The sequence below is a fragment of the Arachis hypogaea genome, chromosome 12 (assembly GCF_003086295.3).
Source record: "Arachis hypogaea cultivar Tifrunner chromosome 12, arahy.Tifrunner.gnm2.J5K5, whole genome shotgun sequence".
In the NCBI taxonomy this organism is placed as follows: domain Eukaryota; kingdom Viridiplantae; phylum Streptophyta; class Magnoliopsida; order Fabales; family Fabaceae; genus Arachis; species Arachis hypogaea.
This window is the reverse complement of record NC_092047.1, coordinates 56,743,934-56,816,022: the sequence shown is the minus strand read 5'-3', so window position 1 is coordinate 56,816,022 and position 72,089 is coordinate 56,743,934. Positions and strand designations below refer to the sequence as shown.

The 72,089-nt window shown below is 35.6% G+C and overlaps 2 protein-coding genes across 8 annotated transcripts; one reads left to right on the top strand and one right to left on the bottom strand.

Moving 5' to 3' along the window:
* The first annotated feature begins 23,486 nt into the window (after positions 1-23,486).
* Positions 23,487-28,914, top strand: LOC112727396 (glycolipid transfer protein 1). Of its 6 annotated transcripts, none has more exons than XM_025777129.3 (8): positions 23,704-24,274; positions 24,505-24,612; positions 25,138-25,267; positions 25,766-25,821; positions 26,093-26,223; positions 27,019-27,154; positions 27,893-28,024; positions 28,570-28,914. In XM_025777129.3, the coding sequence occupies exons 3-8, from the start codon at positions 25,150-25,152 to the stop codon at positions 28,603-28,605; spliced, it is 609 nt and encodes a 202-aa protein (XP_025632914.1). In that variant the 5' UTR covers positions 23,704-24,274; positions 24,505-24,612; positions 25,138-25,149; the 3' UTR covers positions 28,606-28,914. The 6 variants fall into 6 exon arrangements, with proteins under 6 accessions (XP_025632913.1, XP_025632917.1, XP_025632912.1 ...); XM_025777131.3 differs by having other exon boundaries at positions 23,821-24,148; XM_025777130.3 differs by having other exon boundaries at positions 24,064-24,294.
* Positions 28,915-32,001: 3,087 nt separating this feature from the next.
* LOC112730047 (COP1-interacting protein 7) lies at positions 32,002-46,604 on the bottom strand. 2 transcript variants are annotated; one of them, XM_025780162.3, is made up of 13 exons: positions 46,003-46,604; positions 45,319-45,498; positions 44,811-44,931; positions 44,693-44,732; positions 44,563-44,603; positions 44,433-44,482; positions 43,597-43,749; positions 42,937-43,133; positions 36,273-37,747; positions 34,956-36,074; positions 34,017-34,422; positions 32,394-32,447; positions 32,002-32,308 (listed from the first exon to the last, which is right to left on the bottom strand). In XM_025780162.3, exons 1-13 carry the CDS (start codon positions 46,065-46,067, stop codon positions 32,238-32,240), a joined length of 3,972 nt encoding a protein of 1,323 aa, XP_025635947.1. In that variant the 5' UTR covers positions 46,068-46,604; the 3' UTR covers positions 32,002-32,237. The 2 variants fall into 2 exon arrangements, with proteins under 2 accessions (XP_025635947.1, XP_029146563.1); XM_029290730.2 differs by having other exon boundaries at positions 43,597-43,703; positions 46,003-46,483.
* Positions 46,605-72,089: the final 25,485 nt, after the last annotated feature.

Sequence of the window (72,089 nt, the reverse complement as noted above, 5' to 3'; positions counted from 1 at the left end):
TAATTTTGTCTTTATGGATACATAAATCTTTTAGAAACTTTGCATACTTAGGTACCTGTTGAATAACATCAAATAGAGGAACAGTTACCTCAACCTTTTTGAATATCTCTACCATTTTTGGATCAGGTTCCAGCTGCTTCCTGGACTTCCTTGCAAGTTGTGAAAATGGAATAGGAGTGGCATTTTCTGCGGTGTCTGTGCCTTTTAGTGCTTCCTCTCGTGGTTGCACTTCTTCTTCTTCAGCCATGTCCTGTATGTCCTCTTCCTCTTCAACATCTTCTATTTCCACTACCTCTTCAGCTGAGGCGTGTTCTGGTGGGTTTGGCTCCTCTTGATTCCTCTCCTACAGTGTGGTTCCGGACCTCAGGGTGATGGCATTAATACCACCCTTGGGATTGGGTAATGATTGAGAGGGAATTCCACTGGAGCTCAAAGGTTGGTTATTGGAGTTGTTCATTGATCCTATCTGGGAGACAAGAGCCTGCAAAGTGGCGATCAGACCATTCAGAGTGGCATTAATGTTGTTTTCCATGGTCTGCTATCTCCGATCAATAGATTGTAGTAAGTCATCATTGGCAGATGAAGAAGGATGAGTAAATTGAGAGGTTTGCTGTAGGGTATTTTGTGGTCCTTGGGTTTGCCTTAGGTGAGGTGCTCTGTAAGGCTGATTCTAATTCTGCTGCCTGTTATTGTTGTTATTCCACCTCTGATTTCCCTGATTATCTCTGCCTCCTCTGTTGTTGCTGTCCCTCCAATTCTGGTTAGAATTGTCTTGCCATCCGTGGTTGTAATTGCCACCTTGATTGTACCCTTGGTTGGGGCGGTCATAGAAGTTATGTGTGGCTGCCACGGTGTTGTCTTCATGCTGGAGCTGCGGACATTCATCAGTATAGTGGCTATAATCAGCACAGATTCTGCAAACTCTCTGTGGGACTAACTGTTGGTTTTGCTATGGTGGAGAAGGTTGAGCTTGCTGAACTTGTTGTTGATTCAATTGCATTTGCTTCAGCAAGTTGGTCATTTCACAGATACTCTGAGTTAGAGCAGCAGTCTCTCTGCTAGAGGATACTTTTGCAACGGCTTTTGAACGGCCTTGTTTCTGCCTGTGATTCCTAGTAGATTCAGCTAAGTCACTGATCAATTGCCATGCCTCATCAGTGGTCTTGTACTTTTTCATAGACCCATTGCTAGCACTTTCCAATGTGGTCTTATCTTGGGGCCTCATGCCCTGTGTGACATAACCGAGTAACACTATTTTGTCAATCATATGGTGGGAGCAAGCTTCCAAAAGATTATTGAAGCGCTCCCAGTACTCATAAAGAGTTTCAGAGTCATCCTGAACAATCATGGAAATGTCTTTCCTCAGTTTATCAGTAACTTCAGCTGGAAAGAACTTTTCCAAGAATTCTCTTCTCAGTGTATCCCAGTTGGATACAATTACTACTGGTTGAGTGTAGTACCACTCTCTTGCCTTTCCCTCAAGAGAAAACGGGAAAGCTTTCAGCAAAATTTAAGTTTCATCTGCACCATCACGCTTGACAGTAGAACAGGCTGCCTGAAAATCTCTCAGGTGCTTGATAGGCTCTTGAGCAGGTAAGCCATGAAACTTGGGCATCAAATTGAGCAGTGCGGGCCTTATTTCAAAGTCTGTAGCCACTGCTGGGTGATGCGCTTGAAATGGTTGCATTGTAAAATCAGGGGCTCCAGCCTCCTGGATAGTAACTCTCCTGGCTGCTGCCACGTTACCTGCACATAAAACAACCAAATCAGTAGAACGGGGGCTGGTTTCTTTCTCAGGTGACATTTCAGATCCGCCCTCAGAGAGGACTAACCAACGCCAAGCTTGCCTTATTCGTGAAATAGTTCTTTCAATCTCAGGATTGAATATTAGCAAGCTTGGATCAGGAAGCGAACGTGTCATCTAACGAAAGAAACAAGCAGCTCATAGTAGCAAAATAAAATAAAATGCAAATAAATAAATTCCAATTAATAACTTTAGCACTCTATTGTAACTCCCCGGCAACGGCGCCAAAAATTGACAGGTGCGGAAATTGCCGAGTTAAGAATGATTATAAAATATGCGTTGCAAGTATAGTTCTCAACCAACCAGAAATCCGCTCATCAATTTAGAAGGGTGTCACAAAAATTAAAATTAAAATACTGGGAGTATGAATCCCAAGTCGTCTCCCAACGAGTTACAGAAAAGTGTGCTATTTTATTAATCAGATGTTTTCCAAAAGGTTTAAGTTGAATGGCAGAAAATTAAATTAGAGAATTTATATAAATTTAAATAAAAGCTTTGACTGGAGTATGATTAGCTGGAAGCCCTATTCGTGTTGGAGTACTCTCAAGATTAATTGACAATTGATGGTTATTATGTTTAGTTGTCCCTTACTAAGTAAGGGAAAGTCAAACAAGCTGGAATGTTATTTCTATCCACAAGTTCCAATCCGCTGTTGGGAGGATTGGTGTTAGTGACTAGAGAGAAATCCAACAATAAACCCAATTACAATCTTTCTCTTGAGCATCCCAACTCAAGGGTTCCTTTCAATCAACTCCCCATCAAGTTAGGGAACTACTCGCGCATTGTAAATGCAAAATTCATAACATAAGAAAGGAAATTAAAGAAAGACATGATAAATAATGATCAAAAGATTAATTAAAAATAAGAGTAATTCCTGTATTTTATAAATGCTAAAATAATCCAATAGTAAAATTAAGTAAATTAAGGAACATGGAAGAGTAAGAGACAAGTAAAGAAAATGAACTAGAATGTCGAAGTCTTGATGAGGCAATAACTCTTCTCAATATCCCAATGCAAAAACAATGAAAAATAACGAATCCTAAAAACTATGAATGTGTAGAGAGAAAAACCTAGAGGAGAGGAAAAACTAGATCTAAAAATTGAAACTATGCGGAATGAATGTTGTTGTTGGTTTTTGCATGTTCTCTGGCTCTAGTCTGCTTTTCTGGGCCAAAAACTAAGTCAAAATAAGGCCCGAAATTGCCCCCAGCGATTCTGCAGATTATGCAGATCGCGCATGTCACGCGGTCGCGTCATCCATGCGGCCGCGTCATTCGGCATTTTGCTTTGCCACGCAGACGCGTCGTCCATGCGGCCGCGTCACTCGTGTTATTCCATGCCGTGCGGTCGCGTCATTCATGCAGCCGCGTCACTGCGATTTCCTTTCTTTCGCGCGGTTGCGTGATCCATGCGGCCGCGTCACTTCTCGCTGGTCATCTCCTCAATTCCTTGTGTTCCTTCCATTTTTGCAAGCTTCCTCTCCAATCTCCAACTCACTCGTGCCCCATGAAGCCTGAAACACTTAACACACAGATCACGGCATCAAATGGAATAAAGGAGAAATAAAATACATAATTAAAAGTCTCTAGGAAGCAGGTTTTCAATCATGCAATAACGTTAGGAAGGAATTATAAATGCATGCTTATTTAACGAATAAGTGGGTAAAGATCATGATAAAACCACACAATTAAACACAATATAAACCATAAAATAGTGGTTTATCAATAGACAAAGGCATTATACTAACTCACGCTCCTAAATCACACATACAGTCAGAAAATATCACACCTCCAATGGTATAGCTAACCATACATGGACCTGGATCACTACATTTTTCAGGTATTCCCCCCATTAAAGCAGATATAGAACTACCTAAAGGAATAGTTTCTAATTCATTAATTTTATCTTTATGTATGCACAAATCCTTTAGAAATTTTGCGTACTTAGGTACCTATTGAATAATATCAAAAAGGGGAACAGTTACCTCGACCTTTTGAATATTTCTACCATTTTGGGGTCAAGTTCCATCTGTTTTCTGGGCTTTCTTGCAAGTTGTGGAAATGGAATAGGAGGAGCGCGATTTGTAGCTCCAGTATCCCTTGGGGTCTCATTCTGTGGTTGAGTTTCTTCCTCTTCAACTATGTCTTGTATGTCCTCTTCTTCTTCAGCATCTTCCACTTCCACCACATCCTCTGCTGGCACGTTTTCTGGTGGGTTTAGCTCCTCATGGTTCCTCTCCTGTAATGTGGTTCCGGACCTCAAAGTGATGGCATTGATGCCACCCTTGGGATTAGACAGTGTTTGAGAAGGAATTTCATTAGAGCTTGAAGGTTGATGTGTGGAATTAAGTGAGGAATCCATCTGGGAGATGAGAGCTTGTAAAGTGGCAGTCAAGCCATTCAGACTAGATTTCAGCTGCGCCTGCATGTCTTGTTGTCCTTGCGTAAGAGAATGGAGCATCTCGTCATTTGATGAGGAATTAGAATAAGCTGTCTGAGAAACCTGTTGTTGGGTTTGCTGGGGTCCTTGTGATTGTCTTAGGTGAGGTGCCCTGTAAGGTTGGTTCTGATTCTGCTGTCTGTTGTTGTTATTGTTATTCCACCTCTGGTTTCCATTATTGTCTCTACCTCCTCTGTTAAAGTTATCCCTCCAGCCATGGTTAGAATTATCTCTCCAGCCTTGGTTGGAGTTGTCCTGCCATCCATGGTTATTGTTGCCACCTTGGTTGTAGTTGCCACCTTGTTGATTGTATCCTTGATTCAAGCGGTCATAGAAGTTGTGAGTGGCTGCCACAATGTTGTCTTCCTAGAGCTGCAGGCATTCATCAGTATAATGACTATAATCAGTACAAATCCTGTATACTCTTTGTGGAACCAACTGTTGGCTTTGTTGTGGTGAAGGCTGAGCTTGTTGTGCCTGTTGCTGATTCAACTGCATTTGTTTTAGTAAGTTGGTCATTTCACATATACTCTGTGTGAGAGCAGTAGTTTCAATGCTAGAATAAATTTCGGTAACAGCCTTGGGATGGTGGCGCCTCTGTCTGTGATTCCTAGTGGACTCAGCTAAGTCGCTGATCAGCTGCTATGCTTCATTTGTGGTTTTGTACTTTTTCAAAGAACCAGTACTAGCACCTTCCAGTGTAGTCTTATCCTGGGGGTTCATGCCTTGGGTGAAGTAGCTGATCAATACTAGTTTATCAATCATGTGATTGGGACATGCGTCCAGGAGATTGTTGAATCGCTCCCAATATTCGTAGAGAGTCTCAGATTCGCCTTGAACTATCATTGAAATCTCTTTTCTCAATCTATCAGTAACTTCAGCTAGAAAGTATTTTTCCAAAATTCTCTTCTAAGCGTATCCCAATTAGTAACAATCGCTTCCGGTTGAGTGTAGTACCACTCCCTCGCCTTTCCCTCAAGAGAAAGTGGAAAAGCGATTAACAGAATAGAAGTTTCATCTGCACCATAACGCCTAACAGTAGAACAAGCTGTCTGGAAATCCCTAAGGTGCTTGATAGGCTCTTGAGCAGGTAAGCCATGAAACTTGGGCATCAAGTTGATTAGTGCGGTCTTCAGTTCAAAATCTGCAGCCAGAGTTGGATGATGCACTTGATACTGTTGCAGTGTAAAATATGGGGCTCCTGCCTCCTGGAGAGTAATCCTCCTAGGTGCTGCCATGTTTCCTGCACATAAATCAACTGGATCAGTAGTAAATGAGCTTTTCTCGCTCTCAGATGGCGGTTCAAATTCGCCCTCATATGAGACTGGTGAATTGATAATAATCACTACACCACCTTCAGAGGCTAACCGACATCGAGTTCGTCTAATATGTGAAAGAGTTCTTTCAATTTCAGGATCAAATGGGACTAAACTCGGATCAGGTAATGAACGCGTCATTCAATGAGAAAGACATGTAACTCATGGTAACAGAAATAAAAATAAATTATGCAAATAAAAATAAAATATATACACTAATTAATAATTTAGCACACTATTGCAACCCCCCGACAACGGCGCCAAAAATTGGTGCGTGACAGAAGTTAACCAATTAAGAGATTTCAATTAAGAGAACAGCATTGCACGTATAGCTCTTAACCAGCTAAGATCTGCCTCACCAATTTAAAAAGGGTTGTCACAAATTTTAGAAATAAAATACTGGGAGTATGAGTCCCAGGTCGTCTCCCAACGAGTTGCAAGAAAGAGTGCTATTTTATTAACTAGGAGTTTTCAGAAAAATTGAGTTTTGAGAATGAGTAATTAAAATGATTAAAAATTAAAACAATAAAAATAAACTGAGAATGATTATTGGTGCTCTAAATAAAAGGCCTTGACTAGGGGAATAATTAAATGGAATTTCTATCCTTGTTGGAACCTTCTCAAGTGTAGTGTAGTGTGAAAAGGTTGTTGTTCTCACTCAGTTACCTCTTACTAAAAAAGGAAAAATATGGTGATTAAACTAACTCTTACCCTCAAATCCTAGTCCTCTCCCTTAGGGAGGTCTAGTGTTAGTATGTATGGAATTAGCTAACAACGTCCAATTCAACCAAACACTTAAGCATTCCAACTTTAGTATCACCTCTTAATCAACCCCCATGTCAAGTGAAAATTCTACTTCATTGACATGAAATTAATAATCATAAAAATATGAGGAGACATAATTAAATAAAATCAAATAGAGGATTAAAATTAATTAAAAATAAAAATAATTCTATATATTAATAAACTCAAAACGTAACATACTTATTTGAATAGAGTCAATAATCAACTGAAAAGAGTAAAGAATAAGGAAACAAACTAAAGTAATATCTTCACGGAGGTAATGGCTCTTCAACATCCACAATCCAAAGCAAAAGCACAAACTATCAATGTAATGCAAATTTAAAGATTCAGATCTAAAACTGAAGTAATACTAATGTGATGAATCTGAATGTGTGTGGATGTGTATTGAGTCTCAGCATGTTCCCTAGGTTTAGTCTGTGTTTCAGGGCCGAAAACTTGGTCAAAATGCGGCCCGAAATCGCCCCCAGTGTATTCTGTTATTTTTGCAGATTGCGCAGGTCACGCGTACACGTCGTTCACGTGTTCGCGTCATTCAGCGATTTTTCTTGTCACGCATTCGCATGGTTCATGCGTTCGCGTCATTCGTGCAGACTCCAATCCACGCGTTTGCGTCAGGCACGCGTTCGCGTCGCTGCGAATTCTCCATTTCGCGCATTCGCGTGGGCCATGCGCTCGCGTCGTTGCTCGCTGGTCATCTCCTTAGTTTCTTGTGTTCCTTCCATTTTTGCAAGCCTCCTCTCCAATTTCCAAGTCATTCATGCCCTATGAAGCCTGAAACAGTTAACACACATATCAAGGCATCGAATGGTATAAGGGAGATTAAAAATACATAATTAAAAGATCTCTAGGAAGCAAGTTTTCAACCATGGAACAATTTTGGGAAGGAATTGTAAATACATGCAAATCATATGAATAAGTGGGTGGAGACTTGATAAAACCACACAATTAAACACAATATAAATCATAAAATAATGGTTTATCTGTATGATCGTCCCTTTTTGTTATTAGTTTTATTTTATTTTTATCAGTGTTCATTTATAAAATTCTGCATAATCACCTGCATTCTGCATAAAAAAAAAAGAGCATTTGACGCGCAAGCGTCTATGACGCGTACGCGCCATGCGTGAATGCGCAACACCTTTGAATTGACTAGAGAGTTGCGATGGAGATGCGCGGAAGGGGTGCGTGGTACACAAGCCACCCCACGCGTACGCGTGCCTCACACATACGTGTCCCCTGCAGAAATTTCAACCCACGCGTAAGCGTCAGCGACGCGTACGCGTGGGGATGAAAATCGGCGTAAAGAGTGAATTGAACAGAGAGTTGTGTGGTCATGGTGCTGGAGTCGCGTGAGTAGTCACGCGTACGCGTGACCGACGCTCACGCGTTAGAATGCATTTTTTGCCACCCATGCGCACGCGTGAGCGACGCTGACGCATCGCATGGCCGATTCAGTTTTCATGCACACGCGTGATGTATGCGCACGCGTCGCGCCCTGTTTTTCAATTCTTACTTCTTTCTTCTCTCCTTTCTTATTCTTTCTTCCTCCTTTTTTACTTTCATCTTTTTCATTTCTTTAACTTCTCATCCTTATTCTCTTCCATTCTCTTTTACATATTGCATTTACATACTTTCCTTCATTGCATTTTAATTTTGTTCATGTTTTTATTTTCTTTTCTAATTTCCTATTTTATCATCGGCGTTAAATGTATTTATTCAATTGTTGCATTTTTTTCTTGCATTATGTTGGTGCTTCTTGACTTATTTTACATTGTTGGGTAATATTATTTAAGTCAATACTAATCCTTTATGATACTTGTATTTCATTTGCATTGACATGAATTTATATTGTCTTTCATGACCCACTCTCTTCCCCTTTGTTGCAATTTTTGCACTATTGATATGCCATTTGCTTCTACTGTTTTCTCACTTGCATGTTGTAGCTACCATGTACTTGAGACTCTCGTTATTTGGCATTAACCACCCATATTTTATCTATTTTCTATCTTTGTTCCTGGGTTACTTTTCTTCCATTTTCTCTTCTTTTAAGATGGCCATCAACAAGGGAAATGGATAACTTTTACATAGGGTGGCAGACAAGTCCATCTGCACAATCTTTGGAGAAAAGTATCAGTTGTAGCAGCCCGTCCACTTGCATATCTTAGCATGCACCGAGGACGGTGCAATCTTTAAGTGTGGGGAGGTCGATACCGACTTTTGTGGGTTAGTTATTTCCTATTTCAACACAAATATTTAATTTTCCTTGTTAAATTAGTTGTTGTATTTGCATGTTTGATTGCATGTTTGTTTGATTTTATGCATGTTCTTCTACCACTACTTGGTTAGAGTGATAAGTTCTTTTTCAAGACCCTTTTTATAGCATTTCACTAATTTAAATTAAAACTTTTTTGTTAAACTTATTTGAAGATTGTAATTTGGAACATAGTTTATAGCTAAGAACACACAACCTGTAAGATTTTGAGCTTAATTATATGGTTACATTATTTAACCATGATTTTTATTCTCGTGTGTTTTCTTCTCTATGATTGCAATCTATGGTTTGTTCCATTCTATATGTCCATTGTTTAGTGTATATTCATGCATACATATGATTGAGGCCATCATTTGTTATTAGCTCACTTATCCCAAATAGCCCACCATTTCATTTACCTTTGTTTGCCACTTTGAGCCTTTTTAATCCTCATTTGTTCTTTATATTACCACATCACTAGCCTTAAGCGAAAAAATAATTAATTACCCGATTTGAATCTTTGGTTAGCTTAAGATAGTGTGTGTCAACTAAGTGTGGGAAAATGTGGGAACTTGAGTTGATGAGAATGTGTTGTGTTTTTACTGACAAATATTGGAAATTTGGGTGCTTACTCATGTGAAATCAGAAAAATCATATGCATTGATATATTAAATTTTCATTTATGATAAAAAAATTGTAAAAAAAAAAGAAAAAAAGAGATAAATAAATAGGGGATAAAATCACCCCAATGCTAAGTTCAATAAAAAGATCAATGCATATGTGATGGAATTAAAAAATTAATACATGAGTATGTGAAATATACAAAAGTGAGATTTTAGGTAGCTAGGCATGATTTTAGAATTATATAGAGTATATGTGTGTGTTAGGTGAGAATTTAGGTTAGTCAAAGATTCAAAGTATAACTCACTTCGCCATACATGTATCCTCACCCGTACCTTAGCCCCATTACAACCTTGAAAAGCCCTCATGATGTTTGCATTTGTACATTAAATATTTGTCAATTAGTTAGATGAAGAACAAAGTTTTAGAAAGCATGACTAGAGGAGATTAGAGTGAATTAACTTTAAACACATGAGTGATTAGAGTGTATACACTTCCGGTGAGGGTTCGATGCTCGATTCTTTGTTCCCGGCTTTCATAAGCTATCCTCTTACAAGTTAACTTGTCTCTTATTGTGTCATTTGAATCAATGAAATCTGATTTATGTTTGTCTTGGAGAATTTATTTACTTTTAACCAAGTAGGTAGAAGTATTTTTGCATTTAGTTGCATTCATATAGATAGGTTGCATTTCATAAGTTTTACCATTCCTCTTCACTCCTTTATAGCTTCTCTTGAGCTTAGCATGAGGACATGCTAGTGTTTAAGTGTGGAGAGATTTTATGCACCACTATTTCGTGGTACATTTTATGCTTAATTGAGTGAATTTTATCCACTAAACTCACTTATTCATATAATTCACATGTTTTATATTTTCCTTCCTAATTTTGTGCTATGATTGAAAACATGCCTCTTTGGCCTTAAATTTGCTAATTTTAATCCTCTCTTATTACCATTCGATACCGTGATATGTTTGTTAAGTGTTTTCAGGATTTACAGGGCAGGAATTGCTTAGAGGATGGAAAGGAAGCATGCAAAAGTGGAAGGAATACAAGAAATTGAAGGAATTGCTAAGCTGTCAAGCCTGATCTCTTTGTACTAAATCGATCATAACTTGAGCTTCATAGGACCAAATGAGGCGGTTCTAGTTGCGTTGAAAATCTAACATCCGGGGCTTCAAAATGATATGCAATTTGCTATAGTTGCCATGCAGTTAGGCGACGCGTACGCGTGGACGACGCGTACGCGGGACAGAGCCACGTGCTGCATGTATCAGAAAATGCTGGGGGCGATTTCTGGGCTCCTTTTGGCCCAGTTCCAAGTCCGAAAACACAGATTAGAGGCTGCAGAGTGGGGGAATCATAGACACAACTTTCATTCACATAAATTAGGTTTTAGATGTAGTGCCTCTCTCTAGGTTTTAGGATTCTTAGTTTTATTCCTTCTTAATTTCAGCATTCTATTTTAGTTTAATTTAGTTTCTCTTCTACTCTTATTTGTTCTAGCATTGTAGTTTATTTATTTCCCTTATTGATTACTTTATGTTTCCAATTTAGTTTACAAATCCTCATGTTAGATTTGATTTCCCTTTTTATGCAATTTGAGGAGTTTCATGTTTATTGCTTCTTCCTTTATTTGTTATCATTGATGCTTGCAATTGTTGGTTTTAGCTTTTACATTCTCTATTGTTTTTCTATACTTTTACTTTGCGCCCATCAAGTGTTTGATGAAATGCTTGGTTGGATTTTAAACTAGCTTTTTATGTTCTTAGCTAAGATTGAGTAATTGGAGACTCTTGAATTGTCAAAGTCTCTTGTTGATTGACAATTGAAAGTTGCTAGTTGACTTGAATTCCACTAACTCTACTCTTTCCTTAGGAGTTGACTAGGACTTAAGGGTTCATGTTGATTTTCTCGCTTGACTTACCTTCAATAGTTAGAGGTTAACTAAGTGAGTGTAATTTCCAATTACCATCACAATTGACTATGATAATGGGGATAGGACTTCTAATTATCAATCCTTGCTAGGACTTTTCTTAATTGTTATTTTATTTCCTTGTCATTTATATTCCTTGTTCAACATTTAAAAACCCAAAAAGATAAAATCTCATAACCAATTATAAGTACACTTCCCTACAATTCCTTGAGAGACGACCCGAGGTTTGAATACTTCGGTTATTATTTTTATTGGGGTTTGTTACTTGTGACAAACAATTTTTTTGTATGAAAAGATTATTTGTTGGTTTAGAAACTATACCTGCAACGAGAATTTATTAGTGAAATTCTAAACCGTCAAAAATCCGTTCATCAATCCTTCAACTTTTCAATTTTCTTGTTTAATCTTCTTTGTTATGTTTAGTTGCTTGCTTAATTTTTGTTTTCCTTATTTAACTTTGGTAATCTAGCTTTGTTTGTTGAATTGCAAGTGTTCAATTTTTTTATTTATGGGTGGTTGATGCTTGCATTTTTGCTTGAATTGATGAATATGTGCACTGCACTCCATGTGTTTGACACAATACCTGAATGAACTTTTTATTTAATGTATATGTTGTCACGACCATATGTGTTAGGCTATATCCTTGTTTGGCATTTGATTCAAGAATTATGCACTTTTGAATGATTATAACGTTGTTTTGGATTGGAATTTCAATAATGTACTTATTTAAATGCTTTGAGTTGCTAGCACCAAATTGATATGAAGAATTGACATTTCATTTCTTGTTTGGTGAAATTTGAAACAAGTGCAAATTGAGTTTAGTGAATTGAATTGAATTGCTTGTTCATCATGGGGTTCAAACCAATATAATCACATAACAAAGTATTTGTTCCTTGTTAATGCTTTGCATTTTTTTGAGTTGACTTGACTTTATTCTTATCAAGACTTGTCACTTTTTGTAACAAGAACCTTATACATGTCATTATTTCATTATTCCTAAGGATGAATAAGTAGTTTCTCTTCATCGTTGAATTGGTTATTGCTTGTTGTGCTAATTTATTAATCTTGCACTTTCACTTGCACAACTTCAATATCCAATAATTCCTACATTCAATTCACTCTTGTTGTAGTTGCCTAAGTTTGCTTGTCCTTAGTTGATGCTTACTCATTGCTTGCAACTTAGGCCATCTAATTGAGGAACTTATGCTTAAATTTTGACTTTGTGGATGCCTTTTTGACCGGCCGTTGTGTGTGTTTCAACCGCGCGCATAATTGGAATATACACATGGCTAATTTTTCTATCATACCACACCACTATGAAAACTTTCTCAATTAGATGCTTATTTACTTACTCCTTTACCTTTCTGTGCCACTTGCCCTATGCTTTTTACATATACTTTATTCATTCTTTTTGAGGATGAGACATAAATGCAAGGAGCCGGGAGAGGAGAAGGATGCCGAAGATGAAGATGCCAAGAATGCATTGGACTTGGCAATTTTAGTACAACCCGAGCCCCTGCATCTGCCAACTGAAGGTGGAGTGTTTTAGAGCTTCTTCTCACCGGATTGTGTTCGTGCACGGAGAACCTTGCAACGCTTAAGTGTGGGGGAGGATTCACCATTTTTTTGGGGCGTAAATTCTCTTTTCCGAATACTTTTCACTTTAATTGTGGTTTCTGTCCTTTTTGGATTTCGAGAAGGTTTTGATGCTGCGTGGTTATTATACTTGATCCACCGGAGCTTTTGGCCGCTACCGGGGCTACTGCCGGGTCAGTTTGGGATTGCAACTCATCCATTTTGCTGTTATCGTGAGTATATTTTATTTCGAACTCTCGGTGTTTGTATTCAGTTATCAATTATTGAGAATTTTGCGATGTTAATATCTCAGGGTTGACTTTTGGAAATTGTATGATTAAAGTGAAAGCTGCTGCAATGTCGTCTCGCTTCATTTCTCGTGGTGAGACTAATTGGTTTCGTTCCTTGTTACCGCAATGTTCTATTTAGAATTATGCTCTAATTTCATTTAATATCCATTTCTCATTAATCCCAATTTACGTCAGATAAGTCGTCGTTGCTGTGAACCTCGATTGTCGCTGTTGGTATTGCCTGGAATCATTAAGGTTGCTACCGCGAGTTAGGAATAGAAAGAGGACTCTTGACGCGTTAACTTTAAAGGTTTCAACTTTGAGGTAGGGATTTTTCTAAAGAGCCATTTTATATTCTGGGATTGTTATAAATGGATACTAATGTGAGAATTATATACTTTTTAGTGATTATAATAACACCTACATTACGCAAAAAGAAATTATCAAAAGCCAGTCCACAGCAAAGTAGTTCTCCTCAAACAAAAGTCAAGAACAGCCAATAATCACGGCCAAAAAGACTTTCGCAAAAACCCAAAACACCTAAAAAATCTTCCTACTATGAACAATAAAGATATCACAGAGGAATCTCACTCCCAAAGCATACAGAAGAAGTAGAAAACACTATAAAGGATAAGAGGGAGATACAAAGGACTAACCTTTGTGAAGAAGAAGAACCAAGAGGCAAACACTGCAAAACGACAACGAGCGAAAGCGCAAGAAATTCAAGTAAGAACAAAGAAAGGAAGCATCGAAAATAAAAGAAAAGAAACACGGAGGAGGGAAGAGTATTTATAAGATACCATGGGCATCATTGTAAAATGGCTCAGTCATTAAAACAAAGCACTGTTACTGATGTAACTGCCCCCCCCCCCACGTGTGAAAGCAAAAGCCAAACGGACGCGGCGTTTGATTAGACGCGACCATTGAGAAATTCAAAATCACGTCGATTTCAAAACTAAAATCACGTTGGTTTCTCGACTTAAAAAGAAATACCGACTTAAGCATCCCCGAGTTCAACTAATACTCGAATCCAACTCGGAACCAAGAGGTCGGACTCGAGTAAGGGCATTGTTCATACCCTTGTCCAAAGTTATGGCCAGGCCCAATTAGGTCCAAAAAATGGCCCAATCTAAAGGGTTGGCCTTCACTGATTTACCCGACCTATTCAAAAAAGTCGGATTCGACGTGAGTTAGCAGATAACACTTATTCAAATAAGTAACTACCTTCCCAAATCTCTCACCCACTTCTAGAAGAGTGATCTTAACAACCCTAAGATAAAGGGACGATTATCCACCATCAGAAGTGAAACTACTTCAACGGTGGTTATTGGATCATCACCTATAAATACACTGACACTCTTAGGTAAACTCAAGTTCCAATACTCTAAAATCCTGCTTACCCATTTGCTAACTTAGACATCGGAGTGTCTTTGCAGGTACCACCCCCCATTCTTCAAAACATACAACTCGGATGGCAGCTCCCAGGCAGTAACAGCTCGGAGACTCCTTCCTTTAACGCTTGGGCCTTCCATCCAAGCCAAATCAGTCCGGTTTCAGGTAACCCACGGAACAGTAACATTTGGTTGTTTTACTAGAATTATTTTGATATTTTTCTGTCAATACTTAATGTGTTATTTTTTTAAATTTAAAATAACAAATCAGATTACTTCTTTATTCATGTGTAAAATTATTTTTATTTTAGGTTCTTTACATATTCAAATTACAACTTTATTATTATGACTATACTTCAGCATACGTTTGAGAGTAATAATCTATTTCTTCTCGGTAACATAACATACTTTTGAATAAATAAACTTCAATTTTAAAAAGTGATTTTTGATTACTCACTTGCATTTCATCTTTTTAATTTTTATTTAATTATTTTAATATTATTTATTTATTTATTCAAAAATTCTCTTCAAAAACTATCAATTTAGTATTCAAATTATGTTCTAAGTTTGTCTTTACATATATTTTTAAATTACAACCCTTGTATTTTTTTTTTCAATTCTATCCTATTCATGAGGAATAACCCAATAAATATCTAATTTTTTCTTCCTCATTCTTTTTACTATTTTAACTCTTAGAATTTACAATTATTTTTTTACTTTTTTTATTCTTTCGTAATTACTTATTGACTATTCTGATGTTTATACTTATCTTCACATAATATTTTATGTACATGTTGATTCAAATAAGATTTTTTTATTTTTTAATTATTTTTAAAATGTTATTCACTTTTAAGTGTAACTAAAATTAATAATTTAATATAAATTGATAAAAAATATTTTACTTTATTAATTAAAATTATGATGTGATTGTTATTATTATTTTTTCATTCAACTAATCATAATAATAAAAAAAGTTTTTATTTTTTTTATGTTTAGAAAATATCAATGCAATGATCTTTGAATTACATGGCTTAAGGTTTAAAGATGATTTTTTAAATGCATATTGATTAGAACTAAAAAAATATTATAAAAATATTGCATAAATAATAGAAAATATGTTGATCATATACATGCTAATTTAAATAGCCAAAATAAAATAAAATAAGTAACAAAAAAGATATAAAATTTAACCTTTATTTTGTGGTACAAAAATAATATATAATAATATAATAAATCGTAATACTTTGATATAAAAAAATATGAAATGTTTAAGATAAAATGAAAAGATGTGATATTTTATGCATTAGATAATTTAAAAAATACTTATTATAGAGTAACTTAAAAATATTCTGACCTAAAAAAACTATTTAATAAAATTGAGAGAAAGAGAATGAGAGAGGGTGTTAAAATTTTTTAACTAATAAAAAGAATCATCACCATCAACCTATTAAATTTGTGTAATATCAAGTGAGAATTAAGAAACAAACCAGAATAATAAATTCAAAAATTTTCTATTTATATAGTGTTTTACTTTAAGTAATTATTTTTTATGAATAGTATTTAAATACAAATAAAATAGTAAAAGGATTCGCATTAGTTATAAAAACTAATGTCATCCTTATAGTACCGTTGCATTATTTCAAAACATACAAAATGAAATAATAAAGTATAGTTTAATTAATGTGTATAATAAAATAAACATGAAATTTATATAATATAACAGTCAAATATGAGAAGTAATAACAACCTTATGTTCTAAGGTATTATATTAAATTGTAACTTAAATCTATAATTATTAGTTAAAAACTTACAATAATATACTATTTTTATTATATTAGTTAAAATTAATATATTTTGATATTATTTTTTAGGATTACTAATATTAAAGTTTGATAATTTGAACAAAATTTTTTAATGCTTTATGTCTTAAATTTTTTATTAATAGAACAATAAAATTACTTAACACGCACGTCAATAAAAAAATTATTATTTTTATACATCTAGATATTTAAAAGAGATTAAAACAAATCCTTTTAATAACACTTTAACAACTCATAAAAGTTAACATAATGGAAGGTTATAGATCAAAGTGATATATCACATTGAAAATTGTGATAATAGTATTTGGTGATAATTAATTATAATCGGGTGAAGAAAAGATGGGAGGAGAAACAAAAAAGAGAAAGGAGAACAAGACAATATAATAATTGTGCTCAGACAATGACAGATAGGTGTATAGAGAATAATATAGTAAGAGAAATAATATTGTGTGATACAATGAAGGAATATAATAAAAATATAAATTAATAATTTGAAAAAAGTAATAAAATTAAAGATAATTTAATAAATTGAATATAAAATATAGAATTATTCATGAAGATAAAGAATGCTTTGAATATAATGCTTTATCTTTGTTCCATAGCTCAAATGACAGAGTCTTTCCATGCTCATCTAGAGGTTTCGAAATCGAATCTCAATCCTAATTGTTGAAAAAATAAATAAATAAACTTACATAATATTTCTAAATAATTATTTTATAAATGTTTATCTTGATTTTATTATACATAATAATAATATAATAAATTTTTTTAATATTTTATTTAATTTAAAATTATAAATTTTATATGTTTTAAAATTTAAATAACTTATAAATTTTTGTATTTATTTTTAAATATTATTTATTTTAAATTTTTAAATTATTTTATCAAATTTATAATTTTATAAATAAAAGATAAAAAATTAATCTTTTAACAACAATAAAAAAGTGGCTGAACAGGCATTAGTACCTGTTGAGCCGCTAGTAAATATAAAACTAATGAATTCTTTCGAAATTATTTTTTTATAAAACTAATGGTTTCCGTACCTTAATAATTAACCATTCTGGGAAGCAAGTTGGAATAGAGAAACGAACTCAAGAGTTTGCCCTATTGAAATGCCTGGAGTCAACTTAATAAATATTTGAGCAAAATGCTACTGTTGAAAAATATTCCTTGCTTTTGATGCATTTTATGGTTATGAGAGGAAAGCATAAGTAGTTCTTTGTGATATACAGAGTACAAATGTCTACCGAAAGCTTGAGTTCTGAAGTAGAAAAAAGGTCACCGGAAGAAGAAGATCTGGTGGCAAGGAGTACCAAAAAGGTCAAGATGGATGAATTCATACAAGAAGAGAATCAGATGGAGGACAAAGAACAGACCATAGAACCGGCTGAAGAGACTATGGAGGAGGGACACAGCGTGCCAGAAGAAGAAGTAGGTGTTCAGGAGACCATTCCGGAACAAGCAACGAAGGCTTCCTATAAAGACAGACTGATAAGCAATGGTTTAGACAAACTGAATCCAGAAGAGATTGTGGACATGGTAGCAGAAGATTATCTTTCTGAGGAAGATCTAATGGAATCAGAGGAGGATGAAAAGACTCCCTTCAATCCTATGCCAAAAATCGAAGTTACGCTCGAAGAGTATGACCAATGGTGTAGACCATGGAAGCAATCACTCATAGTGAAACCTCTGGGAAAGAAGCTGAACCTACCTATTATGGAGAGATGGGTTAATAGAAGATGGTCCAAGAAGGGGGCAGTCCATGTCATGGACTTAGAAGGAGGATATTTTTTGATCCGCTTCTCGGACCAGGGAGACTATGCGCATGCCTTCTTTGAAAGACCATGGATGATTGCTGATCATTATCTCCTTATTCAGAGATGGAGACCTTTGTTCATCCCGAAGGAAAATGAGGTTCAAAAGGTAGCAGTTTGGGTACGTATCCCAAATCTCCCCGCAGAATTATACAATAGATATTTCTTATGGAAGGTGGGTAAATCTATTGGAACTATGCTGAAAGTAGATGAACACACTTCTATACATTCAAGAGGCAAGTTTGCAAGGATTTGTGTTGAGATCGATATTCGAAAAAAATTGGTGCCGTCCTTCTCAGCACTTGGGAAAGAATTCAACCTTGTGTACGAAGGACTACATCAAATCTATTTTAATTGCGGTAAATACGGTCACCGAATAGAGGGCTGTCCGGATGAAAATAAAAAAGGACAGAAGGAAACAAGGCTTGACCAACAGAACCACCATGCAGCTGCCGGAGATCTTCCTGCTCAGAACACTTCCGAACAGATTCCAATTCCAAACCAGAAAGGGAAAGAAATTGTGATGGAGAAAAATCACGGGGCTGGTCTTGAGGAGAAAGCCGTTGCTAATAATGAGCAATCTTCTGAGATTTTTACCAAAAATAAGGTAGCTGATACAAGTAAGAAGGTGGGGTCCTTTGGCCCGTGGATGATTGTAAAGAAGCCCCAAAGAAGAAATAAACAGAGATCTGGAGAATTTAATGAGGAGAAAAAGAAAGCAGTTAATGCAAACAGATTTGGCATACTAGTCGATGAAGAAAACAACCAGGAAACAAATATGGAAAAACAAGATATTGCCAATTTGGACAAGAAAGAAGGTGGGAACCAGACAAGCAAGGAAGATCAGCAAGGAGGTAGGGTGGAAGCATCTCTGAAATTACAAGGTGCAGGAAATAAGAAAAATATTTTTAACAAAGCAAATAAAGGAAAAAATACTGAGAATAGCAGGAAGTTCTCTGCTGTCTAACCAAAATCTAGAAGAATAAAAGATGTCCAGCAACCTTTAGCACCCAAAAGGGAAAAAGAACACAACCATAAAGAGGGATCAAGGAAACAAGATAAAGAGCATCAGGAATACTGGAATCAGTTCAATAATCTGTTGAAGGGCATTTACAAAAGCCATCAGCAAGGAAACCACATTGACTTCAACGAACCTTTCAACCCTCTTCTAAGCAATCTTATTGCCAAGACCATGGGTGGAGGCAGACCGGAAGGAGAAAGCAGTGGTACTCTCAAGGACAAACCACCAGAAATAAATCAGGATGAATATATGAACATGATTATGGATGGCAGACATGACAAGCAGCCAGTGCAAATTCCGGTTGGAGAAGACGAGGAAGAGGAATATGGTCCCAAGCCTATGGATGACTAAGTCTGTCTCTTTGGCCAGGGAGCTTCTATACTCTTTGATTTGTCTTTTTTTACTTATTTTCTTTTATGACGAGGAATATTTTAATTTGGAACTACAGAGGTGCCTCAGCTAAGGGGCTCAATTCTATGATTAAGGATCTAACATATAGATATCATAGCTGCTTTTGTGTCCTTCTTGAGACTCATGTTTCAGGCAGGAAAGCAGAAAATATTATAAAGAACTTAGGTTTTGATGATTGGTGTGTTAGCGAAGCTGAGGGTTTTTCTGGCGGAATTTGGTGCCTTTGGATGAAAGATAAGTGGACGATAAAACCAATTATAGTACATAAGCAATTCATACACCTTGAAGTGCAATGGGATAAGGATCAACGATGGATGTTCACAGCTGTTTACGGCAGCCCACAGGTGGGAAGAAGAAGGGAGCTTTGGAAAGGATTGGAAGACATTGCTGGAACTATTGAAGGACCATGGTGTTTAGGGGTGATTTTAACTCTGTCCTCACTTTAAATGACACAGGGAGTACATCTAATTTATCTCAAGACTCTAATATCTTTCTTAACTGTATTAACAGGTGTGATCTTAACGATCTAAGCTTCACTGGCCCACCCTTTACCTGGCAAAGGGGCAATGTTAAGAGAAGATTAGATCGGTGTTTAAGTAACCTGGATTTTTCTAACAGATTTTTGGAAGTGGGAGTAAGACATTTACCTAAGTTAAAATCTGACCACTTACCTATTCTTCTTGATTTTCAGATGGCGGAGCATGACCGAGGACCCAAACCTTTCAGATTTTTGGCACCTTGGGTGCTTCATAATGATTATAAGAATATGGTAGAGAGGAGCTGGAACAATAGGAACAATTTACTGCAAAATATTGCTGACGTTACAAATAACATGAAGGTCTGGAATAGGGAAGTTTTTGGACATATCTTTCACAAAAAACAGCAGATTATAGCTAGATTGGAGGGAATCAGCAATAAACTCTCGTTCTCTAGCAATCCCTTTCTAGAGAAACTACAAAAAGATCTATGTAAAGAGTATGAGAGCATAGCAACACAGGAGGAAGCCTACTGGATGCAGATGTCTAGATGCACATATATCAAGTTTGGGGATAGAAATTCTAAATACTTTCATCAAAAAGCTAATGGAAGGAGGAAGAGGAATAAAGTGATTGCTTTGAAAAATGAAGAAGGGAATTGGGTGGATGATGTGGTTTACTTAAAGAATTGGGGTGTTAATTTTTTCAAAGAGTTATACTATGCAGAATCAGATGGAACTCCCTTCGCAGTCAGTGGCTGCTTCCCAACACTAGAAAGAAGAGATTATGAGGAAATTGAAAAGGAGGTGACCTTTGATGAAGTTAAAGATGCGGTTTTTAGCATGGGTAGCTGGAAGGCCCCAGGAAGCAATGGTCTCCCAGCCAAATTCTACCAACATTCTTGGAACATAGTGGCTGAATCCCTGGTAACTTGGGTTAAGATGATATTTAGGGATCCTAGTAACATTGATGAGGTCAACAAAACTCTCATCTCCATCATACCAAAGATTCTAACGCCTGAAAATTTTGGACACTTCAAACCCATCAGTCTCTGTAATGTTTGTTACAAAATTATTACGAAGATTGTGGCTTCAAGACTAAAGAGCTTCATGCCTACTCTCATCTCAAATACTCAAGCGAGTTTTATTCCTGGACGAGTGAGTGCAGATAATATCCTTGTGGTGCAAGAAGTGATTCACACAATGAGAAATAAAAATCATGGTAAAAGCTTTATGGCTATAAAAATAGATTTAGAGAAGGCATACGATAGATTGAGCTGGAGATTTATTACAGAGACTTTGGAGGAGGCTAGAGTTCTAAATACCATCATTTCGGTAGTCAAGCACTGCATTACATCTTCTACCATGAATCTTCTGTGGAATGGCTCGCCGTCAGAGACTTTTACCCCAATGAGGGGTATTAGACAGGGATATCCCTTATCCCCATATCTTTTTGTTCTATGCATAGAAAGACTCTCTCATTTAATTAATAAATTAGTTGTAGAAAAAAAATGGGAACCTATTACCCTTTCACGTAATGGACCTAAAATCTCTCACCTTTGTTTTGCAGATGACTTGGTACTCTTTGCTGAAGCAAACATCAAACAAGTACAAGTGATCAAGGATGCGCTTAAGAAGTTCTGTGAGAGCTCAGGACAAAAAATTAGTCTGAATAAATCTTGCGTCTTCTTCTCAAAGAACGTGAACCACAATATCAGAAACCATCTGAGTCAAGAGCTAGAAATCGCGCTTACAGCTAACTTGGGGAAATACCTTGGTGTTCCACTCATCCATGAAAGATGTAATCAACATCACTTCCAATTTATCATCGATCGCATGCAGGCTAAGCTCGCGTCTTGGAAAAGAAGGTCCTTATCTCTAGCAGGTAGGTGCACGTGCACGTTGATTCAATCGGTGTTATCAACTATCCCAAGTTACTGTATGCAAACTATGAAGATTTCCACAGCAGTTTGCAACCGCATTGACAAAATTTGTAGAGACTTCCTCTGGGGCAACAGTGAAGAGGGAAAAAGAATTCACCTTATAAACTGGGATAAGGTGTGCAGAACCAAGGAAAAGGGTGGGTTAGGAATCCGAAAAGCGCAGGAAACAAATAATCTTTTCCTAATGAAGCTTGCTTGGGGTCTAATCCATAACCGAGATGCTCTATGGGTTCAAGTAATGAGGACGAAATATGGGTGTGGAGAGGAGATTATTCCTAAAATCCGCCTCAAAACCAGCAACTCAAATGCTTGGAGTGGAATTGCAAGAGTCTGGGAGAACTTTCAACAGAATTTAATTTGGCGAATAGGAGATGGTAAGAAGATATCCTTTTGGAAGAATCACTGGATTCCAGGGATACACAGGTTAGAAGAGGTTGCTCTAAATAATCCTAGTGAGGAACAACTACAGAAGAGGGTTGCAGACTATGCTACTAGCCAAGGGGAATGGAACTGGGAGGCAATTCGAAGTGTGCTACCAGAAGAAATCATAGACCATATTCAAATAATTAAAGCACCCACTGATAGGATCGGGGATGACACAACAGGGTGGCTACAGACCCCTAATGGAGTTTTCACTATAAAATCAGCCTACGAGTTCTACTACAACGGCAACGAGGAAACGGATTTCTCATACAAACAGTTGTGGAAAATTAAACTACCTCAGAGGTTAAAAGCTTTTACCTGGTTACTCAGCCATGAGGTGCTTCTGACAAATTCAAATAGAAAGAAAAGAGGCCTTACCGAGAATGACAGATGCCCGAGGTGTCACAGAGAGGAGGAGACCTTGCTCCATATATTACGAGACTGTCCTTTTGCTTGTAGTATCTGGAAGAGCATGGTAAATAGAGATTATCAGAATATTTTCTTTAACCAGGACTTTAAGGAATGGTTAGGAACAAACCTGAATTTAATCTCTCATATGCAAAATGGGACTTCTTGGACCATCCACTTTGTTACAACCTGCAATACTCTATGGAGGTGCAGGAATGAGCTTATCTTTGACAACCAGAACATGCAAAGTAATCAACTTTGTAATTTAATCACTAGATTATCAGAGAATTATGTCTCAGCCTTTGGCAATACAGAGGGTTCAATTAATAATATGAGACTTACGAAGGAAATTCAAGTTGGGTGGATACCTCCAGAGGAAGGGTGGGTCAAGCTGAACGTCGATGGTTCTGTGTACCAGCCAGGAAGCAGAGGAGCGTGTGATGGTGTACTTAGAGACCTGAACGGAGATTTCATTGCAGGATTTTGCATGAATATAGGATGCTGCAGCATAACAACGGCGGAACTCTGGGGGATGTATCTTGGGATCAAGCTTGCAGTTGAGATGGGTATTCCCAACCTGGAGGTGGAATTGGACTCTCACTACGCTATCACTATTGTTGGGGTGCCTTCAGTTGAAACTCACGCAAACTCGTCTCTGGCTCGTTCGATCAAGGAGCTTGAACCAGGTTGGAAAAGCTAAAAATCAGACATGTCTATAGAAAATCAAACTTTTGTGCTGATTCAATGGCGAAGTTCGGACACACAATGGAAGAGGGAGTCACCGTTTTTAGGCATCTCCCGTCACTGTTGATGATGCATCTTCTGGCAGATATAAGGGGAATTAAATTCCCAAGAATAATTGTTGTTTAGCTTTCTTCTTGTCGTTGGGCCTGTGGCCCTTTATTATCAAAAAAAAAATATACAGATGTAAAATATCTATTGTTAATGTGTCCATGATATATCAGATAGATGTATTTTGATTTATATTTTCTTGAATACTACAGGTTAATTACGAGGAATACGTATATTGAAGGAAGAAAATAATGAAAGATATATTTGCGTTGATCGTTACTAACAAGCAATTAACAAAAGTGTCAAATCAACATAGGATGAACTTAAGAATACGATGAGAAATTACTGCTTCACAATTGGGATATATTTACGTTTATTTATTTTTATTATTTCAATTGATATATTATTATAATTATATATTTTTATTTTATTATTATCAGATTAAATAGTTCGATCATTAATCTACCAGAAGAACTATTAATATAGTGACCCAATAACTTAATCCGATCCATTACATCTTTTTAAGTATTTGAATGGTTTGTTATGTATTTTTGTGGAAGAGAGGCAGACGAAGCAGAACCGATACCAAGAATCCAAAACGAACGATCAATCAAAGGTAATAACAATTTCAATTTTCAAAGGAAGAAGAAGAAGGAAAAAAAAGCTGATACTTTATACAAATTGTTTCTCTCATCTCCATCTCCACCATTCTGAGTTCCTCCCCGCCATTCCTGCTACAAGTGTATGCATGAAATCTTTATTGTAATTTTCATATCCTTGATCGATCAAAATGTTCCTTTTTTTACCCGAGAAAGCAAAATTGAAAAGTTGTGTTCTTTATTGGAAATTAAAAAATGCGGCTTTGTTTTGTGGTATTTTTTTGCTTTTATTCTTTTTTTTTTTAAAAAGAATTGCTATTATGATTTTCCATGCATTGTTTCAGTGAAATTTTCATTTTTCCCCCAAAACTAGGTTGTTTCTTATGGAAATTCGTGGACCGAAACTGTTCATCTGAATATCTGATCTGGGATTGGTGATTCAGAAAATTGTGATGATCTGATAAATACTAGAATCATAGAGGTGCATGTTTTAATCTGACATTATTTCGCATGATTGTAATGAAGTTTACACACTTTCTTTTTTCGTTCTTTTGAACCTCTATTACTACTTGGCTTAGTGATATTGAGTAGTTTTTGGATCTCACATTAAATAGCTACACTGAATGCTACAAAAGGAAAAATGGTTATTGAAATGTAGTGCTTAAAATGAATATCATAAAATGCAATTTGCTCCTTGTTTTTTGACTTGTATGCGGGTTACCCTTTCAAACTTTTGAAATGTGCAATTCAAGGCCTTGTACTACATCATGTGTATTGTTTTTCGTAACGTAGTTGCCCTTTAATTGAAGGGTAATTTTGAACGTATAAACTAGCAAAAGATATTTTTTGCATCGTTTCATAACGGTAGGATGTCAAATTGCACATTTGAAAAGTTTAAAGATAATGCACGAGTCAAAGTTCGGAAGGTCAAATGTATATATGATATATGTTATGCGGCAGAAAATAATGTATGTGTTTGATGTTGATTTAACCATGATATTTGCAGCAAAGCACAAATATGGAAGGGACTGTCTTTGCACCTGCACTGGAACAACTTGAGCATGTCAAATCTGAGCAAGGAGAAATTCTGACAAGGCCTTTCTTAGATGCCTGCAAGCACATATTACCTGTTATAGGTGCATGCTTTTTGATCCTTTGCTGTTGATATAGCCCAATGACAAAAGATGGAAACAATGTTATTTGGATATTTTTTGAGTGTTTTGTCTTTTTGTATAATGTGACATGACAAATGACATTTTATTGCACTTTAAGGATTCCTCTCCCCATGACAAGACACACAAAAGATTATTCTTCCATAGCATTCTTCTATTCTCATGGTTCTAAAATTCGAAAATTGTTTGATTGCTCACAACGTATGAGAATAAAATTTATTGCTAAGAGTACGATATAGGAGATTTGAGATCTTTTTGGGTAGAAACTTGTAATTTGCCTTAAATATTTAGAATTCATTATATGTTAGAAACTAACTATACATCCTAAACTTGTAAAACACAACAGATTCTAATTTGTGAAGCTATATGCACCCAATATAATAACTGCATTAATATTTTATAAATGATATGTGATTATATACTTGAACTAATTCATAGTTGAACTAATGCTTTTCGTGCCAGATAAGTTTGGAACTGCTATGGGCCTCGTTAAATCGGACATTGGTGGTAACATATCAGTATGTTCTGGTCAACTGCTAAGTATATTCATAGTCATTCATCTATATATTTGTTCAAAATATGATTTCTTGACACTACGGATGCACTAATTTTCAAGATAAAATGTTGTAAATATGATCAGGTGTTTCGCTACCAACATCATTTATTTTCCTTTTTATTGCAATTTGCATATGTGTGTGTGTGTGTGTGTAGATATCCATCTATATATATTATTTTCTTTTTATGTAGCCATATGTTTTTTTAAATCTAATATATTCATTTTCACGGCAGAGATTGGAGTCTCAATATTCTTCCAATCCATCCAGATTCAATTGTCTGTTTAGTTTGGTACAAGCAGAGGTTGAAACTAACACTACTAAGGCATCATCCAGTTGTACCAATGGACTTCTTTGGTTGACAAGGTAGAGAATACCATGCAGTTACATTAACTTTTGCTTCGAATTTAAGCCATATTCCAAAGCCAAATTTTTTATATTGGACAAGTTTTTCTCCAGTTTTAATAGACTTTAAAATCTTTTGACGTTTCTAGCTTTGAGTTTTTCATGCATTATGTTTGTTTATTAGCAATGTTAGCAAGTTAGTTACGAAATCTTTTGATGTTTGTTGTTAGCTAGTATAAGGGTACAACTCACTTGTATAGTTGTATTTTTACCTTTTTAACCATATAGGAGTTTTTTTGTTTCAGTTTTGAATTTTCTCTCAACTCTTTATTTTTCTGATCACCATGATCCCAACATAGTGACCAGTGAATTTGATAAAATTTAAATAAAAGTATTGGAAATTGCATCTATACCTAAACAAGTCTGTGAAAGAATGTCACTTATGTCACATAGGACAGTTTTGTAAATCTGGGATTCAATTCAAAACTGACAATGATTAACAGAGATTTTGTAGGAACATGAATGATGAAGGCTTCAGTTTGTTTTCATTATCTTCTGCACTAATGATGGCCCTTTACACTTGATTCGATAATATAGTTTCTCTAAGAAGGAAAAAAATGGTTCTTAGTTATTTTAAACATATCAAGCTTCTGCCAATATAACTTTTCTTTCTCAATGTGCCAACGCGATAACATGACAATCTTAATTTTCATTTGGTGGTTAGAGATCCCGTCAGCTAATGATTATTGATTACTTTTCTTTCATTGATACATGAAATATAATTTGCAATATCTGTATTTGTCTAACTTGAAACAGGGCCATGGATTTCTTGGTGGGTTTGTTCCAAAGTTTGATAGAGCACGAAGATTGGTCGTTGTCACAAGCCTGCACAGAATCCTACAACAACACTCTCAAGAAGTGGCATGGTTGGCTTGCTAGTTCAAGCTTTGGTGTACTGCTCTTTTCATGCTTTGTTAATGCAATGGTTAAACCTCTTGATAGAAAAAAAATATTTCAGTGAAAATTCTTGATTTTGGTTAGCTTAAAGTTTGTGAAATGTGAGTGGCTGTTGATCTTACTATTTGCATTATTCTGCTCTCAAGTCTCTACGAGCCTTGCTCTGTATCAATGAGTGCTTCATATCCTAATGTTTTCTGACATATGAACTTAACGATTGAGGCTATTCCCTTATATATTTTGGTTATCAAAAAGTTAGACATGTGACATATGGAGGTCTTAGAAGAAATTTGCCGAATAATTCCCTTAAGATCATTAAAATATTGATCAAAAGATAATTCTACATCATTGCTTTCAGGTTTGTATGCAGTAGTTTAGTTACCTTTGACCAAAATATTAAACATTTGTGTAGATTTTACTTGTCTCTTTTTATCTCTAGCATTGTTCCCTTGTGTCCGTGTGACCTCAAGGTCACAGGTTCAAGCCACCACTGATGTAATTATTAGGTTAGGATGTTTACACCCTTCAGGTATGACCCTTTCTCAGACCTGTTGTTAACGCCAGATGCTTGTGCAAGCATCTGGCTGCCCCTTTTCTGTTGCCTTATGTCGCTTCCCCTTCTTTCTCTCTGCTATTTATTGCTTTTTCGCCATTTTGTTTCTCCATTAGAAAGGCTTGTACAGTATATGAGAGCCAGTATGCTTTTAGAACATACTAAATGTTTGACGTACAGGTTGTCATGAAGCTTGTTCCTGATAGGAAGAAGTTCATGGAGGTTCTCGGAGGCGGTGGCAATCTCAATGCTGACATGGAGAAATTTTGTGCTACCCTTTCCCCACTCCTTGAAGAAAATCACAAGTTTCTGGTAAGATTTCTTGGGTCAACTTTGGCCTTCTTGTTAATTGATAACATTTTTCTTTAACAGGACTGTAAAAATACGTTGAACTGTATATGCTACGTCAAGTTTAGGTTGAAGCATGGCGGAATGTCTTATATTAAATCAAAAGGATTCAGATACGGTGCTATTGTAGCATATATCACATTAACTATCTCCAACAATCCGATCCCTGGGAAAGATTATTTTAGTTTAGATTTAAATTTAAGATTTATTAAAACATATGGGCAAGATGCTAATGGTAGGATGTGTTACTAAATACAAAAAGGGTAGGGAGCCAAACTTTTTTAGTTAATTTAAGTTAATTTTTTTTTTACATTATTTTTGTTTATCTTAAGCCGTACATTCTAAACTATAAATTATAAATCTTAAATTATAAATTCTCAACCCTAAATCTTCAAAAATATGGAATTAAAAAAGAAAAATAAACTAATGTTAACTAACTACAAATTAGCTCCTATACTTTCTTGCATAGAAATTATGTAAAGGAATATCATTTTGCATTTTGGGTGCAGGCGCGTCTCGGCTTGGACGATATGAAGGCATCATGAATAACGAGTGGCTCTATTCGTGTTGAGTCTTTAAACTGCAATTTTCACATTTGACTAGCCTGAGAAAATATTCAATTTCTTTGCCACTAATTATTCTACAGAATCTTATGGATTTTCTTTTTATTGTCAAACTTATTTATTAGCATAATTCTGAGGTCAAGACTAATTTAAGTTACGCAGCTTGGTTTTTTGCAATTAGGAATCTTGGGGAATGGATATCACAGTTTGGCTCCATTAGAGCTGAGCCAAACTAACTTATTACTATAAAATGTCATTCAATTTATATTTACAGTCTTGTTGCCCATCCAAGTTTTTTTGGCTCAACAAAAATTATCTCACGTTCCATCTCTTCCTTCTTCTTCTTCACGTTTCTCTTCCTCCTCCTATTTTTTGTATTGTTTTTTATCGCATGTTTTCTCCTTTTCCTGATTTTTTCTTATTTTTATTCTTGTTAAGAGAGTAAAGCAAGAAGAACTATGAGAAGGTAAAACAAGAAGTGAACAAAAAAAAAAAAGAAAATGATGATGATAAAGAAGAGGAGAAATTGAGTTATGCATAATTTATTAGAAAATAATGCCAAAATTTTTTAGCCGTTACATAAAAGTTTCTCAATTTTGACTCTAAAACTTTTTAACGGTGACTCAATTATTCAAGTTACACTTATAAATTATAATATAATATTCATATACATATTGATCAGATATATTTTATATATATTAAATATTAACTTGAGATAATTATACAAAATTAAAAAGAAATAATTCAAATATTGAATAAGTATAATCTATTAATATAAGAAGAAATAATCTCAATAATTTATTTTTTCTTTATATAAAAGCACATAGTTACTTATTTATTTTTTTTAAATTAGTTAAAATGTGCTCTAAAATTTTTATATGAAAAAAAAACATTAAAAACATACAAATAAATATTAACCATTCTAATTTTTTTATATAATTATTTGTTGTAATTAGATTAAATATTAATATAATAAAAGAATATTAACCACTCAATTCGTGCGTGCGAACAATTTTGTTATTCATATATGAACTCCTTTGCGCATAGATTAAGAAAAAAATAAAATAGATTTATGAAACAATATGCGCGAAGAATGAAAAATATGCTAAATATTTTGATTAATTAATTTTAACTTTACATAATAGTTAATTTATCTTTTTATTTTAAATTTAGTTAAAATGTATTTCAAAGGTTACCATTTAAAAAAAATATTAATAAGATATAAATTAATGTAAACTAAAATATTAAAGAATATTAACTACATTAATTTTTTGTACTCTAAGTAAATTAATTCTTTCAATAAATATATATTAATAATTTTGTAAATAAATTATATATAAATATAATAAAGTAGATTAAGTGCATGACATATATATAGTGCGGAATATACACTAAGGGTCTAATAATATATCTAAATGTCACTTAGTATTCGTTATTTGTGTAATTACAATATAAATCACTTATACGTTAAGTTTTAATTTTTTTTTTTCTTTAGGTTGTATGATAGTAACAAAGTGTAATCTGCTAATATAAACTAGAAAAATAATAAGATTATTCAGGCCTATAAAAAGCAGATGATGAAACAATCTTATATATTATACAGTTAATTTTTATATACAATAACTTTTTTAAATTAAAAATAACTATTAATATCAATAAATAAGCACAAATAAAATTTTATAATTGATCAATATTTAGCCAGTGCAGCGCGAGTCTTACACTAGTTTTTATCAAGTATGGACAATCTAAACACCAACATCTGAAACATGGCCATTCTCATAAACAAAAGCTCTAACTAGAGGCTTGCGAGTCACTATCATCTTGATAGCCAAAGGTTCAGTTTCGATAAATAGCTTAATTAAACTCTTTTAAAAAAATAATTTAAATAATAAAGGTTTATATTAAAAGTAACTTATAAATAAGTTATTTTGTATTTGGTTTTTTAGTTCTAAAAGTGTTTATTTAAAAAAAATGTGATAAAAAAATTTTTATTATGAGAGAAGTCATTTTTTTTTAACTTTTCTGTAAGCACTTAAATAATTTCTTAGAAAGCTACAATTTAATTTAAAAAATTATACCAAATATTAATACTACTACTTTTCATAAATCAAAAATTAAAAAAAATAACTTTTAAAACTTTCTAAAAGGACACAATGAACCACCGGCCTAATAAGCGTACAAATACAATTGAAAGACTCAGAGACATTAAAGTGTGAAAAGTATTTCAAAAGGTTTGATAAAAATATAGTTTTATTGAGTAAAGTTAATTATTTGCATTTTATTTCATTACTCTTACGGCATTTCCATTCCCTATTGAGAACGCGTGATTTGTTCTCATCCCAAAATCTTTCACCCTTTCAGTGATACAGGTTCGAAGACTCAGTTTGAAGCTGCGGGCGATTATTAGTCTTATTTGAGTTAAGTTTATGTGTTGAGTAGCTTTCCTAAAATTCCCTCTGGATAAAATAAAATTTAAAGCAACAAAGGCGAGGGAACTCTATAAAAATAACAGGAATCACAAGTAAATCTACATACTACTCATCCGCAGCTTCATATTGAACCTTCGAGCCTGTCACTGAAAGGGTGGAAGATTTTGGGGTGAGAAGAAAAAGGTTTGGCATGTCCAGTTCATGTGAAGGAAATCATATCTTATAAATGACAAGATATGATCGGGAGTTATTCAAAACACGCCTCAAGAAAGAAGTTCAAAACAAAAATTTTTCTGCAAGCAATCAAGGAAGAGATGACTTCAAACTACTTTAGCACGAATAAGGAGTATACGTTTCCCCTAAAACTTTACTTCTAACCTTCTCAAACCCCATAATTAACATTACCTATTACTTCTATTTCGTCCATAATAACCCATTAGTATTCCCATATACATAAGTCATTAGTATTAAGTTGGTCAAACTTAATACCATGAAGAATGCAATGTTATTGTTACTAATGTGATTTAAATTTGAATCTTCTAAATTTTAAATTTTTACTTTAGAGAATAAAGTGTAATTTCTTATCCTTAAATGATTTCTCTTTCATATTTTTCTTTGAATCCCACCTACGAAATAAATCACGAAAAATCACATGTTATCCTTTAAAATAAAATTTAAAATTTAAAAGATTTAAATCGATGTGACTTACGGACTTTTTTTTTTAAACTTCCATCAAAACTATTGTTAGTTGTTAATTGTTTTACTTTCTTCCCTTCAATTATAGAAAACCCCAAAATATTGAATGAATTCTTTTCTTTAATCTGTATAATAAAGTGTCCCTTATTATAAAAACTAATCATTTTCAATAATTTTTTTACTAAATTCTTTTTTAATAATTAAATCTCTTTAATGGCTCTTTAAGACTAATTTTCCTTATTAACTAAGAAGGTAGACTAATGTCATGGTTTATTGATAGAGTAGGTTTAGGATATACAAATTTGACTGACATATGAACAAGGAAGCATGAATCTACAAAGATTAATTTTGCAGCAACATGTTATAGATGATATTTTCTGCTACAGCAATAACCTGCAGAACCTTGAGACCGAAAAGTTGAAAGAAGAAAACGACAAATGGAACGAATCGTGTAATGGCCACATTGAGTAATATCAGCACCAACTTCTATTAAGCCATCATTATCTTTTTCTCGCCGCTCTTACTTCGGAATGCTGATAACAACGAGAATGATCGCGAAGCTGCACAAGAATTTTCTCATGTCCACCTTCAGAATATAGACGACAGAAAACAACAACAAAAAAGTAAAGAGAAAGCAATGCTTACACTTCTGAGGCGTTACGCTGGTCGATGGTGCTTCGTCGCGCGACATCAAAGTAACTAAGACAACAACATAGAAATGACGATTAACTTGAGCATATTAATCGAATTCTTATGATACATATTTATGCGGGTAAACCACCAAATACATCCGAATTTTCTTGGCGCTCACAAAAATCTCCCGAATTTTGACAAAAATGTCCTTAAATAATTTAAAAACGTAGGTCAAAATCTCACATGCCAAACAAAAAGTTCTGTATGCCACATCACTTTTTTCTGTCAATGTAGAACTTCTTAATTCACGGATGTATATTTTCATCATGTTTTTAAAATAACAAAATTTGAAGACATTTTTCTCAGCAACAAATTAATTTGGCATTTTTTGGGGTTTACCCTATTTAAGCAGTTAGTTGTGCTAGCCACAAATAGTTAGTTAACCCCAACTCTAGTTAAAAGTGTTAGCTAGATTAGTTAGGTTACTGCTTCTGTTACAGCTATAAAACCCTAACTCTGTCAAGTGGAACTCTCATCTACCATTCTCACAAAAACTAAATTTTCTGAATTTCTGACGTTGCAAGAAAGTCGTTACTGTGTCGATATAGAAGGGGCAGGAAGAATCTTTCTGCAACCCAGATTCAAAAGATTGGTGGGCAAATACATGTTTCATAGGATACATGAATGGCAGAACCATTCAAAGGCTTTTCTTATAAGATGTTACACTGTAAAGTCATAATCATGATTGTTCAATACTATAGATTGATTCTTGTTAAGAGGGATAAAAGGAGAGAGAGAAGAATTCATGAAACTGGTTTACACAGATACGAAGAATATACAGAGAAATAAAAAATAATTAATGTATGAGAAGGGTATATTTAAGAAAGTATATCCGTGCACTAAAGTCAAAACCCTTTCCAATAGTAAAATAAATTTTTATTCCATCTAAGGGTCTGCCGCTGTCCAATGGGTTGCTGCATGCATAAGGCGGAATTCAAACCCCTACACTTGCTTTAGTGGACAAGTGAGCTGACCACTCGACCAACCCAAGTTGGTTGGCACTCAAAAGATTTTGATTCTTACAAAAAAGTCCTTGAATGAAAAAGGCTGGCCACCCAAGTGTTTGACAAACTTAGTTAAATATTGGGGACCCCAAATGATCACATATGTTTGATCATTCTCATTGGGGGCCCATGAATGCCTTTCTTTCATTCAGATGCTATTTTGATGAAATTAGCATCTTTTGAATAACAAAATGGTGATTTATCCTTTAAGATGAGGGGGAAAAGGACAGTGTAGGCCAATATTGTGTTTTTATGTTTTATCACAGAGAAGATGTCCATCAATTCATTTAGGTATTGTCAAATTTGAACTAACTGATTGAACCTCACAATTTTTGTCCCTTAAAAGACACCCCAAAGTTGTATTGGCCCAAAGTTGTATTAGCTCTAAGGTACTGTCAGCTTTGGACCTCATGATTTGTCCCTAAGGATACATCAAAGTTGTTATGTGCTGTTTAGCTTTGAATTCGGATCTTCAAAGTGGTAGTGCACTATATATTAGAAAGTGCTTTACGAATATGGTATCTATCTACCAATAATACATTAATGTAGGTCTCCATTAGGAGCAAGTTACCTTGGTTTGGGGAACTATTAGTTCTGGCATTATTTGCCTCAGAACTATCAACACTGCCAGTATCTGCTTCCATGTTGCGTCCAGAAGGCAAGCTATGATTTTTTCTTCTAAACTTTAACAGCCCTCTCAAACCTTTCGGTGATTCCTTTACTGGCTTCTCAATCACTTCGGGAATCTTCTCAAGCATTGAGTTTCTGGAATCAGACACACGTGCTCTAAACGTTTCCATACCAATTGATGTTGATGCAGTCTCCAAGCGTGTTGGAAGTGCTTTACCCTGCTCAGAATCCCGTGGACAACTGTCTTCTGAACAAGAAACTCGGGCAGATGGGGCATGATAAGGTTCCTCAGCAATACAAATGCTAGATGATTTTGAAGGTTTGCTCTCTGTGTTATCTCTTTTATCCTGATTTTTGGAATATAAGACATTCAAATTTAGAGAAATGAAGAATTACTCCCATGATATTTATAGAAGATAAATCAAATTAAAATTTTCTTCACCATACAGTTAAAATACCTAAAAGAAACATATCCTATCTGAAATTCAAAAGAAAATATAAGCAAATTTCCAATGGTCATAAAATTGAACATAAGCTGCTCTTCTATACACACTTTCTGCATTGAATTATAAATTTAAATTGAGTAAGAAATTCTACAAAGTATGTGTTGATATTATGATGCCACATCCACAGTTAATATTGCTTAGCAACCTTAAATTATTGGAAAATGTTAGCTACAGTTTCGATCCTCATATATATAACACAATAAAATCAAGGAATCTTCTTGGCTGGATAAGTTGATTGTAATATTCATCATATTTACTATTCATCTATTCAGAATCATGCTCATGAGGTCGTGATCATGCTTATGAAAATTCTGTTCAAACTACTTATGAAAGTTTAACATTATGAAATCTACTAAATTACTAATTAGACATACCTCTGTAGGTTGCAAGAGTGATCCGTTCTCTGAGCTTTCTATATCTACTATATCAGTGCTCAATGGTAAAATTGGTGTAACAAGAGCATAACTTGACACCGTCTCAGCTTTATCCATTACTCTATCATTGTCATATTGTCTCCTTGATGGCACAGGTTTATTTTCAGACTTCTTGTTACTAAAATCAGGGGCACGTGGTTTTTCATACTCAAGCATCACAACAGTCTTCTCAATTATGGGATTGTCATCTCCATCATCATTGGGTGAATTGTGAATTTCATTTTTCCTCATCATGGTTCCTGCTGTATTCATAGAAGACTTAATACCATTCAGCTTCTGTGTCTTCTCTGTACTTGATGATCTGTTTTGGACACTATCACTTGCATTAGAAGTTCTGATTTTAAGTTCCGGGAGGGCTGCAGTCTTGCTTTTATCATGGTTCACAATAGCAGAAATCTTTCTGCTTTCGGTCACATTTACTGCCTTGGTCTTTGCTGTTGTCCTAGTGCCACTGTTATGTGTTTCAACTGAGGGACTCGGACGAATAGTACTCATTTTAGGTTCTGACAATCTTCTACTTCGTTGCAAAGAATTCTGACGAATGGTACCCATTTTAGGTTCTGACAATCTTCTAATTTGTGCCGATGAAGATTGAGGAATGGTGCTGATTTTGGGTTCCGACAATCTTCTTATGGGTGCCAAAGAAGTCTGATGAATAGTACTCATTTTAGGTTCGGACAATCTTCTACTTTGCACCACTGTTGACTTGGTATGAATTCTACCATCAATCCCCTTTTCCTTCTTAGAATCAGGCAGAGAAGGAGCTGACCGGCTTAATTTGTTTGTAGCTGAGTAACTTCCACCATTTAATTTGCTGGTTTTTGAGACCTCGGGGGAAATATTGCATCCAATGGAAGCAATTCTGAATCTTTGAAAGGGAGAGGATGATCTTGGCTCAGAATCACTAAATTTTGAGCTTGGTGAAAGCTTTGTCGGAAGCTTTGTGGTTGTTACTTTTGATGGCACTGGTGATTTAGCAGTGACGGTGCTACTCCTAGCAGCAATTCTCTTTTGCCTCTCCATCTTTAAAGCTTCTATGCGTTTTCTGTCTTCCTCTTCCTATTTATTTATAATTAAACAAAAAGAGTTGAGAAACAGATGAACATTCTTAGAAAACATGGTTATCCCATCAATAATGTAAACATACTAAAAGAATTGCTGACTCCAGAATATGGTGTCAATGATCATGGCTTGAGCCTTTAATTATATCATTGTGTAACATAAACATTATAGGGAAGGGAAATATAATTTAAGTACCCTCTCTTTCTTCGTTTTCTGGAGATCAGCTTTGTAGCTTCTAAGTCTTTCAGCTCGTGCTCGTGCATCATCCAATGGACTCGGTTTATTCGTTTTTCCTCTCCTAATTGGGCCAACACTTGATTTCTTCTCCTTATTCAACATCTTAGATCCTGGTTTGGTTTGAGCCAGTGCCACTTTGTTCTTATCTTGTGAAGCACGCCCTTTTGGTTGGGCCCGCATTTCATATTCTAATAGAGGGCCATAACCCATCAAACCCTTTTCTGTTCCCCGTTCAGGCATCAAGCTCAATTCATCTGGCTCACAGGAAAGGTTTTTTTTCTTCTTATGCACCTTTGGGAACTCCGAGTCCATGTCCATAGCATTTCTCTCACCACTAACTCCAACCGACCTAGAGTTCACTATATAGGAGTCATCACTATCATCATGGAACAACCTCCTTTCCAACTTATTGTTTGAAAAACTGTGTCCGTTGACAGATATCATATCTGAAAAAGACTTTGCATTACCAGACACACTTTCTTGTTTATTAACAATGAAATCCTCATTCGCAGCCCTCCTATAACCATTCTTCCTTCCAGAAGTTTCTTGAGAATTTACATCAACCACAGACCTGCCACTACCAGTTTGACTTGCCCTTCTGGATAACAACAAATCACCATCAGTTGACGTAGCCATGCGCATTGATCCCCTGCTAATGGTGTGCATATCTACACCATTACCTCCTTGAATTTCACACATATCCCTGTCACCAAAATCTAAGGGATCGTTGACACCAATCTGTTTCTTTCTCCTGATATGATCTACCTTTTCAAACATGCCTTGGTCAACGGCATGTCTATCTTCATCCACATCTCTCAATAACAAATTTTGGAATGCTTGCCAATGTCCTCCTGCTTCCTTATCACCACAGTCTGCAGCATCTTCCCTATCATACGAACTCAATTTCTTCAAAGATTCCTCATTACTAATTCCTCTTCCTTTTGTAGCCTTTGCAGATTCCTCAGTCTCTTCATCAGCTTCAGAAGCAGAAGCTGAAGCCCGTTCTGCGTTTGTTACGTAATTGATGTTCCGGATGATCACCATACCAGACTTCTGTCTACTCGATCGGCTAGCTTTCTTTCGTTGATCTCCAGTCCGAGAACTTTCCCTTTCCATATTCATTTCATCCTGAAACATTGAAAATTCTGCATTCAAAGCATCTGATTCATTATTATAGTTTCCATTATCCATAGAATGCTTTCTGTGTCCCATATTTTGATCAGCATTTAATCTCTTAGCCTCTGGCTGCATAAATGAGTTGTTTGCTGGATAGGTCTGATAGTAGGGGATGCCTTGCACTGGATACGGCTGAAAAGCTTGTAAGGAACCTGGGAGAGAATGAACGGGCCAAGGGGGAAAACCATTATGTGGAAACTGGACATGAACATTATCTTGGAGACCTTCTGTTGCTCGTTGATCAGCTGAAAAATTAACTGAAAAAATGCACAAACAAGAATCTCAGGGCATTTAAAGGAAACAAGAAACCAGATTTCAAGAACTTTCCCAAGTTGATCAGAATAAATTCTTCCATCTATAGACCACAATAACCAAACACTTCTAAGTGTTAGAGAATCATTAGCATCAATTAGAATCAATTAGTATCGTCTATATTTATGTATATTAATTATAGGATTCTATACCTTTATTACTCTGATTCATTTAGCACCTATAAATAGCTCTTGTATATTGTACTTTGGTACACAACTCAATAATATACCATCCTTTCTCCAATCTAATCTCTTGTTTCTAACATGGTATCAAGAGCTTAGGTTCCTTTTTTTTTCAATGAATATTAGTTCATAACCCCATTGTTTTTATTCCTTTCCGGCAATGTTCTTTGGCCTCTTTTTTCGTTCTCTTCTCGACGCTTTGGTTCGTCACCCCCATAACCATCTTGTTCGCCTTGTCGCCGTGATCACAACGCAACCAGACCCGCCGCCATCCGCCGCCGGACGCGCCGCCACGCGCCGTCGAAAGTCGCTGCCACGACCAGGTTGTTCTTCCTTCCAGCTTCCACCCGTGCCTCTTTGCTCTCGATTTTCGCTTTGTTTCTGACGCTTTGGTTCGTCACCTCCGGCATCATTGTGTTCTCCTCTTCATCGGCTTTCCAACGCCGCCGATATCGCCGCCATCAGCCTCCGGACGCGCCGTCACGCGCCGCCGGAATTCTGCTGCCCGCCTCCCGAGTTTCTCCTTCAGAAGGTTCAGCAGCCGTTGGATCCGCGATCCAATCGGACGATCATCGCGTTGCCACGTGTCGTGCTGCAGCTCCATTGCCCGACCCGCGCACGCCCGCCCCGACCCGTGCCCGCCCGGTCCGCCCCGACCCGCGCCTCCACCTGGATGCCAGCGTGGTTATCTCCCTCCACTCAGGTGATGCCACGTGTCCTTGAGTTGCTGACGTGGCTGCTGACGTGGCGCTGACGTGGTGCTGACGTGGCAGACAAGTGGGACCCTCCCTAAGGTTTTTTGGTGAGCTATTTCCGATTTTGCCATCCGTTTCCTCATTTTCTGCTCAGAAATTGCAGTTTTTCTCTCCTCTCCTTGTTCTCTATGACTACTTTTATGGAAAAGTTAGATGTTTTTGCTGCCACCGACAGAAAAGGGGCCTTCTGTCGAAACTGTAACCGTTTCGGGCACCCGTTCTCCAGCTGTCCCTCTGTTGAATGTCGCACATGCCACCAGAAAGGGCATATTAGCTACCATTGTTCACAGTTGTTCTGCCGTTATTGCAAGCTCTCGGGACATTTGCTTACTACCTGTCCTACTCGTCCACCACGTCCTGCGCCTGCTTCTGCTGTTGCTGCTACTACTGAACCTACCACTGTCTCTCTATCTGATATTGCATCTCTTCTACAGCGTCTTCTCTCTGTTTCTGGTAATACCCCTGCTGCTTTATCGAGCCCTCCAGGTACTTCTAAATGGTACTTTGACTCGGGTTGCTTTAATCACATGTCTCCGTTGCGTAATATTTTCTCGTCCATGTCTGCAACTACAAATGGACCTTCTGTCAATACTGCAAATGGCTCCCTCTTGCATGCAACACACAAGGGTTCTATATCTCAGTCATCTCTTAATCTTCCTGATACTTACTACATTCCCAAATTAAACTTCAATCTTATTTCTGTTGGTCAACTTGTTGATTTGGGTTTTGACGTCACCTTTTCTGTTTCTGGTTGTCGTGTACAGGATCCTCGGACGGGACAGATCATCGGGACTGGACGTAAGGTCGGAAGGTTGTTTGAACTCGAAAGTCTTCATATTCCTCCTGTACCAAATCTCTGTGCTGCTTCTTCTCCTTCTACCCTTCACTTATGGCATCAACGTCTTGCCCACACCTCCTTAGGAAAACTGCGTCCTCTTGTATCTCAGGGTGTTTTAGGTCAGGTTCCGAATGAATCTTTTGATTGCATTTCTTGCCAAACTGCCAAACAACCTGCTTTATCTTTTCACAATAATTCGTCTATTGCTTGCTCTCCTTTTGATCTCATTCACTCTGATGTTTGGGGCCCCGCTCCCACTGCCTCTATGGGCGGAGCTCGATACTTTGTCGTTTTCATTGATGATTATTCCCGTTTTACTTGGGTTTATTTGATGACTAATCGCCATGAGTTACCTCAGATCTATATCAACTTTGCTACTATGATTAAAACTCAGTTTTCCAAGGCCATTAAGGTTTTCCGACGTGATAATGCTATGGAATACCGTGATTCCAAACTCTTAGCCTTTCTTGCAGAACAGGGTACTCTGTCTGAGTTTTCTTGTCCTGGTACATCTCAACAAAATGGTAGAGCTGAACGCAAACACCGTCACATTCTTGACTCCGTCCGTGCAATGCTCCTTTCCTCTTCGTGTCCTGAGCGTACTTGGGGTGAAGCTGTTCTTACTGCTGTTCATGTTATCAATAGACTCCCTTCTTCTGTTCTTGGTAATGTTACTCCCTTTGAGCGTCTTTATCATACCCCCCCAGATTACAGTTCTCTTCGAGTTTTCGGTTGTGTATGTTTTGTTCTTCTTCAGCCTCATGAACATAGTAAACTTGAACCTCGGGCTCGTATGTGTTGTTTTCTTGGTTATGGCACTGAACACAAAGGTTATCGTTGTTGGGATCCTCTTTCTAAACGTATTCGTATATCTCGTCATGTTGTCTTTTGGGAGCACCACATGTTTTCTCGGTTCTCATCCTTTGAGTCGATTCCTACTACTCAGTCACCTTTGTTTACTAATCCCAATGTTGATCTTTTTCCTAGTGATGATTCTACAGGTTCTATCACGAGTGACCCTCCACAGCCTCCTGTTCCTCCGCCTTCTCCATCTCCCGATGATTCCAGACCGGACGATGATCCTGCTCCTACCGTCATGCCTCCTCCTCCCGCTCGTTCTTCTAGGGTAAGGAATCCACCTCCTCATCTTCTTGATTACCATTGTTTTTCTACTATTCTTCATCAACATGAACCTAAGACATTCAGAGAAGCCTCCTCAAACCCAAATTGGCAACAAGCAATGCAAGAAGAATTACAGGCACTTGAAAAAGCACATACTTGGGATCTGGTTGATCCTCCTTCTGATCAAGAAGTTGTGGGCAGTAGATGGGTATACAAGATCAAGACTCGCTCTGATGGCTCTATTGACCGTTATAAGGCCCGCTTGGTTGCTCAATGTTGTACGCAAGAGTATGGTATTGATTATGAAGAGACTTTTGCCCCTGTCGCTCGCCTTACGTCTGTTCGAGCTCTTCTTGCCATTGCCGCGGTTAAAAAATGGTCTCTCAGTCAAATGGATGTGAAGAATGCATTTCTTAATGGGGATTTGAAAAAGACAGTCTATATGAAACCCCCTCCGGGATATCCTTGTCCTTCTGATAAGGTTTGTCTCCTTCGCAAGGCATTTTATGGACTTAAGCAAGCTCCTCGTGAATGGTTTGACAAGTTCAACACTACCATATGCAGTCTTGGTTTCACTTCTAGCCCTCATGAGAATGCGCTCTTCATTCGTAAAAGCGAACGTGGGGTTGTTCTTCTACTTTTGTATGTTGATGATATGATAATCACTGGAGATGATGTTGATGGTATCTCTGCTCTCAAGGCCTCACTTCACCGTACCTTTGAGATGAAAGATCTTGGTTCTCTCAGCTATTTTCTTGGTCTCGAGGTCATCTCCACCGATGATGGCATCTATCTCTCTCAGGCTAAGTATGCTTCAGATCTTCTTGCTCGTGCTGGGATTACAGATAGTCGCACTGAGTCTACTCCTCTTGAGCCTAATGTTCGATTTACCCCTATGGATGGCACTGTTTTGGATAATCCGACTCTCTATCGACAGTTAGTTGGCGGTCTGGTCTACTTGACTATCACCCGACCGGACATCGCCTATCCGGTTCATGTACTTAGCCAGTTCTTGTCAGCTCCTCGTACTACTCACTATGCGGCAGTTTTACGCATTCTTCGCTACATCAAAGGCACTCTCTTTCATGGTCTTTATTTTTCTGCCCATTCCTCTTTGTCTCTTCAGGCTTACTCCGATGCTGATTGGGCTGGTGATCCCACTGATCGTCGTTCTACTACTGGTTACTGTTTGTTTCTTGGCGACGCTCTCATTTCTTGGCGTGCTAAGAAGCAAACGTTCACTGCTCGCTCAAGCACAGAAGCTGAGTACCGCGCCCTCGCTGACACCACTGCTGAAGTTATCTCGGTTCGTTGGCTTCTCGAAGATTTGGGTGCTCCTCAGTCGTCCCCTACTGATGTTTTTTTGTGATAACCGCAGTGCTATTCAGATCGCCCATAATGATGTCTTTCATGAACGCACCAAACACATTGAGCTTGATTGTCACTTTGTTCGGCAACGTATCCTTATTGATGCTATTCGTCTCATTGCTGTTGGAACACTAGATCAGACTGCTGATATCTTCACGAAAGCTCATCACCCGACTCGTTTCCGGACTTTGTTATCCAAACTCAAGTTGGTATCCTTGGCTCCCACTTGAGTTTGAGGGGGGATGTTAGAGAATCATTAGCATCAATTAGAATCAATTAGTATCGTCTATATTTATGTATATTAATTATAGGATTCTATACCTTTATTACTCTGATTCATTTAGCACCTATAAATAGCTCTTGTATATTGTACTTTGGTACACAACTCAATAATATACCATCATTTCTCCAATCTAATCTCTTGTTTCTAACACTAAGAATTGAAAAATTCTCGGCACCAAATTTGCAGATATTGCCCACAGCATCTAAAATACCACCAATTTACGCAGCCAAAGCCACTATACTATTGAATAACTTCCACATGACCCTCGCTCTCAAATGTCCACAATGGATCCTCCTCGACTGATTTTCTATTCTTAATCCACTCGGAGGCCACTAATAATAACGATTTCGACGACATCTACATTCTTTGAGCATCTGCTTATTATATTCAGAAGAATGACTCTTGAAAATTCAAAGCAACGGTTAGGTTCAAATACGAGTATGCATGGCATGTGTTTGTGCATGTAATAAAATGTGATGACTAATGACTAAATAATTACTCTTAATGTATTTATGTACGCATTCAGTCAGGTATGTACAATATCATGCATGAATTTTACGAGTTCAAAATGTGCTGGAGAAGGTACCAGAATTTGTTTTCCCATTACTTCCTGACTCCAATTCAGTATGGGATTTAGTGGCAGTATTGGAAAGTATAATGCTTGATGCATTTGTAGCAAAGAAGTCTGTACGATTAGGTGTAACTTCACCAGCTTCAATTTCAAGCCATTGACCACTTTCATGTTTTCTTTTCCATAAACCCTTAAATCTTCTACATGCATCCCTGAAATATTGCAAGATTTAGCATTAGCAAGACCATTATGTGCTTGTTTGAGCGCCATTATTTTGATAAAAAAAGATCTTTTTTCAATGAAAAAAGATTTTTTTTATTTTTTAGCGTGTTTGGCAAATTTCTAATAATAAAAATAAAAGCACTAGAAAAAAAAAAAAAAAAAAAACATCTTTTTTGAAAAGCTGTAATTTACATCTTTTTTTAAAAGATCTTTTTCTCTTAAAAAACAGATGTTTCTCATGTAATAAATAAACAAAAAAATACTTTTATATTTTTATACCCAAACATAATTGATAGATAAAAAGAACTTTTTGCATGAGATACCCAAACATAAAATTACTTTTACTTTTTCATAAGATCTTTTAAAAAAAGATAACTCGAAAAAAGATCTTTTCTTAGAAGTTCACCCAAACAAGCTCATGTATGTTTAAGACCAAAGAAATTTAGTTCTTACATCAAGCGTGACGCTTCAAAGCATTCAGCAAATGACATTAAAGCTGGCAGGCAGTCAATGTCAAAACCAGCAGCAAAAGCACGTGCAAATGCCATTCCTTGCTCTTTCTGCAGCATTGACTTACGTGTCACCAGGACTTTCAAAATCTGACCTCTATTGCAAAACAATGAGAACAACCATGAATATGAACTGGCTTCTAAACAACCTGTTTTACACAGTAACTCAAAGACTATTATAACAAACAAAGCTGCAAAATACATTATGTTCAGCAGCTGAACTCTATCCCAAATGCTTGAGTGATGACATCCTTCAAGGGTGCTAAGCCAGGCAAAGACACCCGAAGAAATTGATTAGCCGGAGGTTTAATTCATGTATTAACAAATGTTGCGAAGTCTTAATACAAAGGGAGCAATTCACAGCCAAATTGAGCTTTAATTTGAAATATAAGATAGTGAATAAGTATATAGAACTAACTTTTAATTAGCCAACATTAGCCAATTTTTTTTCTTTATTGTAAAATTATTTTTTCAACCCACATTATTTAGAGGGTTTAGGGTTTAGAATTTAGGTTTCAGAATATATAATTTATGGTTTAGGGTTTAAAATTTAGAATTTAGAATTTAGTATTAAAAAAATTGGCTAATATTGACTGAAAAATTTGGCTCCCTAGTTGAACTCAAAGATAATATATAAACAGCTATCCTGAAACCTTAAGAGATGCCATCCTTCAAGAATGCCAAGTCAGGGCTAAAAATCATTTAGGGAAATTTTCTACTCATTTTGTAATGAATGGGATACAAAAGATGAAAAACCATTTGAAGAGATATAGAATTTACTTTGACTCTGCTTTTGTCCTTCCATTTGCTTCAGTTCCCTCTGTAACGGACTGGCAGATATACACAGACTTATTATGATAAGATGATAATAATCGGGAAAAGGAAATTAAGGAACTCAAGATCTACTAACCTCATAAATTATAATTGATTTCTCTGCATTAATGTCATTGCCTGCATAGAGCACTCAAGTTTTTTTAGTTTAAAACAACAATAAATTTCAGCAAAAAATTGCGATAGAACACTTGTTATTTCAGTAGTACCTTCAGCACTTTCCACTTTTTTCATTTGTTCTTCTTCCAACTGCAAAAATACAAGATAACCTTAGCAGATCTTTGATTGCAGTCATCCAATTTGAAACCATGTTAGCTATTTACATACCGTGCTAATCCCTATACAATTATTTCCTTGAATTGCTATTGCCTCTTCAATTTGTAAGACTTCAGACTCTAAATTATACACACGTTCCAATATCTCAGGAGTGTTCACAAAGCGAACGAACCTACAGGAGCAGAGAAAAATCAGTTCAGCATTCTCATTTATATGAAAATTAATTATCACCTAGAAGAAGTTGTAAAGGGTAAAAGTTTTAGTACTCCAACTGTTACAAGTCACTAGATATATTTAACTTTCAAAAGCATGATTTCAGTGCCATTTCTTCACAACTTCCCTCTCCTTTAGAAAGAGTAAGAACATAGATATAAATGGAAATCTTGATCTATAGGTTATAACAAATAGAAAGGAAAAAAGGGTCTCTAAAGATGGCGGCATTGCAGATCCATGCTAGGCACTAGATGAACTAATACCAAAGGGTAAATTCTAATAAGATTGTTTAAATGAATGATCCAATCTCAAATTCAATAAATGGAGCGACAGGACTCCGGAAAACCTTTCAACAGTTCCCTTGGTAAACCAGGCGGCATCACTGCCGCAGTCGGGCACAAGAACAATGGAATAACCACCCTTGCTAATTTGATCCTGAGCAACCTTCAAGTGGGATAGAAATGGATTGAGCAAACCCGACGCAACTTTCTCCTTCTTTCCATTCGTGATTATAACCAAGTCAAACCTGATTCAAAGAAAAGTGAACCAAAGCAACTAGTCAGGTTGCAAATACTATTCATTGTTTTGAGTGAGCTTCGCGGACTAATTAATAACACACTTTTAAAGAAACAAAATAAATTCATCAGAAAAAGCATGTTTCTTAAACTGAAATTCTGGTACACTTAGCTTATCGGCAACATTGCTAGTACATCAATATCTACATAACTTCACTTCTGATCACATTTCAGAGACATAATTTTATCAATAATATGGAGGCTCCAATTAAAATAAATCACTAATTCACTATAGTTTATAGAAAAAATGAACTAGACCACTTAATCACAGTCCCTAAATCGTTACTTTAAGACTAGCACGTATCCTAACTTTTTAGTAAAAAATAAAAAATAAAAAACTAACTTACTATAACTTCATTGTTTAATTTCTTTCTTGGCTGAAGAAGTGGCACAAATAGAACCCCAACAAGAAGTAAAATAAATAAATAAATAAATATGATGAAATGGCTCTTTACCTGGTTCTAGTTGGTGTGAGCTGAAACACAGCTGAATCCAACTTTGTTGAAGAGTTCATTGTCATTGTGACAAAAAAGAAGAAAACAAAAAGAAAAAGAAAAAAGAGCTACTTGGTTTTCTCAGGGATCACACAAGTTTTCAAAAAACTAAAGCTAAGATCAAATAATAGACATTCCCAAAGGGTCTCGAAAAAAATAATAATAATGAAAAAATTAAACCCCACAAAAAGATTATGCAGTCCCAAAATGGGTTTTGACTTCAGTGACTGAAAAAGACAAGCTTTTCAAAAAAAAAAAAAACAGTTATCTGAGTAAACTTGAGGAAGAAAGTGAAAGTGATGAGAAGAAGGAACACTTTGGGTTTTGGGTTTTGTGTATGAGACAGGATCCAAGTTTGTGGTGTTCTTCTTCTTTGGATTCCAACACCAACCAGGGACCATTACCATTATTCAATCTTCTGCTACTACTACACAATATTATTATTATCATCGGAGAGTGAGGGACTGCGGGGCATACTTTTAAGCTTCAGGTCGGAATAACTGAAAAGACTGAGGGTATATTAGGAAATTCGTTTAAATTGACAAGCGGCACCTATTGTCAGTGTCAGACAGACGGGAGAAACACACATATTATCGCCATGAAACGTTCATTTTTTCGTGAGAAGTTACGTCATTGCCCTTCAGGTTTTCATTAATTCTAACCAGATTCTCGCTACTTTAATTAATGGGATAGTGCACAAATAATGCTTTCTTTTAATAAATAAAAAAAATCATATTTATGTTTTTAGTTAAAATTCAAATTTTTTTTATCGTTTTAGATATTATTTTTTTATTTTACAGTCAGATACTATATAATACAGTCGGAAGCTACATAATTGAAGAAAAAAGTTACAGCCCGTTCGCTGCTAGCACTGTAGCAACGAAACAGATCTCCACCCATAGCATAGGTTTTGTTGCGATAGAGGCATAGAGCTGGATAACTTGTTTTTATTAATACTATCTTTGGTTTAAGGAAAAATTAGAGAAAAAAAAAGTAGTGGAAAAAAAATGAGTGAAAAAAAAATTTTTTTTTGTTTGGATACCAAAAAAAACAAAAAAAAAAGAAAATTTTAGTATGGTCTCACAAAAAAAATTTTTCATCCATTAAAAGTAAAAAAATAAGAAGAAAAATGTTATCTTTGGTATATTTACAATATTATCCTTAATTCTATTATTATTAATAATTATTAATATAAATTTAGTTTTAATAGTTTTAATACATTATTATAATAGAGATTTACATTTAAACATTATATATGTATTAGATAAATAATTTATAAAATTATAATATTTTATAATATTGATAAAATACAATAAAACACAAATAAATAAAAAGTTTAATTACTCTGTTAGTTCCTATAGTTTCGCGAAATTTTCAATTAGGTCTTTATACTTTTTTTCCTTTCAATTGGGTCCTTATACGTTAATTTTTTTTTCAATTTAGTCCTTATTAACGTTAAACGTCAAAAAAATGTTAGTGAATTGTGAAATTACTTGTATACCCTTAGGGACCCAATTGAAAAGAAAAAAAGTATAGGGACCTAATTGAAAATTCGATAAAACTATAAATATTCAATGAAAGATATTTCTATAATCCCTATTCAATGATTCTACAACATTATAATATCATACAATAATCTTTAAATAATAAAAATTATTCTTAAACAAAATATATTTATATAATGAACCTTAAGTATTGGAATGATCATAATTTTGAGTATTCATACATCTCACACTAAAGTAAACCTACTCGTTAAAATATGCACGAGACCACTTAGAGTTTACTACTAATAAACTACAAAAAACCAAAATATTATATCCTATAAAGGTATCTTTTAGTAAAAGACATCATTAATCAACCATATGTTTTCAATTTCCAAAACTCCATCTTTGTCAATAAACCATCATGATAAATATCTCAATCTTCATTTACATCTCTAAAATTATCCTGCATAATTATATAAAAAAATAATTATGATTTGAACAAAGTGCAACAAGAAAAAGAATAATTATCTTAATCTTCTATTGGATTGAATTATACCAAGTGCAGCAAATAAAAAATTACAGCAAACAAATTAGCTAAAAATAGAATTGTAAAAACCAATTGTGCAAAATAGAATTGTAGAAAATAGAGTTGCAGTAAACAGAAGTTTAGAAAACAAAATTGCCTGGATTATATTAGTTTAATTTAAACATAGTTGCAATAAATAGAAGTTTAATTATTATAACTAAAAAGAACATTCCTGAGTGTTATAGATATAAGTCAGGGATATTGAACAAAGGGTAAAAACATACCTGCAGTGCACACTCATTGATTCTTGTATATCAAAAGACTCATTCCTTTGCTTCAAAGTAGGATATCCACGAAAGTCTGAGCAACCGAATTCTCCAAATCTACTTATATTTTCCTCATAGATATAAGTTAAATTCTTAAGAACTGGTGAAGGTGTGGGTGACTTTGGCATCAGTTCAATAGCTTCTTCCACAAGAAGGTAACATACCGGGCATGCTGCACATAAACAACCCAGGAATATACATAATTAGCCTAGATCTATATTATCCCTCATCCTTTGCATCATCATGAATTACTGAAGTTTGAAGAACTGACACAAGCAGGGATAATGGCTGCAATTCCAAATTATTTAAACACAAAATTTTCTATAAATTCTTACAGCACACAAAAATTCTAAAATAAGACTTATGCCATGGCCCGGTACACTTTGGGTCAGAAATATTCTTAAATTAAAAGAACATTTTTAAATTCATAAATTATAATCATGTTCTAGCAACACATGCATAATTCAATAATGCAATCTATTTCTATCCGGATCCACCAATGACATTATTTACCGTTCACATATAGTAAATGCTTTCACAAAAATACTACCCAACCAATGTATCCACAACCATAATGCAGGGGATAATAGTGTAACACACTACATTTATGGCGGCTACAAATTCTTGTCCTGTCATGTGTTTCATTTCATCCAATTCCTTTTCATAGTTGCTGATCTGTAAAAACAGTGATAGATACAGAATTATATATAGAATTAATTGATTGAAGTGAAGCATCAAGTTACATAGAGTAAATTACAGGAAAGTTGGTAGTAGTGGATGTCCCCTTCTGTAGCTATTATCCTAAAGATGAGCTTCATATCTCACGACCTGGGCAGCAGGATAGGGACCACGATCTCTGAGAGTCCTGTATGCCTCTATGACAATGATCAATTAAACTCATAATCAATTAATAATAGATAAAATATATAATCAGAACTCATAATCAATTCAACTCTCTCAAAGGCATTTAATCAAACACCTTATCTCCAATCTCACCTCTTTTCTTATTTCTAACATAATCAATTAATTACAGATAAAATACATAATCAGAACTCATAATCAAAATTTTTTAACACAATCAAAACTAATTTTAGCAAATTAAGCTTCACAACTAGATCAATTGGTTCTCCTTGTCATTCAGAATGCTAGTTACCTAATCAAATAAAGTCAAATTACATACAAGCAGCAACCAAAAATAAGCATAAGCAAAATTAGAGGTATTTAACAATCAAGATTTCTCAACATTGTACCTGAAGCATTAGAATCGGGAGAGGATGCCATTTGACTACTAGTTGTTTTAAGCATAACATTCCTCCCGTTCTAAGTGTAGTGGGAGGAAGACATTATTGAGAAGAATTATTACCCAAAACGCTGACAGAAACCCACATGTTCATTCTACACCCAATCTTTGCAATTCAAACAAATGAAAGCCATCTAACTGGTTTCCTTCCCACATGCCACCTGGTCCCTTCATCTCCTCCGATCCAACAGTTGAAAAATCAAAACAAAATTCAATCATCACCTGTTGTTGCAGAACCAGTCCAGACAGCAAAACGGAGTCGAGGAGCGGCAACTCGAGACAAGGCACCCGAGGTGCGGTGGCAAGGCGAGACGAGGGGATGCAATAGGCAAGGCGGACGAGCGGAGCAGAACACAGCACCCGTGGGCGACGCAGAGGGACGACGACCTTCCAGCGACGGACGACGGCAACGCCATGGAAGACGGCAGTAGAGTGCGACGGAGGAGAAATCCAATTGGGAACTTAGGAGAATAACTTAGGGGTTCTCTGATTTTGGGGACAAAATATAAAGGGTATTTTTTGGTATTTCAAAAAAATAGAGATGTTTTTAATTAGGTTTTTTAACTAAATTATGAGAATATTCGATTTTTTGATGGAATATTCTGTTATTTCAAACAGTTTTATGACGGTAGGGACTAAATTGAAAAAAAAAATTAACCTATAGGGACCCAATTGAAAGGAAAAAAAGTATAGGGACCTAATTGAAAATTTTGCGAAACTATAGGGACCAACAGAGTAATTAAACCTAAATAAAAATATTTATACTTGTTGAGTTAAGAAATTAACTAAATTAATCAGTGATGACAAACATTATTTTTGGGCAAAGTAAATAATTAGTGTTGATTAATTATATTTACTTATTACTAATTATTTATTATTGTAGGTAAAAATTTCATAGCCCAAATGGAATGAAAAGCAATCAGCAAGGTTGGTGGGCTGAAAGCAAAAATCAGAAGTCCAAAAGAAACAAAGCCAAAGAAATCAAAACGGGTTGCTTAATGGAAATCCAATCCAAGCTCGTATCCATCCCACAAAGCTTCTCTTGTAAGATTGAAGTCTTCACTCTTTCAATGTGCAACGTTCCTCTCCTCTCTGACCAAGTCAAATTAGAACTTCAGAAAAGTAAGAAAGAGAAAGAGAGAGAGCTTCTTCACCAAGCTAGTCACCAAAGAAGCAAGAGAGAGAAGGATTAAGCTTGAAACACAAAAATCTAAATCAGAAAATCCAAACCAAATCAAGCTTAGGTTATAGGTAAATCATTTCCTCATACATGCAACTCCGCTTCATCTCTTCTTCCCAACTCTCTGCTCTATCCGAAATGGGATACAAGGGAAAGAGGATTTCTGTTCTTCTCTGCTGTGTATCTATGGTCTTAAACAAGACTTGGGGACCAAGTTGGTTTTCAAGGGCTAAGATCAAGTTGACCATGAGAAGATTTCTATGGTTACTGTTTTATGGCTTTCGGTCAAGATGAGGAAGTCAGAAGGAAAGTTTCTACTCTGGGAATTAAGGAGAAAAAGTGAATCTGTCGGTTGGTGAAGCTCAAGGCTCAAGGTGTTGACCTTGGAAGAAGAACCAAGCAACATGCAAGGAGATAAAAGAGGTTTGCTGTTCATTCAGAAACTAAGGAGAGAAAACCAGAGTGTGAGAACAGTGTTCTGTTAAGAAGTTCCTCTACTTGGATAATGCTTTCTTTCAAAGAAGCATTCGGCCAATACTGAAGAACTGCATCTGAGGTTTGCGAATCTGGTTTTGCACATAGCAAAGAGGCTGCTGATGAAGTCAATCTCCTTTATGTCTTACTGATTGTAATGTACTTTTCTAAGTTTATCTTTCTGTAATTTCTTGAGAGAAAAGGCATTGTGAGAGAGCTTAAGAAAAAGCCATGAGTGAAAAAAGGCTGAGTGAAACACTTGAGAGAAAAGTCTAGAGTTATTTTCTGATTTCTTTAGGTTGGTTAAGTGTCTTGTATCTTGTACCTGTAAGTTATCCATTTCGTAGTTGGGTTAGCACTAAGAGGAATAGTTAGGTATTAACATAGCCAATATCAAGTTAGGTTAGAACTTGAGTGTGAAAGGATTGGGTCAATCCTGTGAAATTGGTGTATGTAATACTGTTAACTATAGTGAAATTCTTCCATAGTTGTGGAGGAGACTGGATGTAGGTTGCATAGCACAAGGCAACCGAACCAGGATACATGCTGGTGTTAGCTTTTCTCTTCTCTGCTGAGTTCTGTTTTCTGATATTCATGAGACAAAAATAAATTGTCTCATAAATTTCCGCTGCTGAGTTCAAATAGAACCTGAATTGAAAGTTTGTTTTAAAAGGGTAATAACAGCAACTAAAAGGAAGGCATAGATTCAACCCCCCTTCTCTAAGCCTACCACAACCTTCAATTGGTATCAGGAGCTAAGGTCTCAAGAATCAAGCTTAACCGCTTGGAGCAAAGATCCAATGGCGAATAACTTGGGTACAACTATAGTTGCCTACACCCTCACTGAAGGCCAGTCAAACAACCGGCCACCTTTCTTCAACGGGAAGAACTACTCCTACTAGAAAGAAAGGATAAGGATTTTCATCCAATCCATTGACTACAACATATGGAAGATTGTTGTGAGCGGTCCATAGATCCCAACAAAGACAAGTGCTGATGGAGTGGTGACTCCAAAAGAAGAAGCTGAATGGAATGAAGATGATAAGAAGAAGATAGAGCTGAATGCCAAAGCAATCAACCTTCTTCACTGTGCTATCAGCTTTGAAGAGTACCGGAAGGTGTCTAGATGCAAGACAGCCAAAAAATCTGGGAAAAACTCCAGGTTACACACCAAGGCACCAAACAAGTAAAAGAAACGAGGATTGATATGCTGCGAAAAGAGTACGAGATGTTTAGCATGAAGGATGGAGAAAGCATTGATGAAGCATTTGAGAGATTCTCAATCATAATCAACAACCTTAATGCTATGGGTACAAACTATACAGAACAAACCTTGGTGAGAAAACTCCTTAGAAGCCTCACAAAAGAATGGGAAAACACTGCCACTGTCCTAACCGAGAGTAACAACATAAGTCCCATAACCTATGATGAGCTGAGAGGAAAAATCCTTGCTTATGAAGCCACACACACAAACACAGACTCAAAGAAAAAGGGAATAGCCCTCAAGTCACAAATAGAACTGAAAGAGAGTGAGTCTAGTGATGGTATTTCAGATGACGAGCTTTTGTTTTTTGCTAGGAGATTTAGAAGGATGATGAAGAACAAGGGCAAATACAAAGGTTCAAGTTCAAAGGAGCATAAGATCGACTTGAACAAGGTGACGTGTCATCATTGCAAGGAGGCTGGACACTTCAAACTAAACTGTCCAAAGCTCAAAAAGGAGGACAAAAGAAAGAAGAAAAGGAAGAGAGTACTCATGGCAGCTTGGGAGGATCTTGAGAATGACTCAAATGAAGAAGAAGAATCTGAAAGAGATGACAAAGACTGCTTCATGGCTGGAAACAACAATCTTGATGAGATAAACTATTATGATTTGACCATTGAGGACTTGCATGCTATTATTGATGATCTCACTTTAAACACATCAAAACTGCTTGATAAATACAATGAATGCAGATCTGAAAGAGATGTGTTAAGAGCTGAAAATGATTTTTTAAAAGAAAAAGTGAAGGAAACTGAATGTGCTTTGGACATCATTGAAGAAAATATATTTCTAAAATCTGAACTTGAAAAATTAAAAGGAAAGCACATTGTGGATCCTTCTCATGAGTTAATTGCTGAAAATGAAAGATTAAATGATATGATTAAAAGGCTGAATGGTGACTTAGAAAAATTTGCTCAATGTTCTAGCAACTTGGACAAATTACTTGCAAGTCAAAGACCATTGTTTGAAAAATATGATTTAGGCTACATAGTCAAGGAAGATGCAGTTTCTAATACTTCCTCTATAAAATTTGTGGCTTCTTCATCAAATACCAAATTCATACCAAACAAATCGGGTATTGGATATGTTTCAACTTTTGAAGAAAAATTTGATGAAGTATACACAAGTGAAACTGAGCCTTCACCAAGAATTGATCCGAGTTCAAACCGGCCAGGTTTGGGTTACATTTCAAAAAATGAGGCTGTTTTCAAGAAATCACCATTTTACAACAAAACCTCATATTCGAAAGGTAAAAATGTTCAAAGAAATTCTAGTGAAAATGCTTTTGCAAAGAGGAATAACTTTAACAAAAATCAATTTGTCAAAAGAAATGCATCTCCTCCAAAAACCAGAAAATTTCAACACTTTAATCATTTCAAGCAATTTAACTCACCTAAATTTCAGCGACACACATCAGAGAATCATTGTGTTAATTGCAAGAAAGTTGGTCACTCATATGAACAATGCTTCATTGAAAAGAGAATTGTAGGAAACAAAGTCTACAATGTTGTTTGTGATTTCAATGCACTTGGGCAACCAAGATGGATTAACTTCAAAGGATCCAAATTAATTTGGATACCTAAGGCTACTTGAAACTCATCATGCAGATTTGCCTAGCATCCAAGAACAAAAAGGACATGTGGTACATGGATAGTGGATGTTCAAGGCACATGATTGGAAGGTCAACCTACTTCATCAAACTAAACAAGTATGATGGAGGTTTTGTGACCTTTGGAGATGATGGTAAAGGTAAAATCATTGCTGTTGGAAAAGTAGGTAATGAGCAATCTACTTTCATTGATGATGTACTTTTGGTATGTGGTTTGAAGCACAATCTTTTGAGTATAAGTCAGCTGTGTGATTTAGGATATTTAGATTACTTGCACATCTTTGGATGCAAATGTTTTGTTTTAAATAACAAAGAAAATTTGGAAAAATTTGATCCAAAGGCTTATGAGTGTTTGTTTATAGGATATTCCACAACTAGTAAAGCATATAGGGTTTATCATCAAGATGCTAGAATTATTGAGGAGTTGACAAACCCCATTTGTAGGGTTTATCTTGTATTGATTTTTGAGGATTTTATCACCTTTTACCCACATTTATTCAATGAAATAGCATGGTTTTATAACTTCTCCTTTAATTGTGCTTAAGAGTGAAAACATGCTTTTTAGGACTTAAAATAGCTAAATCTAATTCTCCTTGATTCTATTAGATGCCTTGATATGTTTGTTAAGTGATTTAAGGTTTAGGAGGCAAAGATTGGATCAAGGGAATGAAGAAAGAAGCATGTAAAGTTGGAGAACTCATGAAGAAATGAAAGAACCGGAAAGCTGTCAAGCCGACCTCTTTGCACTTAAACGACCATAACTTGAGCTACAGAGGTCCAAATGATGCGGTTCCAGTTGGGTTAGAAAGCTAACATCCGGGGCTTCGAAACGATATAAGATTTGCTATAGTTGCTACACGTATGGTGGCGCGCACGCGCAGTACGCGCACGCACCGTTGCTGCCACCTGGTTCACTTAAAGCAAAACGTGGCCAGCGATTTTAGAAGCCTTGTGGGCCCAATCCAACTCATTTCTGATGTTATTTAAGCCAAGGATTGAAGAGGAATCAACAGACTTTTAATCATTAGCTTAGTTTAGTAGTTAGAGTTAGTTTCTAGAGAGAGAAGCTCTCACTTCTCTCTAGAATTAGGATTAGGATTAGGTTTAGTTTTTAGATCTAGATTTTAATTCATGCTTTCATCTCCTTCTACCTTTCAATTCCTTGTTGTTACATTCATTCTTCTTCTATTCTTTTGTTGTAGTTTCCTTTATGTTGTTCTTATGTTTTGTTGTAGATCTACTTTTGCTCCTTCTATTTTCTTTCAATTCAATTAGAGGTAATTCATAATAATTGTGTTCCTTTTGATTGTTGTTGTTAATTCATTGCCATAATTGTTGTTAGATTCTATTTTTGTTATCAATTTACTTTGCTTTTCTTTTATGCCTTCCAAGTGTTTGATGAAATGCTTGGTTGGATTTTAGTATAGATTTTGTTCCTCTTGGCTATGGTAGAGTAATTAGTGACGCTTGAGTTATCTAATGTCTTTGTTGATTGATAATTAGAAGTTGCTAATTGATTTAGATACCACTAAAGCTAGTCTTTCCCTTGGGAGTTGGCTAGGACTTGTGGAATCAAGTTGATTTATCCACTTGACTTTCCTCCATTATTAGAGGTTAACTAAGTGGTAGCAATGGACAATTGTGGTCACAATCGAGGAGGATAACTAGGATAGGACTTCTAATTCTCACAACCTTGCCAAGTGCTTTTTAGTTGCTAGTTTATTTTCATTGTCATTTACATTTCATGTCTCTTATCCCAAAACCCCAAAATACAATCCATAACCAATAACAAGACACTTTATTGTAATTCCTAGGGAGAACGACCCGAGGTTTGAATACTTCGGTTTATAAATTTTAGGGGTTTGTTTTAGTGACAAACAACTTTTTGTATGAAAGGATTAGTGATTGGTTTAGAAACTATACTTGCAACAAGATTTCATTTGTGAAATTCTAAACCATCAAAAATCCATTCATCAAAATGGCGCCGTTGCCAGGGAATCGCAATGGTGTTATGTTATTGGTTATTGTACATATGTGAATAGTGTGAATATCTTGCTTTTTGCTTTATTTGCTAGTTGTAGAATTTTATTTCTCTTATTTTCCATTATCTTTTGATTTTTGTTTTCTCTTTCCATTATGAATTCTCATTTTGGCTATGAGTGTGATTACAACTATGTTGTAGGTGATGAGGACTATAATGGAGATGTGTATCAAGGATGGGACAATCAAAGGTGGGAAGAGCCATATGCATATGATCAATCCCCATGGCAACAACCTCCACCAATGCACTATGAAGAAGAGCCATTCTATGATGCATATCAATCCAATGGCTATGGTGAATCTCCTTGTGACTTTCAAGAACCACCACCATATGCCTATGAGTCATATCCTCAACATGAGTCTCAACCACACTCACAAGCCTATTTTCAACAAACACCTCCATATGACCATGATCCTTACCCACCATACCAACCTCCTTTTGAACCATATGAGCCATACATGGAACCACAATTCCAAGATTACTACTCACAAGAACCACCTCAATACACACCACCACCTTACCAAGAAGAACCACCTTCCTATAATGAACCCTTTCTCCAAGACAATGAACCCTCTTATCCACCCCAATCCTCAATGGATGAAACCCTCGGTGTTCTTCTTCAAGGACAAGAGGAGATGACAAGGGATGTGCAACAATTCATGACCGCCTTGGATGAGGTGGTAAACTGGTTAGCATCCCAATGCTTGAACACTCAAGGGACTCCCATGGCTACATGTGGAGAAACAAATGAAGAGCATAACATGAAGGAGAGATTGGTGGAGAACAAGGGAAGTTGCTTTGTATTGGAACAATTGGAGGAAGCTATAATTGTTGAAGAAGAGGAAGAATTGGTTGAAGACTTAGGAGATGCGGAGCTTCCATGGGAACATAGAGTTGAAGAAAACCCCTCCAAGATGATTGAAATTGATGCTAGGGAGGAAAGTGCACAACCTCCAAAACAATTTTTGAATGAAGACTTGGAAAGAATGAAGCAAGAATTGAGTTCCCTTGGTGATGAAGATCATGCATCCAACCATCTTGGTGGTGAATCCTTTGAATTTGAAGAACCTTCTCCCAATGAGATAGAAAGCAATGTGGAGGTAGATTTCTCTCAACCTCCCATTTATGATTTGAGTGATGAGGAAGAGTTAGATGAAATTGATGAACAAAGGATTGAAAGTGAAGAAGTTTATGAAGAGGTGGAGATTGACAAGGAAGCAAACAAGGGAGTAAAGCTTGCTAGCACATTGGAGATACCTCTCCCCAAGCCACCACCATCCATTCTTTCATTCAAGTGGGTAAATTCCTTACACTCAAGCTTTATCATTCCCCTTGAATATGGTTTGCTTGAGACGGATGGTCAACTTAGACATATTTGTGGCTTTAAAAGCAAAAAGGAAATGGCTAGTGGTTGGAAACATTATTCTAGGCTCATTATGGTTGCATGTTCAAAGCTTAATTGCACGGTTTGGTATAGAGCTAGATTGTTTGGGTCTAGGAGAATGTTTGGTCACTTTATTGAGAATTCTAAGGTCATGCCACCCAAATGGATTGATGATAATCAACTTGGAGATGGGTGTGAAGACAAAATATGGGATCCGGGAACACATGAGGATCAACATTGGGAGCCCATAGCTTGTGAAGAACTCCATCAAGACTTGGCTCAATCCATGAAGAATCTTGGGGCACAATGGAGAACCAAGCATTGGTGGGAGTTCCAAGATGAATACAAGCACAAGCCACCTTGATGAGGAGCTCCCCATAAGTCCAACTTAAGGACAATAAACAAAAGTGCTAGGTGGGAGACAACCCACCATGGTAAAATCCTTTCATTTTCTCTTTTGTATATATTGGTAGAATTAGTTTAATTTCATATTTTGTTTAGTTAGTTAAGTATGTTTGGTAGTTTAAGTATGTTAAATAAGGTTTTATGGTGTTTTGGTAGCTGTTTGGAGGTTTGGAATACTTGGATTGGTGCAAAAACATAGAAAAAAAAATTTTGAAAAACAGAGCACCATCCACGCGTACGCGTACATGGCGCGTACGCGCACTTACAGCATTTCCGACCATCCACGCGCGCGCGCCATGCGTGCGTACGCGTGGATTGAGAAGTTCCAACCTCCATACATTTTCCAGAGAGTTGTGCCTGCGCCGCGCCAACGTTGTGCCTTTCGCACAAACCAACTCGCGCGTACGCGCACATGACGCGTACGCGCCACTCTCGAAATAAGCCAACGACGCGCGCGCGCCATGCGTGCGTGCGCGTGGATGCCCTTTCTTCCATCCATTTCTTTTCTTCTCCTCCTTCCATTTCTCCCTTTTTCCTTTCTTCTTCCCTTCTCCTACCCCTCATCCAACACTTCCAAACACCATTGACAACCATTTATTTTAGTTAACAAATTAGTTAGTTAGTTAGTTGATTAGTTAGTTTTAGTTTAGTTTTCATTTTATTTTCTCTCTTTTCATCATAAGTGTTGGAGTATTGACTTTGTTTACTATACATTGTTATATCCCTTATTGCCTAAATGCTATTTTAGCATGAATGTTTTTAGATAATCTTTGTTGGATTCTATGATTGAAGTTATATTTTGTTACTTGGTTTTGAGTTCTTCATGCTTACCTTTTGAAAAATACCAAGTGATGAGAATTGTCTTCGAGATTATAACTCTTTTGAATTGCATGTTGTAGCTAGCCACCATGTGATTTGAACCGTATTCTTTGATTAGGCAATCTCTTGATGGATAATGTTGAGCATTTACCTTAATGCATTGTATTTCATGATTATATCCATCCATATGTTTGACTTGAATGCTTTCATGCTTCTCTAATGCTTGTCTTACCTTACAAGCTTACTTAAAGCATCTCAAGCACACTAGGATGAGTGACGTGCATGCCTCTTTTGTGACATAGCTTTTATGCTAATGTGTATTCTAAACTGCACAATTTAGAATTCACACACCTAATATTTCTTAATGTCACACTAATTCACTCACCTCATTCTAGTGATTTACCTCATTCCAACAATGTATGCTTTCTTGCTTTTATATCTTCTCATCTTATGGTGTTATATTTTTGTTTTTCATAACGAATGCACCACAAGCAACCATGGAAGCGGAAGAAAGAACACATAGCAATCCGGAGAGTCGCCGTACCCCCTTGCTCATCTTTGGGTGCACCGAGGACGGTGCAAACTTTTAAGTGTGGGGAGGTCGTCCGACCGATCGGCAATCTTGGGTGACAAATTTCTAATCCCAACACTTTTGCATTTCATTTTAGGATTTTAGGATTTTTACTTGCATTTTCTTATTTTTGCATATGTATACACAATAAGCTTAGTCAAGATAATGAGAATTTTTCAAGATTTCTATCTATAGGGCATGTCAATTGATTTGAGTGAAAACTTTTCATAGAACTTGCTTGAATTATATATATTGTGGAACATGTTTTGAGCTAAGAACACAAGCTTGTGAGATTTGAGCCTAACGGTGTGGTTACATCTTACAACCACTTATTTTTCCTTCTTGTGTGCATTATTCTCTTTCTATGATTGTAATCTTTGATTTGTTTGATTCTTTATGTCCATTATTTTGTGTATTCATGCATTTATATGATTGAGGCCATCATTTCATTTAGCTCACTTACCCAAATAGCCTACCTTTTATCTTCCATTGTTAGCCAAATTTGAGCCTACGATTAATCCACTTGTTCTTAATTTAGCACATTACAAGCCTTAAAGCGAAAAACAATAAATGTCCTTATTTGGATCTTTGATTAGCTTAGGCTAGAGTGTGTGTATCATTCAAGCGTGGGAACCTTGGGACATTGGGTGAATAAAAGGGTAGTTTTGTATTTTTGTTGGAAATATTGGGAATTGGGTACATACTCATGTATTGATCAAATGTAAAACCTTATGCATTGGGGTTCTTGTATATAAAAAGAAAAAAATGAGAAAAACAAAAGGAAAAAAGAAAATAAAAAGAAAAACAATATGGAAAAGAAAAAAAAATAGAAAAAGAAAGAAAAAGAAAAAAAAAGAAAGAAATAAAAAGGGGACAAAACGCCCCAAAGTAAAGTCCAATAAAGATCAATGCACAAGTGTTGTGAAATGAAAAGAAAATGCATGAGTATGTAAAAAGGTGAAAAATGGGTAGTTAGATTAGAACTTAATTGTATAGGATGTCATAGGTTAGGTGGGAAGTTTAAGTTTATCAAAGATTCAAATTTCAAGCTCACTTGACCAAATATGCATCCTACCTTGACCCTAGCCCCATTACAACCAATGAAAAGACCTCATGATACTTGTATGCATGCATGAAATAAATGTTGATTGTTAGAGGAAAAACAAATCTTGGAAAGCATGAAATAGAGGAGAATTGAGTGAATCAACCCTAAACACTTGAGCGAATAGAGTGCAAACACATCCGGTGAGGGTTTGATGCTCAATTACATGTTTTCACCTATGATCATCATTCTTCATGCAAGTTTGTAAAAATATCTAATAACCCAATTCAATTGTGGATTAGACTTGCTAGTCCTTAGCCCTTGTGCATATATGTTTCTTGGGAATTGATTTATTTTGACCAAGCACTTGCATTCATTTAGATAGTTGCATATAGGTAGATTGCATTTAGTTAGTTTCCATTGAATAAATGCCATACCCTTACTTCATTCTTGGTTTAAGCATGAGGACATGCTTGGTTTAAGTGTGGGGAGGTTGACAAACCCCATTTGTAGGGTTTATCTTGTATTGATTTTTGAGGATTTTATCACCTTTTACCCACATTTATTCAATGAAATAGCATGGTTTTATAACTTCTCCTTTAATTGTGCTTAAGAGTGAAAACATGCTTTTTAGGACTTAAAATAGCTAAATATAATTCTCCTTGATTCTATTAGATGCCTTGATATGTTTGTTAAGTGATTTAAGGTTTAGGAGGCAAAGATTGGATCAAGGGAATGAAGAAAGAAGCATGTAAAGTTGGAGAACTCATGAAGAAATGAAAGAACCGGAAAGCTGTCAAGCTGACCTCTTTGCACTTAAACGACCATAACTTGAGCTACAGAGGTCCAAATGATGCGGTTCCAGTTGGGTTAGAAAGCTAACATCCAGGGCTTCGAAACGATATAAGATTTGCCATAGTTGCTACACGTATGGTGGCGCGCACGCGCATAGTATGCGCACACGCCGTTGCTGCCACCTGGTTCACTTAAAGCAAAACGTGGCCAGCAATTTTAGAAGCCTTGTGGGCCCAATCCAACTCATTTCTGATGTTATTTAAGCCAAGGATTGAAGAGGAATCAACAGACTTTTAATCATTAGCTTAGTTTAGTAGTTAGAGTTAGTTTCTAGAGAGAGAAGCTCTCACTTCTCTCTAGAATTAGGATTAGGATTAGGTTTAGTTTTTAGATCTAGATTTTAATTCATGCTTTCATCTCCTTCTACCTTTCAATTCCTTGTTGTTACATTCATTCTTCTTCTATTCTTTTGTTGTAGTTTCCTTTATGTTGTTCTTATGTTTTGTTGTAGATCTACTTTTGCTCCTTCTATTTTCTTTCAATTCAATTAGAGGTAATTCATAATAATTGTGTTCCTTTTGTTTGTTGTTGTTAATTCATTGCCATAATTGTTGTTAGATTCTATTTTTGTTATCAATTTACTTTGCTTTTCTTTTATGCCTTCCAAGTGTTTGATGAAATGCTTGGTTGGATTTTAGTATAGATTTTGTTCCTCTTGGCTATGGTAGAGTAATTAGTGACGCTTGAGTTATCTAATGTCTTTGTTGATTGATAATTAGAAGTTGCTAATTGATTTAGATACCACTAAAGCTAGTCTTTCCCTTGGGAGTTGGCTAGGACTTGTGGAATCAAGTTGATTTATCCACTTGACTTTCCTCCATTATTAGAGGTTAACTAAGTGGTAGCAATGGACAATTGTGGTCACAATCGAGGAGGATAACTAGGATAGGACTTCTAATTCTCACAACCTTGCCAAGTGCTTTTTAGTTGCTAGTTTATTTTCATTGTCATTTACATTTCATGTCTCTTATCCCAAAACCCCAAAATACAATCCATAACCAATAACAAGACACTTTATTGTAATTCCTAGGGAGAACGACCCGAGGTTTGAATACTTCGGTTTATAAATTTTAGGGGTTTGTTTTAGTGACAAACAACTTTTTGTATGAAAGGATTAGTGATTGGTTTAGAAACTATACTTGCAACGAGATTTCATTTGTGAAATTCTAAACCATCAAAAATCCATTCATCAAGAGTCCATACATGTTATATTTTGTGATACTAACTTGGTACAAAGCAATTTGGAAGATTGTGATGCAGGAAATCAAGCTCAAAAGGAAGATGAAGTTGCTCAAAATCATGAAAAAGAAAATTCTGGACAAGATGAACCAGAAACTGCTAATGCTGAAAATTCAAGAGACAATTCCATTTTGTCTCATGAATCTGAAGGAAATCCTGTAGCCAGCAGCGTTCAGAATCCCTTGGTGACTGAATCTGCCTCCAAGTCCACCAGACCTCGTGAATGGAGATTCTTGAAGAATTATCCTGAGAAATTTGTCATTGGGGACGTATCTCATGGAGTGCAAACAAGGTCTTCCACTAGAAAGGCAAATGAAGGATCAAACATTGCCCTTCTTTCACAAATAGAGCCTCAAAACGTCAAGGAAGCACTTAGTGACCCTTCTTGGGTTAACGCTATAGAGGATGAGCTTCTTGAGTTTGAAAAGAACCAAGTATGGACTTTGGTTCCAAGGCCAAGTGGAAAGAAAGTGACCGGCACCAAGTGGATTTTTCGGAACAAGTTGGGAGAAGATAGTAACATTGCAAGAAACAAGGCAAGGCTAGTGGCACAAGGATATGACCAAGAAGAAGGAATAGACTTTGATGAATCCTTTGCCCCTGTTGCCCGAATGGAAGCCATAAGACTTCTCTTAGCTTATGCTACATATTGTGGTTTTAAATTATATCAAATGGATGTGAAATGTGCATTTTTGAATGGAATAATAGATAGAGAAGTGTATGTGGAGCAGGCTCCTGGTTTTTAAAATAAAGAGCATTCTAATCATATTTTCAAATTATCTAAAGCTCTCTATGGTTTAAGACAAGCTCCTAGAGCTTGGTATGAGAGACTTAGCTCTTTTCTTTTGAAAAATAGTTTTCAAAGAGGCACCACTGACACAACTCTATTTATCAAGAACTCTAATGATTCTTTTATTCTAGTCCAAATATATATTGATGACATTATTTTTGGATCAGCCAATGAATCCCTGTGTTCTGAATTTGGAAAACTCATGACAAGTGAATTTGACATGAGTATGATGGGTGAACTTAATTTCTTCCTTGGGCTGCAAATTAAACAAACTGAAAAAGGTATTTTCATTCATCAAGAAAAGTATGCCAAGGAATTAGTTAAGAAATTTGGTATGAAAAATGCCAAACCCATGGGAACTCCCACGCATCCTAGTTCTAAATTAGATAAGGGAGAAACTGAGAAAGATGTTGATGAGACTAGGTATAGAGGAATGATTGGTTCTCTTATGTACTTAACTTCCTCTAGGCCCAATATTGTGCAAAGTGTTGGATTGTGTTCTAGGTTCCAATCCAAACCAAAAGAGTCACATCTTTCTGCAGTTAAGAGGATCATTAGATATGTTCATGGCACATCCAATTTTGGTCTTTGGTATCCTAAGATTGATGATTTTTCTGCAGTTGGTTATTGTGATGCAGATTTTGCTGGTGATAGAGTTGATAGAAGGAGCACTTCATGCTTATGTTGTTTCCTTGGAAAGTTCTTAAATGTATGGTCAAGTAAGAAGCAACCAACAGTGGCCCTATCCACTGCAGAGGCTGAGTATATAGCTCCTTCTTCTTGTTGTTCTCAGCTTTTATGGTTAAAAACCCAGCTTGCTGATTACAAATTAAATGCTGAAAATATTCCCTTGATGTGTGATAATATGAGTGCCATTAATATTTCTAAAAATCCAGTCTTGCACTCTAGGACTAAGCATATTGAAGTGAAATTTCACTCAATAAGAGAACATGTCCAAAAAGGGGATATTTGCATTCAATTTGTTAAATCTGAGGAGGAATTAGCAGACATTTTTACAAAACCATTAGCTGAGGATAGATTCTGCATGCTTAGGACTTGTCTAGAAATTCTGAGTTATGATTCTTTATTTGAAAAATGCTGATGTATTTGCTGGAGCTTTTTGTCTCATAAACATGTATGAGACAATTCTGGGTAGGTGATGAACATTTCCTTCAAGTCAGCGCGTATTGGGCTTACTTTAAGTAAAAAATTGATCTGGACTAACCTCAAATCAGATTTGGGTAGTCCTAAATGTTTCACTAAAATCCAAACCTCATTTGGGCCCAATATGAATGTTACATTATTGTTTACTTGATTTTTTGATGATTTGTGTGCTTAAGTTTTATTTAAAAATTTTTTTTGGCCCAAAAAGTTTTTCAAGCTATTTTATTTTTGTTTTGATCCAAAAAGGGTTTCATTTTAATTTTGTTGACTTTCAAAATTTAAAATTAATTTCCTTATTTTGAAAATCAAATCAAATCTTTCTTTTATGAGATCATGTTTTTTCAAGTCTTTTCAAATGGTGATGCAGTTGCATGGTTTTGGAAATTTTCTTTTGGGTACGGTTACCAACACTCCCTCTCTTCCCTCCATAACTCCTTCTCTATCCCTTCGGTTCTCACCACTACCCTCATTACTCTTTTTCTTCTTAAACCAAATAACCACCAAATGAGGAAGAAAACCATAGCACACAAGCCTCCTCGTGAAAAGGTGTATAAACTTCCATCCAAGCCCTCCACTCGCTCCCAAGACCGAACCTTCACACCTTCACCATCTCCTCCAACCTCTCCTCCTCGCACTGCTCCCATGGCGCGAACCAAAACTACACCACGATACCCTGCCCCTGCCAAGCCGACGCCACCACCTAAGGCAACGCCATCCAAACCAAGCTCTTCGAAACCTGGCTCATCCAAGGGTAAGCGTCCTGCTGTTGAAGAACCTGTTGCTGAGACAGCAAAACCTAAGTCAAGGTCTGTTCCTGTCTGCTCACAAAGAGGTAACTCTCATCGTCCTCTCAAATCTGTTAGAGAACCAAACATTGATCCTTTTGCTCACAAATCACACTACATGACATCTCACTCAGACTATAACCCCCCATCGTTTCAAATCTGCCATGAACCATGATTTTTATGAGGGAGTTATTCAGTATCGTACTCTATGTCCCTCCTTTCTTGCAGATTTACCTGATTTGAAAAAGAAAGGTTTTCCTTTTGTTGAAAATTTGGAATTTTTAGACTGGAATCACCTTTTCAAAATCAAAAAACCTGTATATCCTCAGTTAGTCAAAGAATTTTATGTAAACATGACTTACCATGAAGGAAGTGTGCATTCTTATGTTAAGGACAGAGACATTATTTTGAATAATGAAACTATCAGTGACTCTTTGAAGTACACTGATGTTGGGCCGTGTGCTTATACATCTGTAAAGTGGGATGATAGAGTTGGTATCTCTTACCATGATGTTTTGGCTCACATTTGTGAACATGTTTCCTTAATTGATGGCATCACACCCACTCACAAAGTCCTAGGATATGAACGTACTCAGTTGCACCGAATTGTCAACCACATCTTAATTCCTCAAAGTGGTTCATATCAAAGGGTTTCTTACACGGACACACTTGTTTTGTATGCCCTAATCACTAAAACAGAAATCTCTTTTGCCTATTTGATGGCTAGATACATGTTTGATTCTGTTAGAAGTGTGAAAGATAAAGCACTACCTTATGGCATGTTTTTAACTTGCATATTTGAGAATTTTGGTGTTGATCTGTCAAATGAGGATTATGAAAATAGACATTCATACCTAAAAGGGGGTGGTTCAGTGAAACAGCAAAAAGGACCAACTAGATCTGAGAGAGTGGTTCTAGATGATGATGATGAAGAGTTCATTCCAGATGACTCTCCCCCTCCTTCCACCGAGGGTACTTCCATCTCCAGTGGGAAGAAATCTACTCTGCTGAATGTAGTCAAGGATGTCGCTCAAGAGTTTGTTTCCCAATCAAATTACATGATTGCCATGAGCAAGGAACAAAGGAAGCTAGCTAGCAAGCATGAGAACTTTCTGAGAAAATCAAGGGACAGGGTGGCTGTGCTCATGACCTTCATTGATAACCTTCACAATGATGAAGACATTGCCACTGATGTTGAAGAGAAAGCTGCTTCGGAGGGGAATGGTTCTGATGCCTAGGATTTGTCTCATGAAAACTATTGCTGCTGCTCTCTTTTTGTCTCATAAATTCTGTTTCTTTAGCTACTTCTGAACTGTTTCATTTTGGATGACTGTAATAACTCTAGATATTGCTGCACATTTGGTAGTTTAGTCAGTACTTTGCACTATGAGCTAACTCTTTTCTGCAGGATGTAAGACTTTATTTTTTGTTGATCTTACTTATTATCCACCCTTGATGACAAAAGGGGAGTAATAGCAATAGGATAATAGTTCCTAGTACTTCTTTTGGGATTTTTGCTGCATTAATACTTGATTTCACATGCTGAATCAGTTTGCTGATGATAATAGCTTGATGTTGGGTTGATTATGTGATGTTGCTTATCTGATATCCCTTAGCCAAGATAAATGTATTTTAGCTCTTTATTGTGGTCTCTTTAAGATCAAAGAAGAATAGGAACAAAGAGAAAAGCACAAATTCAGGGAGAGCTAATCTTGAAAAGAAAAGGGGGAGCAACATAAAAGCAAATGACAAAAATCAAAAGGAGTTTCTATACCTTTCTCAATTTATTTTCTTTTTGATTATTGCTTAAATCATGTTTGTCATCAAGGGGGAGATTGTTGAGTTAAGAAATTAACTAAATTAATCAGTGATGACAAATATTATTTTTGGGAAAAATAAATAATTAGTGTTGATTAATTATATTTACTTATTACTAATTATTTATTGTTGTAGGCCAAAATTCTATAGCCCAAATGGAATGAAAAGCAATCAGCAAGGTTGGTGGCCTGAAAGCAAAAATCAGAAGCCCAAAAGAAACAAAGCCAAAGAAATCAAAACGGGTTGCTTAATGGAAATCCAATCCAAGCCCGTATCCATCCCACAAAGCTTCTCTTGTAAGATTGAAGTCTTCACTCTTTCAATGTGCAACATTCCTCTCCTCTCTGACCAAGTCAAATCAAAACTTCAGAAAAATAAGAAAGAGAAAGAGAGAGAGCTTCTTCACCAAGCTAGTCACCAAAGAAGCAAGAGAGAGAAGGATTAAGCTTGAAACACAGAAATCTAAATCAGAAAATCCAAACCAAATCAAGCTTAGGTTATAGGTAAATCATTTCCTCATACATGCAACTCCGCTTCATCTCTTCTTCCCAACTCTCTGCTCTATTCGAAATGGGATACAAGGGAAAGAGGATTTCTGTTATTCTCTGCTGTATATCTACGGTCTTAAACAAGACTTGGGGACCAAGTTAGTTTTCAAGGGCTAAGATCAAGTTGACCATGAGAAGATTTCTATGGTTACTGTTTTATGGCTTTCGGTCAAGATGAGGAAGTCAGAAGGAAAGTTTCTACTCTGGGGATTAAGGAGAAAAAGTAAATCTGTCAGTTGGTGAAGCTCAAGGCTCAAGGTGTTGACCTTGGAAGAAGAACCAAGCAACATGCAAGGAGATAAAAGAGGTTTGCTGTTCATTCAGAAACTAAGGAGAGAAAACCAGAGTGTGAGAACAGTGTTCTGTTAAGAAGTTCCTCTACTTGGATAATGCTTTCTTTCAAAGAAGCATTCGGCCAATACTGAAGAACTGCATCTGAGGTTTGCGAATCTGGTTTTGCACATAGCAAAGAGGCTGCTGATGAAGTCAATCTCCTTCATGTTTTACTGATTGTAATGTACTTTTCTAAGTTTATCTTTCTGTAATTTCTTGAGAGAAAAGGCATTGTGAAAAAGCTTAAGAAAAAGCCATGAGTGAAAAAAGGCTAAGTGAAACACTTGAGAGAAAAGCCTAGAGTTATTTTCTGATTTCTTTAGGTTGGTTAAGTGTCTTGTATCTTGTACCTGTAAGGTATCCCTTTCTTAGTTGGGTTAGCACTAAGAGGAATAGTTAGGTATTAACATAGCCAATATCAAGTTAGGTTAGAACTTGAGTGTGAAAGGATTGGGTCAATCCTGTAAAATTGGTGTATGTAATACTATTAACTATAGTGAAATTCTTCCATAGTTGTAGAGGAGACTGGATGTAGGTTGCATAGCACAAGGCAACCGAACCAGGATACATGCTGGTATTTGCTTTTCTTTTCTCTGCTGAGTTCTGTTTTCTAATATTCATGAGACAAAAATAAATTGTCTCATAAATTTCGGCTGCTGAGTTCAAACAGAACCTGAATTGAAAGTTTGTTTTAAAAGGGTAATAACAGCAACTAAAAGGAAGGCATAGATTCAACCCCCCCCCCCCTTCTCTAAACTTACCACAACCTTCAATACTTTATTTTATTATAAGGGCATTAATGTAATTTTATATTATTATGATTTTCTTTTTTCTCAATTTTCTTTTCATCTAAACAAAAGAAATTTTTCTCTCTATTTTCTTTTCCTCCATTTTCTTTTCATCCAAATAACACATAAATAACTCTACTTTTCTTTCTATTTTCTCTCTTTTCATTTTCTTTTCTCTTATTTTTTTCCTTCTATTTTCTTTTCTATATCCAAACAAAGCCTAAGGGCTTGATTGTGATTATCTTGATAAAAAAAAAGAATTTTTTAAATGAAAAAGATCTTTTTTTTTAATTTTAACGTGTTTGACAAATTTTTAATAGTAAAAGTAAAAACACTAAAAAATAAAAAAATATCTTTTTTGAGAATCTGTAATTTATATTTTTTTTAAAAAAATTTCGTTAAAAAAATATTTTTCATGTAATAAATAAACAAAAAATACTTTTATATTGTTATACTCAAACATAATTAATAGATAAAAAGATCTTTTTATATGAGATACCCAAACATAAAATTACTTTTACTTTTTCATAAAATCTTTTAAAAAAAGATAATTCAAAAAAAGATCTTTTTTTAAAAGCTAACCCAATCAAGCCCTAAATATAACATTCTCTTAGTTATCATATGGTCATTCAATATTGATTACTTATTATTTATAATTAATCATACGGTATAAATTTTTTTATTTGATTGAATTTAATCGTTAATTTAAATTATATTTATCTAATTTTTAAGTTAAAAGTTTTTGTAATTTAAAATTTTTAATTATTTAAATAAAATTAGATGAAATAAAAAAAATAAATCAACACAACACTATCTAATATTATATTTGACATATCAAAAATTTTACACATATTTTAAATAATTTTAAAATTTTAAATTATATATTTTTTAATTTAAAAATTTAAATTGTTAATATTTTTAAATTAAATATTTAATTAATGATATGAGTAGAATAATATAAATACATAATATTGTAGTTAAATTATTACAATAATGTATATATTTCACATAGACTAGCTGAGCTATTGCTTGATTGCGCTGACAGCACTGCGTTGTAGTTTCTTACTTTATTTTGCCGCATATAATTACAGAATGCTCAAACTGATAAAAATTAAAAAAAATAAATTAAATAAATAAATATGATTTTTTTTATTTTAAAATAAAAAACCGCATAAATAATTGTGTTAAAGTTTATAAGTGGTAAGTATACAATTTTTTTCATTATTTTTTTTTATCATGGTGGGATGAATAGAATATAATGATTAGAAAAATCAATTTAAGTTAAATCACTTGTCTATTTAACTAAGTATCGGAAGTATTGAATTCTGTTTTGTGCATATAGTAATTTATTGGCCAACGATACACTCTTAAACAGAGGTTTAAACCCCAAAATGGTCTCTGAGATTGGCGTAGTGCACTAAAATCGTCCCTGAGATTCCAATTGCACCAATTACGTCCCTGAGATTGAGAAAAGTGCACTATATTAGTCCCTGACCCATTTTTCCTTAACGATGTGATGACATGGTTGGATGACGTAGACGGTAAGTGACACATGTGACTCTATGATATGGCCACGTATAATGATATGGTGATATGGTGACCAGTGACACGTGGCATGCTGACATGGATGGTTGTGCCACGTGTCACAATGTTATTTGGCTACATGTTCGTTTGTGCCACGTGTCACAACAGTATTCGTCTGCGTGTCATCCATTATGTCATCATTATAGATGCACCAAATTAGTCCCTCACTTTGCATTAAGTGACTCATTTTAGTCCCTGAAGTTGAATGTCGTGCACCAAACTAGTCCCTTCACCAATTTTTTCTCATTTTTTTTCTATAAATTCAAAATTCTCAATATTTTTAAATGCATTAATTTCAATTCTATTTTTTCACATGTTATTCAAATAAAAGTGTTTTTATAAAATATTTTTTCTCTTGCGAATACCCTAACCGCCGACTTGGAGTTGACGTGAAGGCATTTCAAGCACCTTCACTACTATCTCCGACCTCTTTTAGTGCTTTTATAAAATATTTTTTTCTCTTGCGGATACCCCTAACTGCCGTCTTGTAGTTGACGTGAGGGCATTTCAAGCTTCCCTTGTTACCATCTCCGACCTCTTTCATCTAAACTGCAGAGGTTGGAGATGATAGTGAGAGTGCTTGAAGTACCTTCAATCTAGCTCATTTACACATAACGAAAATGTGTATTTCATAAGAATAAAAAAAAAGTATATTTTAATGATTGATTTCTTGTTAAAAGCACGTTTTTTTATGAAAAAAATGTGTCTAATCAATCATATAATTATTTTTTTATAATAACATACTTATATATTACAAAATTTACCAATGTTAAATTATTAAAAAAATTATATAATTAAAACTAAAATCTTAAAAATTTTTATGAAAGCACTTGTATTTAAACAATATGTGAAAAAATAGAATTAAAATTAGTGCATCTAAGATATTGAAAATTTTAAATTTAAAAAAAATGAGAAAAAATTAGTGAAGGGACTAGTTTGGTGCACAACATTCAATTTCAGGGACTAAAATGAGTCACTTAATGCAAAGTAAGGGACTAATTTTGTGCATCCACAACAATGACATAATGGATGACACGTGGACGAATACTGTTGCGACACGTGGCACAAACAGAAACGTGGCCAAATAACATTGTGACACGTGGCACAACTATCCACATCAGCATGCCACGTGTCACTGGTCACCACATCATCATATCATTACACGTGGCCAAATCATGGCGTGACATGTGTCACTTACCGTCCACGTCATCAAGCCATGTCATCACGTCGTTAATGAAAAATGGGTCAGGGACTAATATGGTGCACTTTTCTCAATCTCAGGGACGTAATTAGTGCAATTGGAATCCCAGGGATGATTTTAATGCACGACGCCAATTTTAGGGACCATTTTGGGGTTTAACTCCTTAAATAGAGCTCAGATCTGTGACGAATTAGTCCTTGGCGTGTTAAGCAACAAAAAAAATAGCGATTAAAACTGAACCGATAATTGATTCAGTCAGAATATTAGTATTGGGATACTAAGTTACCGTTTCAATCGTTAGGTTATTGATTAAATTACTAATTCGGTAATAATTAAATAATTATATAAAAATTTATTTTTGTATAATAAATTTTTTTAATTATTTTTATAGTAAAGTAATCATTTTTAATTTTAATAATTTATTAGTTTTATTTATATCTGATGTATTATTATATACTACAAATATTGGTTGAAAAATAATATTAAAAGATATTGTATAATCTTTAACAAAAATAGAT

What these genes read in the sequence shown, in the direction of transcription:
- LOC112727396 (XM_025777127.3), top strand. An exon ending in ACATTGGTGGTAACATATCA is followed by an intron (nt 25,822 to 26,092) that starts GTATGTTCTGGT and finishes TTTTCACGGCAG; the next exon opens with AGATTGGAGTCTCAATATTC. An exon ending in GGACTTCTTTGGTTGACAAG is followed by an intron (nt 26,224 to 27,018) that starts GTAGAGAATACC and finishes AACTTGAAACAG; the next exon opens with GGCCATGGATTTCTTGGTGG.
- LOC112730047 (XM_025780162.3), bottom strand. Translation starts at nt 46,067, where the DNA reads ATGACAATGAACTCTTCAACAAAGTTGGATTCAGCTGTGTTTCAGCTC. An exon ending in CTCACACCAACTAGAACCAG is followed by an intron (nt 45,499 to 46,002) that starts GTAAAGAGCCAT and finishes TCTTTGAATCAG; the next exon opens with GTTTGACTTGGTTATAATCA. An exon ending in AGAAAACGAAGAAAGAGAGG is followed by an intron (nt 36,075 to 36,272) that starts GTACTTAAATTA and finishes ATAAATAAATAG; the next exon opens with GAAGAGGAAGACAGAAAACG.